Source organism: Camellia sinensis, chromosome 2 (genome assembly GCF_055761805.1).
Source record: "Camellia sinensis isolate YWXY chromosome 2, ASM5576180v1, whole genome shotgun sequence".
NCBI lineage: Eukaryota > Viridiplantae > Streptophyta > Magnoliopsida > Ericales > Theaceae > Camellia > Camellia sinensis.
This window is the reverse complement of record NC_138962.1, coordinates 220,365,264-220,437,352: the sequence shown is the minus strand read 5'-3', so window position 1 is coordinate 220,437,352 and position 72,089 is coordinate 220,365,264. Positions and strand designations below refer to the sequence as shown.

Genomic DNA, 72,089 nt, shown 5'->3' with positions numbered 1-72,089 from the left:
AGGAATCACCTTACAATCATTACATTTTAGGCTGTCCACTTTTCTCACTAAGAAGTAATCTATTTGACTCTTAACTGACTCACTCTTAAAGGTCATCAAATGTTCATCCCTCTTCTTATACATAGTATTGGCCACCACCAAGTCAAAAACCAATGCAAAATTTAAGATACTCTCTCCAGCCTCATTTCTATCACCAAAGCCGTATCCACCATGCACCTTTTAGTTGCAAAAAGTTGAAAAGTAAAGAAAGTAATTGTAAAATTATATGAATAATTAATAAAAATAAAAATAATCCAAAATTTAAGTCTTCTAACAAAATAAATTATACATTTTTAATTTTTATCCATTTAAATATTAATTTTTTTATTTATTTTTAATCTAAATAATTCGTCTATTTTTATTAGGTAAAATCGATGAAAAATAGTATTTTTGTTATTAAAATTAATATAGATATATATAAAATGTTTAAAATATATTTTTTCATTGATTTAAATGCTAAAATACATATTTTTTCATTGATCTTACTTAAAAAAAATAGATAATAATTTAGATTGAAAATAAATAAAAAAATAGAATTTATTGACAAAATTAAAATTTTAAGGTTTATTTTGTTATGATGGTCAAATCTTAGAGTTTTTTTTTAAAAAAAAATTATAAAAATATAAATGCATTTGTGTTATAGTACAAGTAAGATTTGATCATATTTTTATTAAGGCACAAATTTCACTTGTATTTTTCCATTTTTATAAGGTCTGGGCTTCTTTGAATTTAAGAGAATTGTTCTAGCTCGAGTCTTATTTTGATTGTTCAAATTATTCATTTTATAGTCTTTTGTGTATATTATTTATAAAAAAAAATTAAATTGATTCGATAATAGTAAAAAAAAAATTATAGTGTTTATTTTTAAAAAATATGCGACGCGTGTATTTTTTAAAATAGACCATCTGTTTTTTTCATAATAATGATTTGTTTCAATTTTGAAATTTTTTAGACTGAGTAGATCGAAATATTATATTTAATACTTTTATACTTCAATTTTTATGATTAAAAGATAAGTGACCATCTGTTTTATACTTCAATTTTTATGATTAAAAGAATACATTTATATAATATAAAAATTAAGGCGAAAGACATTTATAGAACAATCTTCTTAGTTTTTCTTTATTTATTTCCAATGTGAAATTCAAATTTTTTATAAAACTCTTTAAAACATCGTATACATCTATCCTTTAAATCAAATTGATAAAACCAAATCAAAGTATACAATCCGTGTCTGTTCGTCAACCATCAAAATGGAATGATTTGTTTTGATAATAAATGGTGTGTTTAGTTTGTGTTTTGAGATAAATTTTTTTTAAAAAAAATTTAGAGAAGGAGTTTAGAATTTTTTTTGGTCTGGTTGATTATACATTTTGAATCAAGAATAAAGGTTGAGACCCCCTTTGGGAGTCACCCCCTTGACCTATTTTAGTTTTGATTGGTCAACTTTTTTTTCTTTTTTTTCTTTTCACCCAATCCCCAACCTCCATATGTGTGAGGAATCCCGATCCTCGGCCGCCCTACCCGGCAGCCCCCCAAAACGACGTCGTTTTGGGGGTTTTTTGTTTTTTTTTTTTTCTTTTCTTCTTCTTCGTTCTTGCTTTCTCTCTCTTCGAACAGAAACCAGAGGGGAGGGGAGAGGGGGAAGAGGGCGGAAGGAGGAGGGAGGAGGCTGCGAGCTCGCCATCGCAGCTCGTCGCCTCGCCACCGGCCGTCGCAGCCGTCCGATCGTCGCCCGATCCAGCTCGTCGCAGCAGCTGCACGCCGGCCCCGCCTCCGCCTCCTCCTCCTCCTCCTCCCCCACTGGTTATGGCCCCCTCCAGTCCGGTCGGCCCTTCCCCTCCTCCTCCCTCCTCCTTCCTCCCTCTTCTTCTCCTTCCTCCCTCTCTTCCTCTGCGTTTTTTTTTTTTTGAAAATTTGCCCTCAAAACGACGTCGTTTTGGGGGCTGCTGGGTAGGGCTGCCGGGTAGGGCGGCCGAGAATCCGGACTCATGTGTGAGGGGGTTGTGGGGGTAGGTGTTTTAAGGGGATCTAAATCAATGCCCTTGAATCAATTATGCTGGGGACCCCAGTAGGGACGACCCCAGCACCCCTCACCTCCACGTGGCGGGCTCCAAGTGGTAGGGAAAAAAAAAATAGTTAAGGACCAATTAAAAAACAGTGGGGGTGGTGGGGGTCACCCCCACTGGGGGTTTCAAGCATTTTTCATTTTGAAAATAGTTTTGGATTTTAAGAGTTTAGGATGATTTAATATTTTATTATAGTTAAATAGATGTGTATAAGAGAAAAAATGATTGAGAATGAGAGAGCAGAGAGGAGAGAAAAAAAATGATTGATTATTGTATGGAAGATAAAAAGTAATTAATTTTTTTTTTCCTAAAAAATTTGAACTAAATAAAATTTTAAAATATATATATTTTGAAACAAAAACCAAACAAATCCAAACTTTTTCTTAATACTAGTTTTTGAATCGAACAGTTTACGCTCTTAACGAGTATTACAAACCGCTCCGTTAGAATTCCTACATGCAAGGCAGAGGCACGAGAAGTGATCATCCAACAATTTTTGCCGTTAGTTAAGTCGTCAATTTAGGGATGGACCCCACTGGTCAACGTCAAATATACTTCGCCAAGTTTTTACAAGCACTAGCTTCTAAAAACATCCCCACTGCTGATTTAAGTGCTGATGATGATCCCTACCGTTCAAAATTAAAGAGAAGTTTATAATGTCAACTGATTTTAAGAATATTCATAAATTATATTTATATATTTTGTTTTAATTTTAATAACTTTTATTTGAATTTTTTTGAAAAAATAAAAATTAGTTTGATAAAAATAAACACTTAAAAGATATTTTAAAAATTATTTTGCCATCAAAAAATATAAAAAATAAATATAAATTTGACGAGTATTCTTTATTTATTATTATTTTCACTAAATTATATTTATTGTTTTTTCAATAAATTTCAAAAAACAGATTATAAAAATTAAATCAAACACAGAGACAATTTTTTATTTTTTATACTAATTGTCCAAAGAAATGGGGATTAAAAAAAATAAATTTTGGGATGCATTTACCACCCCCTATGGTGGGTGCATGGCTCTCACCTGTGAGTTCAAATCCAGCATGTTCAACTCACAAAAAGGAATCCATTTGCTCTATTTTGTTTTGACATTTAAAAAAAAAAAATTTAGATTTTTTTTTTTTTTTTTTTTTTGTGTGTGCGCGCGCGCCCATGAGCGTGTGTTGTGTTCAGTATCTTTTTTTTCTTATTTTTAAGATGCATCTAATTTAAATGTGCATAAAAAAAATGTGAAAAAATCTAAAAAGAATTCAATAAATACAAAAATATACTGAATTCATGTATTTTTTTTTCTATTTAGTGAATTTTAAAATAATTTTTACATACTTTGTAATTTTTAAGTGTATTTAGATTAATTAGATTTAAAAAAAATTAAAAAAAAAGAAACACCAATTGAAAATTTAAAAATTATTTTTGTAGTTCCAAAACCAAACAAAGTGATTGATATTTTCAGATTTGGATAATTAAATTGTATTTAGGCTTCATTTGTGAAGTTGAGTGGACTTTTTGGCTTTTCGACTATTCTAACCTCAACTACAAAATTCATTTGGGTTGTCTTTTTTTGATTATTTTGACTTTAGTGAGAGAAAAAATAAAATGATTATGATTTGAATATAATATTTTATCTTATTAATTTATTAATTTATCTTATTTTTTTATGATTAAAAAATCACTAATTTCAAAAAAATCAGATGCCAAACGAGCTCTAAATCACCTTTGAATTAAATGCTTTGGGATGCTCACTGGAATCCATCTAATCTTTTTTTTTTTTTTTTTTTTCTTTTTTTTTTTATCTCAACTTATCTTTCTTAACTGTATGAATAAAGTAAATGACACAGCATCCACTGGATTCCTAATTTTACTTAAGAATTAAGGTATTGATTGGTTTGTGTTTTAGAATTATGATTTGAGTGTAAAATTATATTTTGAATTTGTGAGTTTTGAAATTATGATTTAAAAAGAGAAAATTTGTTTAATTATGAGTTTTAAAAAAAAAAAGTTTTGAATTGAATTTTAAATTGAGTGTTGAATTTTTGAAATGAGTGTTGAGTTCTTGAAAAGTTATTTGATTATGAGCTTTGAAAAGAATTTTCAAAACTTAATTCAAAAACTTATAACTCTTATAACTAAACACACATTAAAACTCTATTAAAAATTCTATTCAAAACTTATAATCAAATTCTTTTTAAAATTCAATTCAAAAAAATAATTGTTGAAAAAAATAATTTTTTTTTATTTTAAAAATTAAAAAAATTCAGAAAATATTTTTTTATTAAAAATATTAAAAATTTGTTCACAAAAATATTCAACTAGTACTTTGAAATTACTTTTAATTTTATATTTGGTTCAAAAAAAAAATTTAATTGTTTTGTTTAAAAATATTTTTTATTTTTTAAAAATAACTGTAACAAATTAATTTTTATTTCATTTTTTTTGTGTTAATTTTAAATAAATGACCAAATAATTTGTCATTTTGGTCTCAAAAAAATATTTTATATATGTTCTAAATAAGTGCACTTTTTGACTTTTTATAAAAAGATGTGTAGAAAAGTAGAGAGGAGATATTGATTGATGTGACCCAAAAAAGATAAAAAGTGTGGACTTATTTAGTCTTCCCAAACTTGGCCATATATACAACTCCATTTTGTAGCTCGAATTTTTCGTGGCTCAAGTGGCCTGAAATCCCAAAACAATGTCGTTTTGGGATTTTTTTTTTTTTTTTTCTTTCTGTTTTGCCCCTTTTCTTCATAACTCAGAAGAAAAAGAAGAAGAAGAAAGGAGAAGAAGAAGAAAGTAGAGGAAGAAACACACACACATCTCGAGATCAAACACACAAATCAAACCCCCCGTACATACACACACACATCTGGAAAATCAAACCACCCACACACACACACACAAACACAAATCAAACCCCCCCCACACACACAGAGCAGCAAACCAGCACGAGCCTCGTCGACAGTAGCACCAACCTCATCAGCACACAAGGAAATCGGCAATATGGGTCATCCTTCGTCGTCCTTCGTCATCCTTCACAGAGGCGATGAGGCGAGAGAGGCGAGAGGGATGAAGTGAGAGTGAGCGGAGGCGATAGCGGCAGAACCAACATGAGCCTCGTCCTCTCTTTCTCTCTCTTTCTCCCTCCCTCCTTTCCTCTGTTGCGTTTCACAGATAAAAAGAAGGGAAAAAATCGAAATCAAAACAACGTCGTTTTGATTTCGAGCCATTTGAGCATGGGGAGTTTCGAGCTACAAGCTATTTTTCATATACATATATATATTTTTTAGATAACAGGTGCCAATTGCTATAAAAAAAATTAAAAAATGTCCTAGCATAAGATCATTCATGTGATTATTGATGGGATCGTGGAATATGGATAAAAAAAGAAAAAAGTAATACAATGTGCTAAATTTAAATTTTAAAAATATAAAAAGTTTTTGATTTGACTCTAATGTTTTATTCGAGTTATTAGAATGGAACAAAATTAAACAATCATTCCTTCAAAATGTCTACTATTATGTTTGGTTGAGTAAAAGAATAAAGAGTTAATTACACTAATAGTTCCTATAGTTTGAGACTTGTGTCACTTTAGTTCCTAACTTTTCAATTGTGACACATTTGACCATGAATTTTGAATCTTATTCTAAATAAGGACAATTGAAAATATCATTTGATTTTTCAAGAGTAAAATTGTCAATTTCATAAAATATAAACTAATTTGACAAAAATAAATGTCAAAAAATATTTTTAATTTTTTTAAAATTAAATTTATCCACCAATGATAAAATTATGTAAAACTAATAAAAATTAAATGATTAATTTTTTAAAATTAATTTTACATGATCATCATCCAAACGCATAATAAAAATTAATTTGGTAAAAAAAAATGTCTAAAAGATTTATCAATTTTACATAATTTTATTTTTAGCAAGTAGAAATAATTTTTAAAAATTCAAAAATATTTGTTTGACATTTATTTTTGTCAAATTAGTTTATATTTTATCAAATTAACAATTTTACCAATGAAAAATCTAATTATATATTCAATTGTCCTTATTTGGAACAAAATTCAAAATTCAGGGTCAAATGTGTCACAATTGAAAAGTCAGGGACCAAAGTAACATAAGCCCCAAACTATAGGGACTATTTGTGTAATTTGCCCAAGAATAAATTATTATTCACTATCGAAAAAAACTATCATTCTAAAGAAAGGTTAAAAAATGATCATTTCATTTAATGTTATTCAAATCAAATATTATTTAAAATTACAATTTTGATTTGTGTTATCAGAAATGCTTTATAGCTCGAAAAATTTCCCCCCGAATGGCCAGAATTTCTGAAACGACGTCGTTTTGATTTTGAATTTTTTTTTTTTTCTTTTCTCAGAGTCGACTCCATTCGAGCCCTTAGTCTCTTCCAAATCCTCTCATCTCTCTCTACTCACTATCTCCTGGAACCCTTAATCTCTTCTGAATCCTCTCATCAGCTACGGGTGTAGACTCGCATAACAGATCTTCAGCAACGGGTGTGGATTCGGCAGTGTCGACTAGCAGAAAAAAAGGTACCACAACTAAAGGTAAACCCATAATCGCAAAAAAACTAGGGTTTGTGTTTCTGTGTTTGAATTTTTCTTACAATTTGTGTTAGGGTTTTGGTTTTGGCTTGAATTTGTAGAACATGTTTTCTGGCCTTGTCAATTAATGATTGTTAGGGTTATGATTGTTTGTTTGGGTTTGGGCATTATGGGTTTTGCCTTCAATTTTTGATTGTTATGATGATTCACTTGTCTGCAATTGTTTTTAAGTGCTGTAGCTTTTTTTTTTCCTTGTGGATGTTCATTCCAAGGAAGTTTTGGGAGCAATGTCACTCATTTTTAGTGTTTTTCCCTTTGGTTTATCATGATAGGCCTGAATAGTTATCAAATTATGTTTTCTTATGTCAGGGCTTTTATCTAGGTTATCTCTTTAGGATACCTAATCAATGGTTGCATATTGTATGTGCTGGGCAGATCAATTAGAGCATTTACATATGTAGTTATGCTGATCAAGTCACCTGTTATGATGGAAGTTTATTGAGCCAAGGGGAATTAAATCAGTTCCCTTAGGTTTCAAATTTTAGCCATAAAAGTGAATGAATAGGCCTGTGAATACATTAAATATGCCTCTGATTTCAAATATCAAATTCTGTTTGTATAAAAGAGCATGGTTTATACTTTATGGTTGTTTTAAATTTCCATGTTGCTGAAGATGTGCATTGTGATTTAAAAAATTCCCTATTTCTTGGAACCTACCTAGGAAAGAACACAAGATTTCTTCTTGTTTACTTTTGCTTATGAAGCTGGTTGCATATTTATCGATTAAAAAAGTACCGGGTTTTAATAACATTAATAAAACAGTAGGTATGTATGTATCAACAGTAGCAATAATAGCTATGTATGTATCATGTCTCTGTTTTCCATTTTGTATGCAAATTACAAAATGGCTTCTTCCTCTAGTAACAATAGCAACATAAGATTGAAACCAAGATTGTGTAATTGTAGGAGAACAGCTGCCATGCACATTGTCCGAACCAATCAGAATGGAAATAAAAGGACGTGTGTACTTTGTGTGTCCATCGAAATATGTAAGCAGTATGGAAATTTGTTTGCAAATTTATTAGCTTGATTTGATTAACTTATTGTCATGCCTTGTAGATTAGTGAGGAACACTGCAATTACTTCAAGTTCGCAGATGATGATAACGACAACGTGATCTCCAATGCTGCACCTCGTAAATCTATAAGAAGCGAAGAATTTAACGATCTAAGCACAAGGGTTTATGAGATGGATAATGAATTTCAGGAGAATGATAGAAGGCTTCGAAGGATGGAGAAAAAATTGAATGTCGTGCTTTATATCATTGTATTTTGTATTGTTTTCTATTTTATAATGTAAATTGCTGAGTTGATAGCTTTTGGGGAATTTGATGGATGTACTTATGGATTGAATGGATTTGATGGATGTACTTATGGATTGAAAGGACTTGAATGGACTTGATGACTTGAATGGACTTCTATTTTCAATTATTGTTGATAGGTTGTGTCATTTGTTGATCTTTAGTGCTGGAAATACTTTTTCACTAAAAACCTGTAATGGCCTTTCTGGTCTGATGTTAGGGCAGCATTCTCACATGGGAATTTACAGGTGGACCAGTAGTTTGACATACTTTGCTTCTACATCTGTATTCTAAGAATTGAATATGTCCTTGGTTACCTCAGGTTTTTTATGGGCATGGAGGAAAGCATGCAATTGACTTCGCATACAACCATTTGTAGAAGCTTGCTCATTGAATGTATTACCTATCTTGTGCCTTATTTTTCTAACTGTTGCTTCATGTATTACCTATCCTGTTGCATTGGCGTTTCTACAACCACTTCAATATGTTACTAATGTTTTCAATTTGGTCTCCACTATTAAAAAGAGTCTTTAATACCAAATGCAAAGCCAAGTGAAAGTTTAAATGTGCCATGCTTTAACAACAGGTGACTTGATCAGCATAACTCTATTGTGGACATTCCTTTAAGTAGTACAAATTCCTATCAAATAGAGAAAAGAAACAATAGATACCCAAACATATAATTACAAGTTCATAGGATTATTACCATTATTAGTTTTTATAGAACCATACCCAACAGTAGGGCATTCTTCAAAATTAAAGCATGTATGTTGACTGAAACTATTAAAACCTAGAACATCATCACCTAAGGCATTGCATTTAGGTTCAGCAAATAAATTTTCCACTGCTATGACTTCATCTTCTAAGGCTGGAAAAAATGACCCATCTTCTACAACCTAGGCAAATAAGATGAACTTTAATCTTACGAACTGAATCAAATCAATGAACATCCATATATAATCAATGTCCACGATATGCATACAACAACAGCTAATATATACACAAGCACTTCCTCTGGTTTAGCACATTGCTCTGGTTTAGCAATGCATCAAAATTAAACAATCAAACAATCAAGTATTTCATTCTGCTGCTTCATTTTGCTGCATCATTCTGCTTTATTCTGCTTGTCATTCTGCTGAACCTGCTTCATTCTGCTTCAAATAATCAACCTGTCATTCTATTTCATTCTGCTGAACCTGCTTCATTCTGCTGCCTCATTCTGGACTGCTCTGGTCGTAATAAGAAGAGGTGCTCTGCTGGAAATAGAACTTGACAAATTCATCATTCACAGAACCTGTTCAACATATAACCTATTCAAAATATGCAAAACCTGTTCAAAATATACAGAACTTGATAGAACCTGTTCAGAATCTGTTCAGAATCAAATATAACCTGTTTAGAATCTGTTCAAACATAAGTTTACAAACATAATTTGTTCAGAATCAAATATAATCTGTTCAGAATCAAAATCTGTTCAAAAACTTGACAGAATCTATTCAGAATCAAATATAACCTGTTTAGAATCTGTTCAAACATAAGTTTACAAACACAATCTGTTCAGAATCAAATATAATCAAATATAATCCGTTCAGAATCAAAATCTGTTCAAAAACTTGACAGAATCTATTCCGAATCAAATATAACCTGTTCAAAATCTGTTCAAACATAAGTTTACAAACATAATCTGTTCAGAATCAAATATAATCTGTTCATAATCAAAATCTGTTCATAATCAAAATCTGTTCAAAAACTTGACATAATCAAATATAACCTGTTCATAATCAAATATAACCTGTTCATAATCAGTTCAAACATAAGTTTGCAAACATAATCTGTTCAGAATCAAATATAATATGTTCATAATCAAATATAACCTGTTCAGAATCTGTTCAAACATAAGTTTACAAACATAATCTGTTCAGAATCAAATATAATCTGTTTATAATAAAAATCTGTTCAGAATCAAATCTGTTAAAAAACTTGACAGAATCTGTTCAGAATAAAAAATACCATAGGTTTACAAACATAAGTTCACAATTTGGGGCGATTGGATCTGCATCTATATTGAAGTCCACAAAAGCAACTATCATAAGTTTACAAACGAAAGTGATAAATACCATAGTACGAAACTAAAAAAAAAAAATAGAGCGTTTGGATCCACATCTATATTCAAATCCACAAAAGTTGAACCATCTATATTTGTCATTCCTGATTCACTCAAAGATGAGCTTCCAATTTTGTCCACCATTTGCAATGCACTCTCTTGTGTCCCATCTATACAAGGAAAATAGTAGGATTGAGCTTGCAGCACCTTATGATACATAATAACAAAATATTATTAATAAGTTCAAACATAATGTAATAAGTACCATACAAAAAATAGTAGTGGACCATGAAACATATACCCGATCGTATGTATTGTCTTCCATGCCGTCCGTACAACCGAAATTCAACTTACAAGGTTCACATTGACCCATTTTACGACCCTATAATAACACACATTGGCTAAAAATTTTGACAAAAATAAATTCTAAAATTTACATACAAATAGAAAATAAAAAATATACCTGGACTTTTGGTGCCTTTTTATTCTTTCCCTTCAACCGATTCACTATTTCATCCACCTTGCTCACCTTCCGTTTCGTACATGGACGGCCTCTTCGGCGAGCAACCAAAGGAGTAAGCACCTTGCGAATAGTACTAGAAGGTGGCACATTACTACTACAAGGTGGGACAGTACTACTAGAAGGTGGCACATTACTCACACAACCAAATTCATCTTTTCTTACTCTTTCCTTGATTTCTCTCAACCCAAGTTGAATGGCTTTGTGTTTACCATCATCGTTGGAAGCAATTTCTATAATTTCATCCAATGTCTTGTGATAGTTATCATGTACCTTTGCATTGAGGACAGCCCCGGATTTCGTGTATGTCGTTGGAATGCATATGTATCCTCTTTCTAAATCTTTTCTCCATCTCGGCATAATGTACTTATCTGGAACCTCATATATGCACCTCTCAATGAGCACATTAAGGGAATGGGCACACATGATCCCCCTAAACTCAAACCACCGACACACACGTTGCATTTCAAATTCAGTTGAATTAAAGTAAACAAGAAATTCAACTTTCTTCATTTTCTCACCCACAAGCACAGCTTCCTTGGCATGATAAGTACAAATGGATCCCTCCTCCTTCACAAGAGTCGCATGACAATACAGTAGTCGCTTCAATTCTACTTGAACTTTTTTAAATTTCGCATTTGTGTAGGCTGCACGAAATTGCTTCTCAAACTCATACACTGTTAAGCAATCATACAATTTGTTTCGAGATTTGAAGTCTGCTTTGGTCTCCTTCTCCACCTTACTTCTCAATGCATTGTCGTACTGTTCAACAAATTGCTTTAAAGTAGTCTTTGAGTTTACATAGCCATCAAAAAATGCATTCATGCTCTCACTTCGTTGTGTAGTTAACATGCCAACCCAAAATATATCTTTCATATAGACAGGAATCCACCTATGTCGCTCACCATATAATACCCCCAACCACTGGTTGTCATGGAGGCTAAACTTTCAATCATCGTTTGTCATTCCTCATCAAATTCATCTTTTCTGAAAGAATCATAGACTGCATTTTGTAAAGCGAATTTGATGGCTTCATATTGGGAATATCCTCTCAATTTCTCGGGAATTTTCTTCATTACATGCTATAAACACCAACGGTGTCGAGCCTGTGAGAAAACAATTTGTATGGCATTTTGCATGGCTCTGCACTAGTCAGTTATAATAGCTTTTGGAGGAGTGGCTGACATATAATTTAACCATTCTTTGAATAGCCAAACAAATGTCTCCGTGTTCTCATTAGATAATAGCCCACAACCAAACAAGATTGACTGTCCATGGTGATTAACTCCTACAAACGGAGTAAACGGCATATCACACTTGTTTGTGAGATAGGTGGTGTCAAATGAGACAACATCCCCAAATGCTTTATAAGCCGCCCTACTCCTTGCATCCGCCCAAAACAAGTTTCGTATACGACCATCTACATCAAAGTCAATTGCAGAATAGAAGTTTGAATTTTCTTGTTGCATCCTATGAAAATAAAATGCAACTGATTCAGCGTCTCCTACCCCAAGCCTCAATCTTCTAGCATTTTAAATGTGGTTCCTTGCATCTCGTTCATCAAATGTTAATGCCTCATATCCCCCCGCTTCAACAACTATAGAATGAAAATTCCTAGACACCCCTATTCCTGCTTCATCGTTTATTTCTAATCTTCTCTTCACAAGAGTACGAATCCTCTTATTCATTGGAAAATGCCGTGAGTCGCTAGGAATTAAATCATGCGTATGCTCAAGCACAACTGTAGTTAACTTATATCTTCCGTCCAGTTGTAAAGTTGCTCTTACCTTAGCTTTATAATCAATTTTTGATGACAAAGATGGTTTCAGGGGGTTTACTTCTGATCTTTTTGTCCTCTTCTGCGCGCGAGTACATTCAATTCCAAAGTATTTCACCTTTTCATCCGCTCCAACATTCTGTGTTCTGTAAGCTATAGCAAATCCAAGGTTTTTAGCATATTTTGCATAAAACTCATGCACTTCTTGCTTTGAGATAAAAAACATCCCCTTCTTAGGTTCTTCAATTTCACCACTCTCATTTAATGAAGGATTGTTCTTTGCTTCCTCAACTTCCTCACCCCCACTCAATGTAGGATTGTTTAAATCAATGTCCATTGTGTGAAACACTCTACTGTAATTTGTATAAAATCAGCAGAACGAAATGCACAACAAATCATAAATAAGGTTAGAGACATCACAGATTCAGATTCAGTGATGTTAAACACCACTTAGATTCAAATTCAGACATCACAGATTCAGAGATTCACATATTCACATAAATAAGGTTAAAGTGGATATTAAACACCACTTAGAGGCATCATAGATTCAGTGGTTACATCACAAATATAACCACTATAGATTTAGACACATCACAAATTCAGCTATAGAACAATAAGGCAACAGCAACTTTGTATACATCACACATGCTAAACCAGATTCAGCTATAGATTTGTATATAGACAGATTCAAATCACAGCTATGGGCACATCCCAAAACACACATATACATCACACATAGCAGAAGAATTATATAGCTATACATCACACACATAGCAATTTTACTTTGAGTATTGCAAAGTGTTGTGCATAGAAGTCTACAAAACATGCAACTAACTGATGAAAAAATTGGAAATTCTATTCAAGATAAGTGAGCCAAGCAATACAACAAATATGGTCTGCATTCCTTAATATGGTCTTCTAATCCCCTGTCAAACATAGACCCCAAATATAGATTTCACTTCAACAAGAACAAACATAGACCCCCAAACATATTTTTTAATTGAAATCATCTACCCACATAGACCCAAACATGGATAACCATTCTTCTAATCCCCCACATTCAAGCTTAACAAAAAAATATAAATTTATAAGAAGAAAAAAAAAATGCACCAGCAGATTCAGGTGAGTACAACGCATAATCCAGATTCACGTCGAAGTGGTATTTCGCTGGTCAACGAACAGCACTGACGGTGGGTAGAGTTTTTCACTAGTCGTCGATGGTCACCCAGGTCGGTAGTGTCAGCACCGGTCGATCTCAGCGGTGGTCGCTCTCGTCTATTCTTCTTTGACTAGTTCCTCTCTCTCTCATCTCCTCTCTTTTCTTCTATTTCTCGCGCATGGTGTCACTTGACCAATGTTGTTGCAACTGAGCCAAACATTCAAAACTCACCTTTTTCAAATTCGGGCGATTCAATGGGGCTCTTTTCGAGCTACATAGTGGTTCTATTGTATTCAGTTGATTTGTATTATAGGTTAAGAATTTATATGGATGAGATAAAGAACTAGATAAAACAAGTGGATATTGTATTATGCTTGGTTAGGATATCATACAACTAATAATTACATAAAATGAGTAGACATTATTATAATATGTTTGGTTATAATGGAATAAAATGGTGTTTTGGAAAGTTGGTAAACAGCTGGCTTTTTGACTTTTTTGGTGACTTTTTTGGCAAAAAAGCTGGCTTCTTTGGATAAAAAAGCTGGGTTTTTTTGCTAAAAAAACTAAAAAGCCAAAAACCTGACTTTTTTAGCCTCTTCCCAAAGTGCCAAAAAATATCTAATTATTTTTTTGTTATTGGTGTTTTATTATTGAATTATGACATTATTGTTTTGAGAAGTTGGTTAAAAGCTAATTTTTTTGACTTTTTTTGGAAAAAAAAATGTATAAAAAAATAGAGAAGTGATGTGACTCAAAAAAGTCAAAAAATCAAAAAAATGACTTTTAACCAGCTTGCAAAAAAGTGTCAATGATAATATGATATTACTGTTATCTTGAAGTTTTTCTTTACATAATATTTATAATATAAAAAAGGGGGGTGCATTTCTTAGATATATATTGGTAGTTTGTGTTAATTTGTTTGTTGTAATTTATGTTTACAACTTATGTAGTTAAAAAATAAAATAAATGAAAAAGAAAAAAATTAGTATCAACTAAGAGAGCAGTGCTTTTAATTGTTATTTTTTTTTATCATTGATGATGTAATGGTTCCAAAGGAGGATGGGTCAAGTTGGTTCACACTTCGAATGGGTCTGCTGACCTTGATGTCTTCGGTGCGTGCCTGCAAAAAGGTCCAAAGGGGGGAGACGATCTCCCGATGGACACTCCGACGACCAAGTTAAGATAGAACAGATTGATTGTGTGGTGAGGGAAGAAGGGGACGAAAAATTTAACCTTTAACGCATCTACGAAAGCTTTCTTATATCCTTTGCTCAACATTTTCTTGTCAATTCCAGACTTTTGTACTGGTCGAAAGTTTATATTCTAGCTCGCATCATTCGTGGTGAGTTTGTCTTCTCCATCGTGAAGGGGTTATCATATTTAATGTTATGAGAGCCTCATTAATGGCTGATGTATGGGTATAATAACTTTACAAGATCTTTGTCTACTTATGTAGCTATGCCCCTGCTTGACAAGTGTTTGAATGTTATTGATCCTGACCTAGTATTGATTTCTCAGAGTCATTGGACTTTGATCACTGGGATGTGAATTGGGTCCTGATCCGTGGGTTGGCCCCTCTTGAGCTCTCATCGGTATCAATCATCAATTTTCAACTCAACAAAAATTGCACCAAACAAGCCTAATGATAACAGACAAAAATAAATTCATATCAATAACAATAATTATATATTTCGTATCTTATATTATGTTTATCATATTACTTATTAACAAAATATTAATATGAACACTATCAAAACAATACTGAATTAAATTGGCACAATATATATATATATATATAATAAAATAGAATAGTAATAATAAATTATTATTGCAATATAACTCTATCAATAATGAATTATGTTTAGGTGATTGTTATTGGTAATTTTAGGTTAACCCCAATGAATTGGTTAAATAATAAAGATTTGATAACAAATTTAAAATATGAAATTTGAGTCATTTTAAAAATTTATTCGTTGTTAATTTTAAGATGTTGGTAATGTAAAAGGAGTCAAATAATCAGTTATAATATAAAATTGGTAATTTTAGGGGGCAGATGATGGTGCTATCATTTCGATCTTATCATCTAAAGTTTTTCCAGTCATTTGCTATTATGATTGAGCCTTTGATGCTGATCTTAGGGATATCTTGTTTGATCTATGGATGTACATGGCCGGCCTATATGATTGTTTTAAATTATTGAAATTGTTAGAGAAATTGGGAAGCGAGGAAATTTGATGCAAATTAATGATATATTTTAAAAAAAAATAAAATTACAAAAACATGAAATTTACCATTGTTTTTTCATTTTCTTATGCAAACAACCCTAGTAGTTTCCTTTGCCACTTCCTCCACCCTCTATTATCTAGCCCCGACTCCCTCACTCACCCTTGACACTTCTTCTACACTTTTTTTTTTTTCATTATCGTCATCTCATTCCATTTCAATTGACAATAATGGCCTAAGATATTTTAAGACCTTAGAGTAAAAATTAAAATGAGACTTTATCTTATTAAGTTTTTAAAAAATTAAACTTCTAGCAATATTTTTTTTTAAAGATTTTTATTGATCTAATGGTGGACTCACCTCTGCCACCAATCACTGCCCTCCACCTACTTATTCCTGTTACTCCATTCCCACCGAACCTACGCACTAAGCTTTCTTTTGGGATATGGGTTAGCTTTTCGATTTTTTGACTGTTTTAGCCTAGGGTTAAAAAATCTCATTTGAAATGGACTTTTTAGCTTTTATGAAAGAAAAAATTAAATGAATATGATTTGAATGTGACTTTTTATCTTATTTGACTAAAAAATATTTTTTGGGCAAGTAAGCTAAAAAATATTTTATTTTTTTGTAATTAAAATAACCCAAACTCAACCCAAACTTTCATGCCAAACGAATCCTAATTGAGCCAAACTCTAACCACTAGAAGTCCCTTCCCATAGCCACCCCACACCTCCTCTCCCCCACTATATGGACATCAAATGCAATACATTATTCTTGCTAGCCTATATAAAGCCTCAACCAAAATTAATTAAAGGTCCAATAAATTTACCCCAAACAGAGCCCAAAGACTAAACAACCAAAGTCTAGGTCCAAATGTCTTCAAACTGGGTTGGGCTTCGTGCCGAGAGATCAGCCCAACAAATATATAAATTAACGCCGTTATACCCTCGACGTCAGGATCACCACCGAAGCACCAGAAATTTATTTAAAATACAAATTGTTCCTATAATTTAAAAAATTATATTTTATCCCTTCAAATCTAATAACATAACAAATGACTTCTTTTATTAATAAATTATTAAATCAATTAATAATTTTTAATATTATCAAAAAAATATTTCAATTAACAATTCAAATAATTTTATTGTTGTATAATAGAATAGAGTTAGGCATTTTGTTTTTTTTATTAATTCTATTAAATAAAAAATTTTAGACGATGAGATATTTGTAATTTTTAAAACTATAGGGGTCAATTTTCATTTTAAGAAAATTTCAACAAGTGTATTTATAATTTACTCTAAAAAAATTATAGGAAAATTACAAAAAATAATAATTAGGATTTGATTCTTGTAACAAATTAAACTCTGAAATTTTAATTTTATCGATCTAAATATTAAGATTTTCATTTATTTTCAATTCAAATCATTTGCATATTTGTATTTAGTAAAATCAACAGAAAAAATAATATTTTAATCATTAAGCTCAATGTAAGTATACATAAAATGACTAAACTACTATTTTTCTATCAATTTTACTTAACAAAAATGAACGAATGATTTAAATTGAAAATAGAGTAAATTAAAAATTAAAATTTTAAATTGATAAAATTAAAAAATTTAGATTTATTTTATTACCATGATCAAGTTTCTTTTTTTTTTTTTTTTTTTTTTTTATAAGAGTATTCAATCCATAAATTCAATTTTGGATTTTCCATGCCCAAAGGTTCATACTCTTTGTCCATAAGGATAAGTTCCTGCAAACTGACTAAAGTACCCATCTATATATATACCAACCAAACCTTACCTCTCTAAAATGAAACTATCTCTATCCCTCTCTCTCTCTCTCTCTCTCTCATCTAAACCTTAAGGTTGCGTCGCTTCCGTTATCGCTGTCACCACCTCCTCTCCGCCACCAGCACCCCCACTGTTGTCGTTCGGCATGTCGTCATCACCATCAACCTCAATGACAAAAGCGCATTCATCATGGCCTTGACAGCGCTGTCATCTTCTTTCACACCATGATTTGACTCATATTCCACAACCGTCGCCGTCTTGAGCTACTTCCACATTCCAGTACCATTGCCGTCTTCTTCTAAACAGAAGGCGTTGCCACTTTGTTCTCTGGCGTCTATGCCACCATCCTCCGGCAGACCTTATGTTTTTTTTTTTTCGTTTTCTCTCTCTCTCTATATATGTGTGTGTGTGCGCGCGCGCGCGCGTGTATGTATGTATGTATGTATATCTTGTGTGACGGAGGAAGAAGAAAAGAATAAAAGTATTTATACTATATATATTTTTTTATTCTTGATGATGAAACAAATTACAACACATTAATTATTATTTGTTCTTCTGCGATATGATGATAATACAGTATTGATTCTTTTGTAACCAGATGAATCCGTATACATTCATCAGTTCCAAAACTAAATTTTTGGTTATTAATGTTATCTGTAACATTTATATGCTCATGCATGTCTCTAAATTCCAAGTCACGTATTCTTATTTCTGTAGAACTCATATAACAAATGGATTTCATGTTTTTTCAAAATTTAAATGCAAAATCTTGTATGACAATGTCTCAATTTTTAGAGTAATGCTACGTATCATGAAATAAATATCATGAAAAACTTCATGAAACTAATCTAAGGGTGAATGCATAACATACAATAAAGCACTACAAACACTATAATCTAATCCAAGGGTAGAGAATCTTCATGAAAACTTTTCATGACATTGTTTTCATGATAGCTAGCATTATTGCAATTTTTATGATTTCTTTTGAGTTATATTTCATAGCAAGTTTACACGTGTGTATACATAATCAGTATCATAAACGTTTCGGATGATTCTTGTATGTGCAATGGATAATTCCAACAGATTAAAAAACAAGTTTGAAAAATTTTAAATAGAGAGATCATCTTTTTTTAAAAAAAAAATAGATAGAGAAAGAACTCATAGATTTTAAATAGATAGAGAGAAACACAAGGACAGATTTTAAACAAATAGAGAGAATCTCATGATTTTGAATATATAGGAAACAAAATTCAACAGATAAGCAAAAAATTTGAAAAGATAGACAAAAAATTTAAATAGATAAAAAATAATTTAAAGAAATATATATAGATTGGGATAGATAATCAATGAAAAATCAATTAAAAAAAAATTAACAAATAAATTAAGTAGCAAAATTAAAAACAAAATATTCTTCAAAACAAATTAAAAAATTTCTTACTAAATTCCTTCACAAAAAATATATCTCTTATTAACAAAAAAAAATAATAATAATAATAATAACCGAATCTAATACCTTGTCATTTCCTCATGTTGGGGTTTTCAACCATTTTTCTTTTTCCTTTTTATAATGTAATAATTTTCCCAACAAAAATATCTTGACAGACGTGTGCGAAAACGAACTGACGCTCGGTCGCTCGCATCGTTCTCGCCTTTGTTCTCTATTGACTCCGTCTTCCAACCCATTCACATCACTCGATTTCTCCACATAATCTCCATCAAACCTCTCCAAACACCACCTTCCTTTCAAAACCCTAGTTTTCTCTCCCCACCAAATCCAATATTTTCCCCTTTTTTTTTCGCCAAATACATTTCAATCCTCTGATTTCAAATTTCTTCGCTTCCCAAACCCTGAAATTCCCAAGAATTTGTTCGGTTTCATGGCCTCAATTGATCGAAATTTGTTGATTTTCAGATTTTCTCCAGTTAATTTGCAGTCGGTGGCATAATTTGAAGATTTCGCTGGATTTTGACTGCAATTGGGTATCGAATTTCGAATTCATACTGTTTTTGATCGTATGATGGGTTTCAATGATGTGCTTCTTTCAAATCTCTGATATTCGTCAGGTAATTTGGGTTCGATACGTAAAATTCTTCCATTTTTTCAACTTTTGATTGCGATTTTGTATCGAATTTTGGGGTTTGATGGATAATAAAGACGAGGGTTTGTCGATGGCGATGTTTAAGAAGCCGAATTTGAATATGTACCGACTCATGAACGGTCCTTCGTTGCAACCTTCGGGTTGGTTCGAGATCCGATTGTTCTACGTCCGAATCGCCCCATGCGCTGTGGAAACCGTTCCTGACCACCTCACGCTTCGCCATCTTCGCCGAGAAATTGGGGTTTCTCTAGAAATCAATGGCACTCGCATACCGTCCTCGGAAACGACATCGTTGTCTCTCCGTCGCGATCGGCTTGATAAGGAATCGTTGGAGGTAACATATGTGAGTACTGACTGTGTTAAGGTTTCAGGGGCTGTTGAATTTGAGGTTTATGAGAAGGAGGATATGATGTTGTGTGGGTCTTTGGAGAGAATGGAGGCTGTTTGGAGTAATGGAAATGTGGGTTTGGATAATGATTCCAAAACCGGGTGGGGTATGGATTGCTACATGTCTGCATCAATTGGGAGCGGGGGTTCGGCATTTTTTCAGCCGAAATTTGGGATTTCAGCTCCGTTGTTCGAGGTCTATATTGCGGGTTGTTGTTCGGGTGTGCCTGTGATTTTAACAAAGACAATTCAAATTAGTCCGAGGCGGAAACTTGCCAGACATAACACACTCGATGCTATTCCAGAGGATGCAGAGATTGGGAAGGAGCAAAAGATCAATAATGGTTTGGTGAGGCAGCGGAAAGTGCAGGTACTGTTATGGTGTCAATGTGTTCTGATACAAATTTCTTGATACATGTTTTAGTTATTTTGTTAATTGTCTGAATATGAATTCCTATGTTACATTTGTTGAATTTAACTTTTTTATCCCCAAAAAAAATATATATATTTGTTGAATTTAACTTGTTTGCATTTTGCAAATATCACTAGCTGTTTTGTGGTAAATTGATCGGCTGTTTTCTGTTCAATTATGCATTTGAATTTTTTTTAGGTACCATTAGAAAAATTCAATTCTTAGTGTAATTTGTAGTTTGCGCAAATTGTGGTGGTAATAAAAGAAACTCAGGCCTCATTTGGGAACAGGGTTTTTTAGTAACTTTTTGACTAAAATACGATGTAAAAAAAACTAGTATGTTTGTGATGACTTTTTGGCTTTTTACGAAAAGATGTGCAAAAAGTAGAGAAAAAATAGAATCTTTGACTTTTTGGTATATGTGATTGGCTTTTTGACTTATTTAGTAACTTTTTGACTTTTTGATTAAACCGGTCGCTTCCTAAACGAGGCCTCACTCTTTCCCTCTCAAATAAATACATAAGTTAATGTAATTTTCAGGAGAATATATATGTAATTGTAGCATATGGAATGCTTGAGAGTTTGATTGTTTATCAATCCTCTGTAGGGTTGGGAAAGGCATGCATACAATTGTGCAAAACTGTATTTCTTTCATATTTCTTTGGTGAAGTAGAATTTGCTTCTTTATCTGTTCTTGTACTAAAATGTTTTAGTAAAAAATGTATAGAACTTGCACTAAAAAGTTTTAATATTAACCTTTTGAGGATAGGGATTTCTCAAGGAATTGTATTTTTGCCCCTAAAGATGGTTCATTTGGTAATGACTCATTTTTCAGAGAGACCTACATATGTTTATGATTTATGTTGACGAGTGTTGGCATTAATTCAATCTCATTGAGTTAAAATTCTTAGATGAAGATGAGATTCTCTATCTTAATAAATGTTTTTCTGTTAAGTGAGAAACTTTGTAACTAGGGATGCAATGTCATACATTTGCAACTTGATCATAGGTCACACAAATTTTGCTCCATTTGAACATGTTAATCAGTATGCTTCCTAATTATTATCGCTAACTTTTAACATTAAACCACTTACTTGAAGGAAGATCCTAGTTGTCAATACAGGTCACGCTATGAAAATTTGGTGGTAGTGGTGGTGGAAGACTATTGATGCTTTATATATAGAGAATTTGTTATGAACTTTTATTATTTGCTTGGTTGAGGGAATTTTTAAAGAGAAAATTAAAGCTTTCATGTGGTGCATATTGATTTTTTGTTTTGTTTTGTTTTGTTTTGTTTTGGGTTCATGGTGCGTGAGATCTAGAAAAGGGTTCAACACGATACATTGGTGTGATTATTGGCATGCAATGGAAAGTAACCATGTGTGAGGTCTTGTGAATGACAATAATAAGCCATTAAGAGCGGGCTTTCAACTTTAAGTTTCTGTTGGTTTGCATTGGCTTTTGAATTGATGGGCACATTAAGGAAGAGGGCTTATTTATTTATTTTTTTTGCTGTGTGTGTGTGTGTGTGTGCACGCGAGTGTGGGTGCTTGTTGGTGACGGTTTATCTGACAAATTTGTGAGTAATATCTAGTCAGATTTCCACTTACATCCGTTGAGGCTTGCAAATTGGGCATTGAGCCACCACAAGTTTCAAATATACAAAATGACCTTCTTTCAATCAATGGTGGTTAATTGATGCCAAGTGGGAAATTTTTGTCATGGTTTTTAGTAATGTTCTTTCTTTTCTTGTCAATCTAATTGAACCTTTACCATTACCTTTCAACACCAAATCACCAGAATTGCCATTATCCTATTGCTGAAGCACCATGACTTTTGGAAACTATAAGGATCTGAGTCCTCTATAGTCCATATGAATGGAATGGCCACATGGGCTCATTCTGCGAGATTGAGTGTTACTTGATAAAACCTTCTATATCCCACTCTAAATAATTTCTTTTTTATGTTTCTTTAATAGAAGTTTCCCGTTGTATTGTATATTTTTTTCCTTCTCTTTTAAATGTTTTCCAACCTTGTGTTGGTAGCTATATCCATTTGGAGTTGCTTGCTTATTTACTTTGAACTGTTCTTTATGGGCTGTGTGCACAGATCACAGAGGCAGAAGTTGAAGATTATGAGTCAGATGGAAAAATTGGAAGCAACTACTATTCAGAAGACACATATGCTGGCGAGGATGGTGAGCTCTCATGGTTCAACGCTGGCGTTAGAGTTGGGGTTGGAATTGGCCTTGGGATGTGCCTCGGTGTTGGAATTGGTGTTGGACTGATGATGCGCTCTTATCAAGCAACCACCAGGACCTTTAGGAGGAGATTTTTCTGAATTCGGGTCATTTTCATGGGAGACCAGTGATTCTGGAATAACAAAGAGATGAAAAGCAAAAATTTTGAGATTATTTTGAGAATGAGTTAAAGGTTCGAAGATGGCAGTGGGAGAAGTAAGAAAGGTGTGGTTCAGAATTTTACGGATGAGCTTTTGTACTTGGGCGGAGGCTGCATAGTATTTAGGTATACTTGGTATATAGTTGTAATCAACGCTACTGATACAATGGAAAGTGCAATATAGCATTGATAACAATTATGTATTAAGGAAACCTAAAGATGTGGTTCATTGGTTTAAGGGTGAGCCTTTTGTTGTTGTATAGTATTTAGGTTTATTCGGTATATAGCTGTTATCAATGCTACTGCACTTTCCATTGTATTCTTGTGGTGAACTAGCATGACTTCAATATGAAGGGAAGTGCAATGGCACTGTTGTATACCAAGTAAACCAAAATACTAAGAAAAACGTGGTTCAGTGTTTTAAGTGTTAGCTTTTGTACTTTGGCCGAGGCTGTATAGTGTTTAGGTTTACTTGGTATATATAGTTGTTATCAGCAGGACTAGCATGACCACAATACGTGGCGCGAGCTTCAACTGAAATTCCAAGGGGATATATAGATGCTTTAATCCTTGGACCAGCATATGACCTTGAATCGTGGAGGAATGCATGTACGTGGATGTAGGAGATCCGGCATTGTATCTACTCTTTTCATCTTTTGTAGAGATTTGGCATCATCTGAAGTTTTGTGCAAGGGTGTTTTGGTTATTATGGTAGGACAACATGTAACTATTTTTTTTTTACCTGTAACAATTTTGATGATTTGTCTTTCTTCAATTCAATTTGGTACTTGCAATAAATTGGCATTGTGTAATCTGAAGATCATTTGTAGAGTTTGTTTGATGTTCAATTTCTTCAATGCCTTGATGATTATGGATTGATCAGTGTTTCTGGAAAGCTCTTAAGAATGTGTCTTCTGTGTTGACTGGGATTAGGTCATTGAAACGAGACTACTAGGTTGAAGTTTTTGTTGCATGTTTTCTCAGGCTCCAAAGCAGCAATAAATAGTATTATATGTTTATAATTTTATAAAATAATTTTAAAATTATAAATAAAAGTTTGTTGGTATTTATTTTTATTTTGGAAACATTGTAAATAGCTGGAGAAATTGCAAATCATGTGATAGTGAAAAAATATACATTTTTATAGTGATTTAAATTTTTTATGTGCATGCTGCAAGTTTTTTTTTTTTTTTTTTTTGAGTCGAAATTGTACAAAAAAAATTTCATTTATGTATAATTATTTTTTCACTTTATCATTAATTTACAATCTCTTACATAGTTTACAAAGTTTATTAAAACTTTGTAATAAATTTTTTTTTTTTGGTCACATGGTATGCACAACTAGGATATACACAAGTAGGGTTAATTGTTACTAAAGAAAAAGAAAATAGACACCACAAATGGTATCAAATTATTTTCTATAGAATTTAAATTCACAAATCTTACATTACAAAGTGGTGTTTGCATAATTATTATGTTGAATGCCTTGGTTGAAGAGATATATATATATATATATATATTAAAAAAGTAAATGCAATGTGATATCTTTTACATTCTCATATAAATATAAATTAAGCAAATCAACATAAACAAATATATTTTGGTGTGGCTTTGATCAGTCCAATTGGGTCTGTGGAAGTCTACTACGGGTCCTGTTTTGATAACCCGAACCATTTAATGTGTAGAAATCATCGAGTACTATATGTCTATAAAAAATTACATTGATCGGATATCGATAACTATGTGAAAAAACAGTTTTTTATCAACCGTTAATTGTTTCACCGTCCATTTTTTTTATACAAAACTGATTGGATCACATAACTATTGATATCAGATCAACGTGATTTTTATAGGCATGTAATACTCAACGAGTTCTACACATTGAACGGTTCGAATTATCAAAACGGGCCCAATGAATAGAACTGGACGGTTTTAATCTTGATCTCAACTTGAGACAAGCTGGACCATATATTTTTTATGCAAACAATTGTAATATTCCTAACAATATTAACTCTGTTGGCAGTTTCGGATCAATTGAACTAATGCGAATAATTTAAGGATTCAAGAAACAAATGACACAATTATAATTGTTTGAGGGGGGAAAAGTGAATCTTTCCCGAAAACAAAGGGAAAAAACAGACAATTTTATAAAATAATGGGACATAACAGCAATTAACGAAATTACAAGGACCATTGAGAGACATGGAGAGAGACCTAGGGTCTGAAGTCTGAAAACCAAAGACACTGCAACCTCCTTCCCTGAGCACTGTGAAGAAGAAACAACAACTCATCAATCATCATCAACAACCTAAGAGAATATGCTTCTTCTATAATCACATATACATCATCATCTTCAAAGGAACAAGTATGATGATGAATGTGGTAGGAGAGAGAGACTCGATCAACACCACCACCACAACAACCCCCACTTCCAGATCTCCGGCCACCATGCCCCGCCACAGCTCCGCCGCACCTCCACCTCTCCCTCTGGTTGTAACTCTCAACTGCATCGAAGACACCGGCCTCGAACAAGACTGCCTCGCCGGCATCGCCGTCGTCGAACACGTCCCCCTCAGCCGTCTCGCGGAAGCGAAGATCGAGTCCGCCGCCGCCGTCCTCCTCCACTGCCTCGCCTTCCTCCCACGCGCCGCCCAGCGCCGCCTCCGCCCCTGGCAGCTCGTCCTCTGCCTCGGCTCCTCTGACCGCTCCGTTGATTCCGCCCTAGCCGCCGACCTAGGGCTCCGCCGCCTCGTCCACGTCGATGTGTCTCGTGCTGAGGAGGTCGCTGACACTGTTATGGCTCTCTTCCTCGGTCTCCTCCGCCGTACTCATCTTCTCTCTCGCCATGCCCTCTCTGCCTCGGGATGGCTCGGTTCGGTTCAACCGCTGTGCCGTGGAATGCGGCGTTGCCGTGGGCTTGTTTTAGGGATCATTGGTAGATCTGCTTCGGCGAGGTCTTTGGCTACTCGGAGTTTGGCATTCAAGATGACTGTGCTCTACTTCGATGTTCACGAGGTAACAATTTCAGTTGTATCTAATGTTACATTCAGTCAATTTCATGTTTGGAACCATACACAAAGATGTAGTGTTACAATCCTCCCATTGCAAAATAATTCACTGATTCATTGTTTTTAAATTGTGATCTTTGATGTGTTGAGCATCTCAAACACATGATCAAAATTTTACTTAAATTTGAGTAAAAGATTTATTTGATATCAAACACTGTAATTTGAGTAAATGCTTCACTAAAGGCATGGTGGTAGTGGTAAATTTCAGATTCACAAAATAGCCTTGAAATTGGGTTGGGTAAAAAATTGAGTAAAACTCAATGTAGTATAAGTTTGGGTCAGGAAGCGGAGAGTGTTTTTGCCCCAAATTATTGAGCTAAGTATGTTGTTTCTTAGCTTAAAAAAATGCATTTTGTTGAATTTGGCTGACATGCCAACTTTGGTTATAGCTGAATAAAACTCGCAACAAGAAACAGAGCTCCGGAGTTGGGCTATTGAAGTTGTTAAAATTATTGTCTCTAAACATTTGGAACTAAGAATGAGTTTTCATTTGAGAACATGAAGTTTATGAATATTCTGAAATTTTAGAGGATTTTGAGCAACATGACACGTGGATAAGAATCTTGTCCTTGCATGGACTGTCTTTAATAGAGAGTAGACTTTAAGCTTCATTGAAGTGTTATATTAACATTTGTAAATGTATTACCTACTTTGAATGTGTTATTTGGAAATTGGCCATTATCTCCTTTTTAGTCTTTGAATGTGTTGTTAGTGTCATGTATTGCATATTTGTCCTCTAGTATATGACTTGTTCTAACTGATTTTTCCTTGATAGGGAAAAGGAAAGTTGAGTCGATCCTCAATGACATTCCCTCCTGCTGCCCGGAGAATGGATACCCTTAATGATTTACTTGCTGCAAGTGACCTTATTTCTCTCCACTGTGCTTTGACAAATGAAACAGTTCAAATTATTAATGCAGATTGCTTGCAGCATATTAAGCCTGGTACTTCCTTCAATTTTTGTTGCATTTGGGACATATATATATATATATATACATATTAAATCTTGGAATTCCTCTTACTTGGACTTATAGAGGAGTGTGTTGATTTGTGCAGGGGCATTTCTCGTGAATACAGGTAGCAGCCAGCTGGTGGATGATTGTGCCGTAAAGCAGCTTCTGATTGATGGTACCCTTGCAGGTTGTGCTGTTGATGGTGCTGAAGGGCCCCAATGGATGGAAGCATGGGTATGATGTGATGAGTAGTCTTAGGGTATGATGTGATGAGTAGTCTTAGGGTATGAATATATAACATGATCAAATGCTTGTTGAGTATATGTTGTTTTCTGGACTGATTTTTGTTTAACACTACTATCTCATGTACTTTTTGTTTTGTTTTTTTTCTTGTCATATGCTCAAATTTTAAGGGACAGAGTGATTGTACTAAAAATGAAATAGGATATGAAAATTACATTGTGGTTTTATGCTAGATTGATAGAAACACTTTGTGAAGAGAAGAAAGACCTCCACATGGTTGGATCTGAAAAGAGAGAATGTTTTGGGTGTTAGAAGGAAAATGTATAACCAATTCAATTTATGATGTGATTTTGAACATGTATCCTTAACTATAATTCTGTAATAGTGTGAGAACAATTTGAAGAGAAACATGCTGATTTCCAACCACAATATGCTAACTCAATCATGGTTATTAGAATCTTGATCCGGATCGTAGGATTTTACGATTCTATGATCTCAGTTGGGCTAAACGATCCGGATCACACTAAGATCTTAAATTTAGTAAAATCTTAAAGTCATTATGATTCTAGTCATAAAATGATGTAGAATCGCATACCATCTCGATTCCACTTCGATCCCGATCCTACCAATTTTTTTTATTGCTATTTATTTCTTACATATATGTGGATATCTATATAAAAAATTTGACTATAAATTCATTTTTCATATGTCTTATCTAATTTATGTTAACATAGGACATACATTATATCAAATTTATCAATTTTCTTTAATCTTTTTAAAATTATGTAACAAAGATTATCATTATCGATAATTTTTCATTTTATTTTGCATTAAAAGTAGGATCTTACTATTCTTGATCTGATTCTACAATCCGATCCATTAGTCCCTCCCAACGATCCTACTTGGGAACCTGATTTTAGCAACCTTGAACTCAGTGGCTCAAGATTAGACCCTTACCATTGTGCATTGTTATAGATGAAATATAAGGCATATTTGTGAAGAGGGTCCACATAGTACATGTATGTGAGGATGCAGATTTGGTATAAAGATTTTGGGTTAAGCGAGACAAATATATTTTCCATAGAAAAAAGACAAGATTAGGGGGGGCAACTGACAATGCTACTGGCCAAGTTGCATTTTACCAACCAATATTAGAAAAAGGTGAAGCTTTGTGGTTTTCTTTCATTTCTCATATCTCATTAATGTCTACGATCCCAGTGATGCAAAATTTAAATTCCATGTTGTATTAGCATTTCTTGCCTTTTCTTTTATAAATAAAAGCAGCCCAGAAAGGTGAAAATGGGTCATGCAATCCTCTAAGTTGTACATGTTTATATAAAATTTATAAATAAAGGTCGTCAATGTTTCTATGAGAGTGTATATCTATTGGTGTTCAAACGAATTTATCATATCAATTCTTGCTTCAGGTAAGGGAGATGCCCAATGTATTGATACTTCCACGCAGTGCAGATTATAGTGAAGAAGTGTGGATGGAGATAAGGGAGAAAACTATTTCCATATTGCAGACATTCTTCTTGGATGGCGGCGTTCCAGAGAATGCTGTCTCAGATGAGGAGGAAGAGGAACGTGAGATAGGCTATGAAAATGAAGAAGGTGATAAACAAGAAAATAAAAGTGCCCTACAGGGTTCTGTTGGTGAGCAATTGACAGGTGATATTCATGTAACTCCAGAAAGCTCCCAGAAAAATAGCATAAATGCATCAAAGGAGTCTCCTGGTCATCATCAGGGTTCAGCTTTGTCTCAAAGTACTTCTGCTCGATCTGAAGGAAAGCGTAGCAGGTCAGGTAAGAAGGCTAAAAAGAGGCATGCCCGCCAAAAATCCCTGCAGAAATCAGATGAAACTTCTGCATTAGAGAAAGAGAGTACTTCACATCGAGATGATGATACTGCAATGAGTGGCACAGATCAAGTGTTGAGTTCCAGTTCACGGTTTGCTTCCCCTGAAGATTTGAGAAGTACAAAAGCACCAATTGAATCAATACAAGAATCATCTTCTGAGCAGATTCTAAAGTCAAGCATGAGCCTGAGCAGAAAGTCTGGTGAACTGCTGAAGGATGGTTATGTTATAGCCTTGCATACAAGAGATCGACTTGCCCTTCATGTTTCTAGGCAAAGAGTCCAAGGCGGCGGTTGGTTCCTAGACACAATGTCAAATGTAACAAAAAGAGATCCAGCAACGCAGTTCCTCGTTGTTTTTAGAAGCAAGGTTTGTGGAGAGGAATGTGTTTCATTATATGTGGCAGGCAGCATTTCAATTTTGTGAGTTATTGGTCTGTTTAACTGGTCGACTGTTTCAATTCAATTTCTGCAGGACATAATTGGTTTGCGATCTTTTACCGCTGGTGGAAAGTTGTTGCAGGTATTTTTCTCTCTTACAAATTCTAGTTTATAGATGAGATGCTTGTCAATGCTGTCTTTAAGTGCAATTTCATTTCAATATAAAAGATGCAAGTGGCAATTTTTTAGTTTTTTGCATTGTCTATTTATTGATTTATTCGTTTTGGTTGAAGACTGGTTGTTTTGCAACACAGTTCTTGAGCACATTTTTGTGTGAAATTTGAGAGTTGGATGAATGAATTCTGATTCCTAATATCTATTCATTAGTTGTTTTTTTTCCCTCTTCTTGAGTATAAGAGATAAATACCATCTAAGAATACACTAAGAGCCTATTGACTATAGAATTTGAACTCCTTGAATTTGAGGAAGAACAGAGAGATAAAGGATTTGATCCTTTTTCAATCCCGCAAGATTTATAAATTTTCTTGAAGGCATCTGCTTTGGCAGCATGCCAGCATTCACATTCACACAAGATTCTGGTGACAAGTGTCTTGTAAATCCTTATTTCAATCTATTGACACTAGCTTAACCTCTCTGCTACATATTTCCTCTAACTTGATCTGAACTTCTGGAATGCCACCTGTGGTGATGGCTTTGGCCTGGGCAGTGATCCATGTGATGTTTTTAACTTTTTTGAACGCTTAGAGAAGGAGGTTCTACATTTTGTTGCCTCTTAATATTTGTCTTGTGCAGGTGGGATGGGAAGTCTATTATTGATCATCCCTATTTTGCATTTGCACCATGACCTATGCTTTTGGTATAGCTTACAATTGAGCAAACATCACCGAGTAGGTGTGCTTCATGACACACATGGTTCCACTGGGAGTGGATGTTCCAGGATTTGTAGAAGGGGTGGAGTGCTTTGAGACATAATACCTTTGCAACATTATGGTGCGTTTAGGTGGAAAAAGGGAATGGATTTTTTTAGGATAAGGGTAGAAAAGGCAGTTCTTATTTATTTTATTTGTTTTAGAGAAGGGTTCCTATTTTTTGATTAGTGATCTCAAGTGACAAAAGATCCTTTGTCCATTCATGACATGCCAGAGTTCCAGAAATCAAGCACGACTTTACATCATTAACCTTGTAAATTTTGACCGACTTTATTGGGCATTAATTGTTGTTGATCTTGTAGGACACTTACTTATCACATACCCAGGCACACACACATACACACACACACAAAATAAATAAAGAAAGAAAGAAAGAAAGAAAGAAAGTTGAAGCATGCTTCCTGAATCAGGAAGCTCTTTATGTTCTATCCTATGAGCTTGTAGTGTGACTATAGTTTGTATGCCATAAAAGTTAAAAGTTGCTCGAGTTCATAATTGAACTTCCTTTAAGAATGAGATACAATGATTATAAAATTTATTTGGTTCTTTCAGAAATAATTAAATTGGGTGACGTTACTTAAGTTATCAGTTTACATTCTATTTACTGTTGCAGATAAATAGAAGAATGGAATTTGTATTTGCTAGTCACAGCTTTGATGTCTGGGAGAGTTGGACATTTGAAGGTTCTTTGGAGGATTGTAGATTGGTCAATTGTAGAAATCCATTGGTAAGTTTCTTCTCTAACTCCATCAGATTCCTTATTATAGCATAGGATTTGTAGGGCTCTTGATATGTAAATAAGTATGCAAGTCTATGTTACTTTTAACGGCTTTCTGTGTGCACCCATCTATACATATCCATGTGTATTTATATTGTCTTGGAGCTGTATTGGTCATTGAAAACGGCCAACTAGATGTTGTCACAATAACTCCGGGAGAGAGAGATCACATCACATGGCGGTGTATCACATCACAATGTCAAGATAGTGACATGCATCATGGCTCAAGTTCAGAAGATAAGGGGTGCATGCATCACTTTATTTTTCATATTTTTTTTAATTAAAAAAAAAAAAAAAGAATCTTAAATGAAAACCTAAGTTAGAAGCCTCACTTCGCACCTGCTGTTTTCTAGACCCTTCTTGATGTAGTTTGGTTTTCAAGTTGCCTGCAAATGCCTGAAATTAGCGTAATATAATTTGGAATATGCAAAATTTTAATGTTCTGCTCTTGTATTACATAAATGAATTTCGTTGAGCTGTATATGTGAAAAACGAAAACCCTGTCCAAATTTTTGAGCTCTCTACCTCTCTCTCTCTCTCTCTAAAAAAGTTGCTCCTTTGTGATGCGGACTGCAGGCTGTTTTGGATGTACAAGTTGAAATTCTTGCCGCTGTAGGCGAAGAGGATGGAATTACTCGCTGGCTTGATTAGGTTGCGGACAATTTGAGGGTTGGTTAAGCAACCTAATGTATACCTGTTTGTTTCTTCACCTTGAGGTTTGTAATATTTCGAGAGAGATTGTAACTTGTAAAGCGTTCGATTTTTACAGTGAGTTGAGGATTGTACTATGTTTTATGTTGTGGGTAATTCATGTCGACGAAACTGATTTTTTTTCTTTTAATTTTTTTTGGGGGTTATTTATTAGAGGTTTTTGGTGGTTTCGAACCATTTGACTGCTTCTCTCACTCTCTCGATATCGATTGTAATGGAGTTAAGAGTATCTCTTCTGTGGGATGACAAGCTAATTGCTCGTATACTATCCCCTCCTTATAGTGATTCGTGTTTTGCAGCAGTTGAATTTTCATGTTTTTGTGTGTGGGATGATACAATTGAGACCTGGGATTAAGGCTGTGAACCAGCCGACTCAAGAGTAGTAATTTATTCAATCTTGGCTTAACTTTGTTTGGTTTTGTTTTCGGAATATGTTTTTTGAAAAATACTAAAAATTAGTTTGAAATAAATATCAAAAATATATTTTTGAGTTTTTACAGACTATATTTGCACAATAAACTAAAAGAACATGAAAATGATGGAGTGTTTTTAAAATTTTATTATATTTTAAAGCAAATTAGATTATGTTTTTGACAAAAATAAATTTTGAAAACGAAATCAAATAGAGTGATGCAATAGTTATTTGACTTTTTGTATTATATACAAAATTCTGAATAATAGATTGTTTAAACATAGATTTAACCCGTTTGGGGACTTATCTTTTTAGTCAATTAGTTAAAAAGTCAATAACTCGTACAAAAAAATCAAAGATTCTCTTTTTTCTTTACTTTTTGCACATCTTTTCGTAATTAGTCAAAAAGTCATCTCAAACATATAAGTTTTTTTTACCTACCTTTTAGCCAAATAGTCAAAAAGTTACTAAATTAGCCTGTTCCCAAACAAGGCTTAAATATATTTGAAAATATGTTCAAATATAATTTATTTATTTAACGAATTAATCTGAAATAATTTTTTAATAAACTGAATATGAGGCGAATTTAAATAACAATAATGATTTAGACCATTAAAAAGAACACCACTAATAGCATTAATGCATTGGGAATGATAAAAAAAAAAAAAAAAAAGAAAGAAACAAGGCATAAAAAGTGGATAGAGTCCACTGCCACATCGTTAATGCTCCTTTAATGCTCCATTTCTAATGCTCCCAAACATTTTTCTTTAAATAACGTAACTCGGTTTCACAATGTCTTTGTTTTTTAACACAGGTTTCACAAATGTCAAATGTGATTGACAAAGGTATACCTACTAGCACTAGTACTAGATCTAGTTTAGCAGGGCCACCTCCGCACTTTAAAACAAAGTTTGACATGATTGAAAAAAGATCAAAAGTCAAAAAGTCACTATTTAAATCACATCATCTTATTTAAGTAACATCACCTCTTTAACACATTACTTCAAACTCAACCCAAATCTAATCCATATTTCATAAAAAGTCAAAAAGTATATTTATTTAATCTTTCCAAACTAGGCCTAGGTAGGAAAAACTATAATGGTTTAGTCAAAAAGAGAAATGTTAGAGTTCTTGCTCGTTTGGTTAAGATTTTGAAACTAAAAATAAAATAAAATAAATTATATAAATTAATAAGATAAAGTGGATGTTTGGAAAGTTATTATTTTAATAGGTTATTTTAATTTTTAGCTATTTTAGGAGGTTAAAATTTTTATATTTGGAAAGATAATTAAATTTTTTTATAATTGGATGCAGTGGCGGAGCCAGAAAATTAAATTAGAATTGGTACTTATTAATTACGATATCGAAAATTTTTACAAAAATATTTCAACAAGTTTTTACAATTGATTTCGAGAAATATCAAAAAAATAATATTATTTATAACTAGTGTATCATGAACAATATAAAAAAAATATATGGATATAAGTATTAAAATAAATTATATAGGGTTCATTTGGAAAGTGGGTTAACTTTTTGAATTTTTTAGTCTGGGAGCAAGAAGTCTCGTTTGGAAATGACTTTTTAACTTTTTGTGAGAGGAATAATATAATGATTATGGGTTGGATGTGATATTTTGTCTTATTAGGTTAAAAAATCTATATTTTTTTTGTAACTATTTTAGCTAAAAAAGCCCCAACATCAACTTCTCAAATAGAGGCATAATGATAAATTATTATTTTTTAACTAAATTTGATTAAAAATTCAATATAATAGTAATACCACATCATCATTGATATGCCATATCACCTACTAATAGTAAATAAACATATAGAGAGTGAATCTCACATGTAACTAACAATCTAATAAATTCCATATTTTTATAGTGAGATTACTTATACTTGCATGTCATTAATAATGACATCACTATTATATTCAAAAAATTTCATAGATAATATGATTTATAGTAGTCTTTTCATTTTCAATTATAACAACCATTATTGTTCTCATAATTTTTAAAATGTCATTGACATTTCACTCTAATAATATTTTTGTAATTTTTTTATTTAAAATATCTTCTTTCTGTTTGTAAAAAAAAAAATTCCCAAAATCCAGGGGCACGTGACCCCGCTAGTCCTATACTCCCTCCGCCACTGGTTGGATGTGATGTTTGTGAGAAAAAAATAAAATGATTATGGATTTGATGTGACATTTTGTCTTATTGGCTATTTTAATGTTATTTTAGCCAAAAGAAAAACCAAAAAAGCTACTTTCCAAACACCTCCAAATATCACTTTTTACCCATAATCATTATACTTTTTCTTTCATATAAATAAAAAAAAGTCCCAAAACAAAAACCAAACGAGGCTAAAAAAGTTGGTTTTATTAGCGAATGCCAAACGACCCTTTAAAATTTTTATCAAATATTTTATATGGACGTAAGACTCACACCATGTGGATCTCATGTGAATTTCATACTCATATGAAATATTTGATAAAATTTTTGGCATCTCTAATATTTTTGAGTCAAAAAGCTTATAAACATGGGTTAGTTATGTAATTACATTATTAAGGGGATGTTTGGGATAGCCTAAATAAGTGCACTTTTTATCTTTTTACGAAAAGATGTGCAGAAAAATATATAGGTGATATGATAAAAAAAAGATAAAAAAATAAAAAAATAAATTATTTTAGAATTACCAAACTTGACCTAAATACAGTTCGTGTCTTGCTTTTATTGGCCATGCCTTTTTTTGTTCGGGTGTCCTTTTCAATATAATATTTAAATTAATCTTGACTAATTTTTTTTTTTTGTTTTTGTTGATTATTACACGTCTGTGAAAGGTATACCATCTGTTTTGTTTTATCTTAACAATTTCAACTTCATATATTGTAAGTGAATTTGAATGTAGATGGAAAGTCATCACAAGAATAAATAAATACATGACTGACAATCTAGTTAATGTATTAAGCCATTTTTGTTCATAAATTTGATAACATTATAACCTCTAAATTTTATCCAAATTTTACTTTTCACTCCTATGAATGTGATCCTTTCAACGAGATCAGATCATCAAACACAAATATTTCAACAATAATTTTATTAAGATAATTCAACAATTATGATTTAAATACAAAGAAAAAACTATACCATTGTCGGGTATTTGGCTTTAAAAAACATCTTAAAATCATTTTACTTTAATTTTTAAACTCAAATTATTGAATTATGTACTTTAGTAATATATTTTTGATTTTTGCCCATCTGAAAAAACATAGGATTAATTACATTTTTAATCCACACAGTTTGACTTAAATTTCATTTTGATTTCTATTATTTCAAACTGTACAATTTAATCCCTACATTATAAATCTAGTTTTAACTTGATTTTTCCGTTCAATTTTGAGGTTAAAGCTAATCCAGATCTTCTAGAATAGTTCTTCTAGAGTAACTTTTTGAATAGTTAAAATTTTTAATTTTATAAAAATTGAGAGTAAAATAGTATTGATAGCCACTTTAAAATAATAAAAAAAACAATCATATAAAATCACTCTAAAAAAAAAATCGCTCTACAAATATACAAGCGAAAGAAATTAATGAAAATTTAGACAAAAGAAACAAAATGAAAATTGAACTTAAAATACTCCATAAAATGTAATTAACGCAATGGTGGGAAAAGCAGAGGATCCTTGCCACTTTTTTAACCATATGTTTGGTGGAGCTGTTTTTTAAGATAAAAAGCTGATAATTGGAAAGTAAAGTTAGAAGTATTTCTAGGTTATTTGGGATATCTTAAATAAATGTTCTTTTTGTATTTTTTGATTAAAAAGTTGAGAAAAAAAATATGGATGTTTAAGTTAATTTTTTAATTTTTTTTGAAAAAATGTATATTAAAAAATTATATAAATAAGTATATAGGAGAAGATAGGGTAGGAGGCCGTACGGATTGGTAGTGGAGTCGGCTGGGTGAGTAGATGAGAAAATATTGCCTCCTTTTCGGGATTTGATTGGATAGTGTTGTTTATCCGGTGGAGGCCCACCACGGGTCCTATTTTTCTAATTGAAACCATTCAATGTGTAGAACTCGTTGAGTACTATATGTTTGTAAAAAATCACGTTGATTGGATATCGATAGCTATCTGATCGTGTTAGTTTTTTTTTGTTAACTGTTAACTGTTAACTATAACACCATCCATTTTTATACAAAACTGATTTGATTATGTAGTTAGCGATATCCGATAGACGTGATTTTTACAAGTATATAGTACTAGCGAGTTCTACATATTGACGGTTCAGATTATCAAAACAGGATCCATGGTGGGCCCCCACGAGCCCAACTTTACCATCCAATTTAGTGAATATACACATGTTATTTTTTTATTTTTCCTTTCAGTGATTAGTTCATCACGTTAGTACCTAGGTTGGGCTAAAAAGTTGATTTGTATTAATATTTGTATATTAATTTTTTAATATATTTTTTTTAGTGAATAGTGATAACTTTTTAATTTTTTTGATTTTTTGACTTTTTTTAAAGTTGCCAAACCAGCCCTATTTCTACTCTAATTTTTAAATAATCAATTTTTTAAAGTTATTTCTACCTAATAAGTTATAAGTCGAAGTTACACTAAATAATTTGATACAGACTCTCAAATTAAAATAAATTATAATTAGAGGCGGAGGGAAAGAAGGGACAGGAGTCACGTTCCCCCTCAGTTTTTATTTTTATTTATTTATTTATTTATTTTGTGTGTTATTATCATATACAAAATGTATTTTTTTTTTCTTAATATATTTTTTGGTTAAAGATTTATTATATTGTTCGCAACAAGTAATTATTTCATACTTTAGAGTACTATGAAGTGGGTTAATTTTTTGATTTTTTGACTTTTTTTGCTATTTTAGCCTGGGCTAAAAAGTTTGGTTTGGGAAGGACTTTTTAGTTTTTTTGACTTTTTTTTGTGAGAGAAGAGCGTAATGATTATGGGTTGGATGTGATGTTTTGTTTGTTATAGCTAAAATAGCCTATTTTATTTTTTGTGACTATTTTAGCCCTAAAACCACTTGCCAAACACCACCTATGTGATATTATTTATGTAGTAGTTTAAACCAATAGTATAGCGAAAAATCTTATAGATTGGATACAATGAACTCATTATTTTCAGGCAGTTGACAGAATACTTCGTGTAATTTATGATTTCTTATGCTTTGAGTATCATGTAGGCAATACTATATGATATTCTAAGACTGTTTAATAATTTTCACTCAAAACACATCATTTATAAGCAATGTCATCTCTTTAATATTTTTCTGTCAAATAAAAATTAAATAGATTTTATAATAATTTGTACTATAAATGATGTGTTTTTATTTTTTAAAATTAAGAATTTTGATCCATAATTTTTTATATTAAAATTACAAACTTACATCACCATCTCTCACCAAACTATTCTACATTATTATAAAATTTTAATTTATTCTTATTAATAATAAATATGTAATTTCTTATATTTATATTTAGCTCATAAAATTATTACAGCATTGTTGGGACCCCAGTGGGATGATCCCAACACCCCATCTCCACGTGAGGGGCTATAAATGCAAGCCTTAAAAAAAAAAAAATTCTATACCAATCAAAAAACAGCGACGGTCACGCCACTGGAGGTACGAAGGATTATTCAAATTATTATTATCTTAATATTGATTATAATTTTTTTAAAAATAAAAAAGTATAATTAATAATACTCTATCTAATTTAATTTCCGTCCCTAATTATAACCACTCACCCAATAACAATCAGTCTCATCGCAAGGTCCTCATTCGAGGCCAAATAACAAAGCGACACGCAATGTGTTAGCAATAACTATTTCACGACACGTGTACGACCAGAATCTATTTCTCACAATTACGGTTTTGTCCTCTCTCTCTCTATAAATACCCAAAAGTCGGTTTACAAATTAAGTTTCTTCAATTTTCCCACGATCCAAACAGCCAAGAGAAAGTCACTTTCTAGATATTTCTGGAGTTTTTTTGGTTATGGTGTCTCTGAATCCTAACCCACCATCTCAAGATTTCTTTATCGATCAATTGAAAATGGACCTTCCTGGTCTCAATTCAATGCCAATTGCATCAAATAACAACCAAGCAGCAGGGACTGTGAATGCGAATTCGAATGTGAATTTGTTGAATTCGAATGGAGTTTGGTCGTCGAAGGATCTGAATAAGAAGGTTCGGAAACCCTACACCATCACCAAGTCCAGAGAGAGTTGGACTGAGCAAGAGCACGATAAGTTCCTCGAAGCCCTCCAACTGTACTCTCTCTCTCTCTCTCTCTCTCTACGAAATTAGGATGTGGATGATTATGTGTTTGGTTCTCGAGAAAAGAAGAGGAAAAAAAACTTCTTGATTGTGTGGTTTTGGTTGATTTTAGCTGAGAAAATGTTTCTTTTCTTTTCTTTTTTTTAAATGTTCTATGGGTTCTAGATTGATATTCAGAATTAATTTGTTTTATAATTTTGCTACTTGTTTTTAATTGGTTTGACTATTGGTGTTTCAATTTTTAGGAATTTTCTCGAATATTTTCAAATTTGAGCTTGGAATTATGGAAATCTACATTGTTCATGATTCACTTTGTTTATGACTTATCACTCTAGTTTGGAATTTTCTCGAATATTTTCAAATTTTGAAATCTAGAAAGTTTGTGATTCACTGTTTATAGTTCGGAATTTTCTCGAATATTTTCAAATTTGAGCTTGGAAATTTGGAAATCTGGAAAGTTCGTGATTCGCTTTGTTTATGGCTTACTCACTTAGTTTAGAATTTTCTTGAATAAATTCAATTTTGAGCTTGGAAATTTGGAAATCTAGAAAGTTCGTGATTCAGTTTGTTTATGACTTACTCACTTTAGTTTAAAATTTTCTCGAATATTTTCAAATATGAGCTTGGAAATCCAACTGCACGTTCTCTCTCTACTATATTAAGCTATTGACGATTGTGTGTTTGCTTCCCGAGAAAATAAGAGGTAAAAAATTAACTTCTGGGTTGCGTGGCTTTGGTTGATTTGAGCTGAGAAAAAGGGTTTTCATATTCTATGGTTCTAGATTGATATTCAAAATTAATTTGTTTTGTACTTTAAAGTTTGATACATTTTTCGAAACTAAGTGAGATGCTATGGATTGTTGGTTACTGATGGGCTTGATTGTAAATTTGTGCGTTTCTTCACGTTTGTTTAACTAATTGTGTTTCAATTTTTTCGAATATTTACAAATTTGATCTAGAAAGTTCATAATTCATTTTGTTTTTGATTTACTCACTTTAGTTTGGAATTTCAGTGTTTTGTATCAAAAGAAAATCTGAGGTATTTTGATCTGCTAAAATTTTTTTTGTCATCAGGATTCAGTGTATAGAGTTTAAATTTATATCCTCTTAAATATGCTAGATAAAACTAGATGTTGCAAACTGTTTAAGCAACCAAATTTTATACGATGTTAATATCTACTACAAAAGATTAATTGTGTAGTTTCTTTTTATTTTTATGTATTTTTTTAATTTATTGACATGTGTTACAATATCTGCGTATGTATGTAGGAATGAACATAAGGAAATAGCTAGTGCCAAAGCTAGTCTGAATTTTGAACTCAAATTGTTGGAATACTTCAAGAAATTCATTGAAATCTTTTTATCCATGAATGAAAATTTGTTATTTTTGAGCATCATAAAGAAAATTTGTTCATTTTACAATATACTTTGGAAATGATTGGAGTCTTCAAGTGCTTAAAAATGTGGATTCCTTTGTTAAAATTCCTGGCTTTTCTTAATGTGATGGAAGTTTATTGAGCCAAGGGGAATTAAATCAGTTCCCTCAGGTTTCAAATTTTAGCCATAAAGTGAATGAATGGGCCTGTGAATACATTAAATATGCCTCTGATTTCAAATATCCTTTTTGTATAAAAGAGCATGGTTTATACTTTATGGTTGTTTTAAATTTCCATGTTGCTGAGGACGTGCATTTTGATTTAAAAAATTCCCTTTTTTTTGAAAATTTCAGCTTTGATCGTGACTGGAAAAAAATTGAAGCATTTGTGGGGTCAAAAACAGTCATACAGGTAATTTTAAATTATACCTTCTTTGATCATGTATTTACCATAGGAAAACAGTGACCTGTTAGCAGACGAAATTTTGTGGTTTCTTGGAACCTACCTAGGACAGAACACAAGATTTCTTCTTGTTTACTTTTGTCGTATCAGTTATTCTCTCATATCTCATGGTTTGTCCATTCACATTAGAGCATCTCCAATCGTTCATCAAATTTGACTAAAAAATTGATGAAAAGTTTGATCTGATATGATGCACTCTAATCGTTTTCATCAATTCTGCCGGTTGTATGGCATAGAGTAAATTTTGATCAAAATCCGGTCATCCACCCGGTCGTCCACCAACGGTCAATTTCGAAATTTGATGAAAGGTTAAACGCTCTCTCGATTTGATGAAAAATCTGCCACTTCTTTTATTTGATATCACTTTGATGACAGGATTGGAACACCGTTTTCACCAAATTTTCATCAAATTTAAATTTGATGAAAGATACAAGTAAATGTTGGAGATGGCCTTAGAGAAGAAACCTGTTTTGAAATCTTGAGAAACAAGACCTAAATAAAAATTTGAGTACAGAAAATCTCAGTGCTTTACATAAGTGATGGTGTGGTTTAAATGTGAAGGAAGACCTAAATACTTTATAGACAAATAAACAATGGTAGCCCTGCTAGCCTAATCAATCTCTCCTGGCCAATAATACCCATAATAACACTTTTTCCCATGTTGACTTTAGGCTCAAAATCAATCTAAAAAAATTCTCAAAAAGCAAATTAACCATTCTCTCCTCTTCAAACTGTAAATGAGTCACAGAAACACTATCATACTTTCTTTTTTCTTTTTCTTTTTTTTGGTTGTATTTTTTCCTTTGGTTCATAATTTCTAGCAAGCATTCTGCAGCAAGTGGACTACTACTACATACATGTCTTCATCAATATGCTTGTATGCTTCATCCATATTCTAAATTTTTATTCTAAAATTTAAAGGTAATCTTTGCAGATACGTAGCCATGCTCAGAAGTATTTTTTGAAGGTCCAGAAGAGTGGGAAAAGTGAACATGTACCTCCCCCTCGGCCGAAGAGGAAAGCAGCTCATCCTTATCCACAGAAGGCCTCTAAAAAGGGTTGGAATTCTTAGTCTCATATACATACATTTCTAATTTTAATTAATAACCCAAGGGGATCCTTGTTCACAACTCCATACTTGGCAGGGCCATTTCAATCATCTGGTGCTCTGCTTGAACCTGAATACGTTCTCAGGCCTGATTCATTATCGCTACCTGGCATCCCAATCAATAATCCAACTTTGCCTTTCTCGAATTGTAATATTATGCCACTTCCACCGGTCAATGTATCACATATTGCAAAAGGTTTTAATTTGTTCTTACCCTGTCTTTACTTAACTTTGTTTCAAGAAGTTCATGGCTTTATTTATTGATATGCATTTATCTTGTTTGTTTGCAGATGAAGTGGGTGTAACTACACCAATCATGACACCAAATTGTTCTAGCAGTAGTAACAATGCAAGCACCCCGAGGATATGGCCTACCAATGAACCAAACTATCAAGGAAAACGAAATCTCAACAAACCACTAAGAGGTTAATGCCTTCTTTATCACATAAAGTTGTGTTTTTAAAACTTTAGGGTTGCATGCTTTTAGATCAAGTACAAGTTCAAAAATGCCTGACATGTTCAGATTATTATTTTCTGGTCACACATTAGCACAAAGAACTCAGTGTTCATGCATCAACTTACCTTTTCATTACTTTATGTTGCCTCATTCAGTTCCCTAAATTCAGGGGTTCAATATTATGCGGTAAGGAATCATGACAAGAAGGCATTTCTTGATAAATCCATTACTACTATGTTTTAGTGGAATTTGTGTGCAATGTCATAGTGCTCCTTTTTCATGTATTTTATGTGATAGACATCATTACTATTAGAAGACTAGTCATAAGTCTTTACCAATAAAATAAAATAAATAATGCAGCTCCTAGCCATAAGCTATGATCTGGCATGCATACAACATCAGATGTTTATTTTAACCCAAAAAATGGATGGTTGGGATCAAATCATAACTGGAAAAAAAATAAAAACTAAAAAAATGCCCACCGTCTCAAGCGCCTCAGGCCTGAGTCTAAGGCTGGCACCTCGGCCTTGCCTTGCTGAAGTCACCTTGCTTTAGGTCTCTTGAGGCTCTAAGGCCTCACCTTGCCTGACTTCTCATCAAATCCTATGCATTGCAACTCCCAAATTTGCACATTTGTCAGGTAATTTCATGGGGGCAGAAGAAGCAGTAGAGATATGATCGATATCGTGGAGACATAGGTATAAGTTTCAAGTTTTAAGCGTAGAAACCTTCAAATTCGTATATTGAGGCAGAAAATTGCATGCATAGGCAAAATCAGTAGAGAAATACCAGGTTTCTTAAAGACACAACTAAGTATTAGAGTTACACTATTATAGTCTTAAATACCCAAAATCAGTGGGGAAATACCAGGTTTCCTAAAGACACAACTAAGTATTAGAGTTACACTATTATAATCTTAAATACCCAACCATTTTAAATTATAAATCTATTCTGAATTTTGATGGTGATCTGGTTGTATAGAAATTCGCAGATACATAATGGCATTTTTTCATGTTTCTTCTGAAAGTATTCAATATCAACTTTGGACACACATGTTTTGCATCTGTTTAGTACACACATCTTATAAATTTAACAACTGTTTGGGTGCTACTGTGTCTCATGCTCGTATCCTTGCTTTCCCCCTTGATAACTCACTCAATTGGGTTTCTGTTGTTTGTCCACTGCTCCTCACTTCTTTATAAGCTCTAATGCTTTATCATCACTGAGTTTACTTTTTGTTTTGTGCAGTTATGCCAGATTTTTCCAAGGTATACAGCTTCATTGGCAGTGTTTTTGACCCCGATGCAAGTGGTCACTTGCAAAAATTGAAGAATATGGATCCAATAAATGTTGAGACGGTAATTTCAGTCTTTAAATATTTAATACTTCATATGTTTTTTTCTGCATGAAACAAAATTATTTGTTGTGTAATGAGGCATGGTTGCCAAATTCATCATTCTAAAAACATGTCATTTCACATACCACATTCTCTATTCTAGGACAAAATTTTCACAGTACTATCTCCTTGTTACTATTTCTTTGAAGAATTGTCCTGTGATTATGATTTCTTCTCTTCTCTGTCTGTATTTGTTCTAAAGTTTAGTGACATAATCTTGACCCAGTAAATTGGCTTCCTAAAGATGTCTTGCAATGGGTGGTTGCATATGTGAGTTACACATTTCTAATTTTGTGTGGACATACTGAAAATGTGGTGCAAATGTTATTGCTTCATATTAATGTTCTCTTTTAACTTGTTTACAAATCAGTTATTCATTACACCTCAGGAGGAATACTTTTTTATGTAGATGACTGACTCCATTTCTTTTCTAAATGTTCTTTTGTTTGTTGTCTTGTTTTTTTATTTTTTTATTTATAAATTTTTTATTGCCACCTGCTTTTTATAGCTTGATCACTCATTTACCTAATGTCTTGCTTGTATTAATTTATCTACTTTATCCTAAAATGCTAGTCTTATTGCAGTAAATTTAATCATACATGAGATAAAAATCTACTTGAAGAAGAAATATTTGTATGTGGAAGTGATCCGTGAACTTCTGATTTCATATCACTGTGCTTGACCATTACTGCTGGAATAATAAATACTCAAAATGATTGCAAATATCTGGAAGTGATCCAAATTCTCTCTCTCTCTCTCTCTCTCTCTGGGGGGCATGCTAGTGTATAGGGCGTGTGTTTTGTATGTTGTGTCTGTCTACTCAACCCATGTTTGGCGCTTTTTATTTTTTTACTTGGTTTGCTTGAATTGTTTGAGAAGCAGATGATTGACTTGAGTGTTTTTGTTTGGCTCTTGTGCAGGTTTTGTTGTTAATGAAGAACCTTTCTGCCAATTTGACAAGCCCTGAATTTGAGGATTATGTGAGTACTTTTTCCCAACAGTTCATGCATCTGTTTCTCTTGGCCTAATTTTGTTCCATTGTCAGGGTTTGATTTCTTCACTAGTTATTTTAGTTTCAGTAAAATGACAATATGCTTTTGCATGCAATGCCCTGTTACTGCTGTGTTATCATGCTGTGCTGCTTTCTTCTACACCTCTGTTGGTTGTTCGTCGACAACCATGTTTTATGTTTTACCACGCAACTCCACAAGCCATGGTATTTTAATTTTGTTGTATTAGATGTATCATATGAAGCACAGACACTTCAAAACAAAGTGCCGTACCCATGTCGAACACATGGACACTTCGGGAACATACGGACATGGCGGGAACATGTATGGGACACGCCATTCGGGAACATGCAGACACGGCGGGGACAAGTATGGGACATGCCACATGGTGTGTCCTCTTATTTAATTAATTTATTTTCAGGAGACACTTTGGGAACACATTGGACATGCCAAGTTGTCTTTTCCCTCATTTTCTTTAATGTTTTTGATGAATGTTAAATGTTGAATGTTTATTATTTTTTTTTATAGATTTAGATACTTAATAGATCATCTATAAAAAAAAAATATAAACTGTAAGTGTTAATTTAACAATGCTTTTTAAAAATATAGATATAGAATTAGAGTTAATTTTGTTAATATTGATTGTTTGTGAATGTAAAATTAATCTATATAGCAAATTAAAATATATGAAAATATATTTTGTTGCCGTGTTCCTGCCGTGTCCGTGTTTTCATTTTTTTGAAATCGCAGTGTCTCGTGTTCATATCCGTTTCCGTGTCTGCATCCGTATCTGTGTTCATGCTTCTTAGGATGTATGTGTTGACGTGTCAATTACAGCTCCTACCGAACAGAAAACTGAAAGCTCCAAGTCTATTTTTATTATTTGCATTGTAGCTTTGAGTATATATATATATATATATTTTATAGATAGATATACCTACTTGTCTCTACCTCAAACACTATTTGGCCATGTACCAGTCCTTGAACTTCAGATCAATCTGATGCATAGACATGTACAGATACCCCGCCAAACATGAGCTCCCGTGACATAGTTGGCTAGCAGGCAGCTGGATTGATTACATATGCCATCTTTATTACAATACCCCATCAAAGAGAGTGAAAAATTAAGAAGCACGGGTAGTTCAACAAAAAAAAAAAAAAAAACTAAGAAGCACGGATACAAACACGGGCACAAGACAAAGTGATTTTTAAGAAACTAGGATACGAACAAGGATGGGATACAACAATAAAGAGAAACAATTAGTTGCTCTGTATATGAATATAAATTTAGAGCACAAAGATAAAGAGGCATCAATGTATATATGGGTGTATTTTTGTTTTTTGTTTTTTACTTTTCCCTTTTTATTTTTATATATTTTACTTTGATTCCAAATTATCTTTCTAAAAATTTATATTTAAAAATAAAAAACCCACAAAGGTGTCTCGAGGTTTGTACAAACACAGGACACACTATCCGTGAAGTGTCCCCAACATATCTTGCAAAAAAAAATTCAGAATTAAAAATTATATGGCACGTCCAACACCTGGACATGATGTGGACACGGCACCTATTTTTGAGTGTCTTGTGCTTTCTAATTGAACAACATCAGATCCCTTGCCTCAACATGGATGTGGATATGTTGAGCTTCATGTAGTTTGTTACATCTTTGTTGCAGTTCATGTGAAACATCTTGATAGTGTTTATCCATCTCTGCTAATCTTCTTCCTCTTTTTATCTCATCTGAATTGTTGCAGAGAAAGATGCTCTCATCGTGCGATGCTGAGAAGGGTAAATCCAATTGCCATCACAGTAATCTCCACATGTGTAAACCAGAGAATGCTATTTCCTCAATTTAGAAAGCAAAAAGGTGAAGAGAACAGACCTTTTTTTCATATTGTATTAGAATTTAATTTCATCCTATCATAGTTTCATTTTACTTGCTACTAATTGTAGGTGGATCAGCGGCAGGTAAAGGAGAATAATATGCAAGCTTTGGTTGCTACCAACAGTCGATAGCATGGAGATAATATACTTGTATATTTGTGTCTGCAACCATGTATATACATATCCTTGCACTTTCGTGTTTTGTGTACATATATAGGGAGGTATTTGTCTATAGTAAGGCATAGTACCGTGTTGAGTCATCTTCTACGGTGTAGTTGTGGAACTATTTTGTAGCGTGTGAAACGAGCATTTTCAAGCTTTGGAGGTGTGTTGCTCTGTAAGGCATGTTTTTGAGGTCTTACTTGCTAGTGAATTTTGTGTGTCAAAACTATCTTATAGATGATCTATCCTAATCATTGAACTCTGCAATCATCATCTTTTGAAGAAATTTAGGTTTGTTTTGTGTTAAAGAAATGGTTTTTTTTAGTTGTGTCTATTTGTAGATGCAGGGTGGGTGGTAAAGATGGTAACACCATTTTGACCATGAGGTTTGTAACTTTGTTACCCTCATAATTGGAGGACTTCTGGTTTCCTTTCATCTTATGTTGATTTTCCTTCTAATGAATGATGATACTATTTGAAATCGTATTTTATTTTATTTTTTATTTAATAAAACAAATTTTTGATGGATCGTGGGTTGTACTGTATTTCTCACTATAAAATTTACCATAGAAACAAAGCTGGGTATCAATCCTGTGCAAGCTCAAAGTGGGTGTAATTTATATTAACATACTAATTGTTTGTTGTCTTGTGCGGAAGAAAAAAAAAATTAAAAGTAAAAGGTAAAACTTTATTTTTTAATGAAAGTTCAAATTCATAGATTTTTGAAGTGTTTCATTTTTTCAAGCAAACAGCTATTACTCGCCCTCAAGCTCTACTTGGCAAAAGTTAGAAAAGTCACTTCTTTTTTAATCCAAAAAAAAAAAAAATTCTTCACATTTTTTTTTTTTTTTTTTGGTTTAGATTTATGTGCAACATTTACTTTTCAAGTCCATGACGAAATATATATATATTTAAAAAATGTCACAAAAATTAAATAAGGTTTCGATTGGCAAGTAGTTGTTTTAGTTTAAAAGTCAAAAATTTACTAAAAAAATTTAAAAGTCAACAATTTATATTAAAAAGTCAAAAATTTCATTTTTTCTCTACTTTTTACACATCTCTTTTTAAAAAGTCAAAAAGTCATATCAAACATATTACTTTTTTTTATCTCATATTTTAGTCAAAAAGTCAAAAAGTTATTAAAATAGCCTGTTCCCAAACGAGACCTAAGTATAAATAAAATATCATTAAAACTAAAACCATAAAAGTAACATTTTTTCTCTTATTTTTAGTGAAATTTAACAATCATATATCCCTTAATTTTGGAGCTCTAATTGAACTTTAATGACGTGATATGGAATTTTAAATAAATAAATAACCAATCACAGTCAGGCCTACCCCCATTAGAGCTTATTAGAGCTCTTTTATTAGAATTTTCAATCATTTTTTTTAAAATAAAATTAAAAAAAAAAAGAGATTTATTTATAAATTCCATTTGGAGGACTTGTAGCACAATAAGTCCATAAAGTTCTCGTGTTCCATCTAGTCTCATACATATTTAGACTTGTATCTTAGAAGATCATTTTTTCCTTATTTATAATATTTTTCGGACTAATATACCTTTTGTTCTATTTTTGATAGTAAGTATTACACACAATTGTAATTTTTTTGTTTCTTTTCTTTTTTGTTTTGACAGTATTAAAATTAGTAGGATAGGTTTCTTTAAAACCTCAATATATATTATTAAATTATAATATTGACAAGAAAATATGGTTGAAAAAGAATCTTACAGCATAAAGAAACTCTCATAGTCTCTCTCTCTCTCTCTTTAACTTGCCCATTTAAGAATTGGGAAAAATCACAAAACAACAAAAATTCAAAGAGATGAATTGGGTGATGATCATCAAAGAAAAACAAAATACAAGAAAACCAGAAAGGAGTTCATCATCACCATCATCATTCTTCCATTGTTGCAATTCCAAACTTTGTGTTCTTCTATTGTTGATGTTCGAAACTCTGTGTTTTTTTATTATTACAATTCGAAACTCTATTTTCTTCCATTCAGATATCGTAGGGGTAAGGTTAGCACTATTTTTGTTTTGCAACTGCATATAGGTATGCGTTGGTAGGGATGTATGTTCGGAATTGTTCAATAATTTATTGAAGTTGGATTCGACTTTTTGTTTCAAGATGGATTGATATGGTGTTGTATATCTGTGTATATGTTTATTGACTGGGTATTTTTGTAAATGTACCACATCTACTGAAATCATTATTGTTGTAAATTATTAAATTTTAATGTTTTACATTTGGTGATATGAACTTCAATACTAGAAACATGTGATAGTTGCATGATGTGCAATATAGACTGATGATTGCATGATTGTTGCATAATATGGATGTTCACGTTCACATATCATTGATGATTATATAAGTTCTCATGATTATGACATGATATCATTGATGATTATATAAGTTCTCATGATTATGACATGATGTGAAAATTCACATTGGTGTTATGATTATCCCATCTTTAATGAATATTAATATTCACAATTAGAAATAGTCATATAAACATAAATAACAATGTGATATTTTGGTCACAACATATTGTGCATCTTAATAATATAACATAAAAATATAAATATTCACATCAATATTGCATTTACTACACTTCACACTAAATGGTTATATGCACGCAATAACAAACCATTACCAACAATGTACCAAAATAACATGACCAACAATGTACCAAAATAACATGACAACATTAACCATGCATACAAATCACAATTAATATTAATATTCACATTAAAAAATAATCATACTAGGACAAACAATGTGAATGTTCACGGTATATGGTTCTATAAGGGAATATCAAACAATGTGAATGTTTTAGTAAAAAAAAATTCAAAAGATAGACTATTTAAGATTTTAAAAATATGAGAGATTTTTATGTGGAATAAAGGAGAGATTTTCTCCATAGAATGAGAAAGATATTTTTTTTATGAAATAAACAAAAGATTTTATCCCTGAAATGTAGAGATTCTCCCTAGAATAAAGGAAAGATTTTTTCTATGTAATAAGGGACTATTATTATTTTTTATCATATATTGATTTTAAAATGAAAACAGTGATTTAATCATATTATTTTAATTTAATCATATTATTTTAAATAGGACTTAATGGAATATTTTTTTAAAAAAAAATAGATTAAATGGAACATAACAATTGGGAATAGAACTTTTTGAAAAATGACCCCAAAAAATCTCAAAAAACTTACCCCTCTAACCTAATAGGACCCATAAAAAATTTTCCGATTTTTTTTTCAAAAAAAAAAAACACTTAAAACGTTGGGGGGGGGGGGGGGGGGGGGTAACAAGAAAATTATTAAAAAAACAATTGCCAAACCAAATTACCTTTTTTTTAAAAAAAACAATTGCCTAAATTATTAAAAAAACATAACGGCTGACATTTGTACGAAGAAATTTCACCCTTTATTTTCTTTTTTTCTTTTTCCCTTGGCAGATAGATTCACACGACAAACTACATAGCGCTTCAACAAATCACGCATCACAAGCACAAAACACTTGTACAAAAACTACATTACTTTTTTTTTTTTTTTTTTTCTTTCATTTTTTCACTCTCTTTTGGCTTTTAAATCATGAAGGAACAAACCCAAAATCCCAGTCACATGCCAATTGCAGATAAAGTTCCATCAATTACAGTATCACCATTCAATCTTTCCCTACAACAAGCATTACAAAACCCATCCTCCATGCAAGTTATAATTCACTGGAGACATATATGCTTTTGCAATGTAAAAGAAGGGTAATAATGATCTTACTATCTATATCGAAAGCTCGTGTCAAGCTCGTGACCATACATTCCCTGGCTGTGACCAACAGCAGCTAAAGGGTGGATCTGCTTTGAGTTGGCTCGGCGTTCCATCTCAAGAAGCCTCTGAAATGCCTCGGGATGATTGCTTCCACCGCTAACATCGGGAGCTGAAAGACGAGAAAAATATTTAGTTAAACCTACGATTGATACCAGAAAACAACAAAAACAAAACCATAAGACAGAAAAAGGAGGGAAAGGGGGGGGGGGGGATTAGGGGTGTAATCAGTTCGATTCGGTCAGGATTGAGAGAAAATTTAGCACCAAACTGAACCATTCATTTTGTTGGTTGAGAAACTAAAACCAACTAAATGCTACAGTTTGGTTTTATTGGTTTTTAGTTTTGTCTAAAGAAGAGATTCACTAGAGGCTTTTATAGAAATTTGTAGAATCTCACATCGGGAATAAAAGAGAAAGAATGAAGACTACTTTGTAAATACCTCCGTCCCTAACCTTTATTACAAAAGGTGTATCATTGGTCACTAAAACTTCTAATGCTCAAAGAATCGGAATGTAAAAGTATTTAAATATAATATTTCGGTCAGTATCAGTGTAAAGATTTTCAAAAAAGAAACAAACCATATGTTATGAAAAACTGACCAAAAGTCGAAATTTCAGTCGGTTCGGTTTGTTTTTACTGTTTTTTCTTACAGCCCTAGATGCAATAAATTTCATAGATAAAATGATCCCCAAATAATACACTTTACAAGAAAACATACTGAATGTTAAAGGATCTGAGGAGGATGTTAATATCAGATTCTAGTACCAGGCCACTTTTTCAAAGGCATGAACTGAAGAAAAAAATATGATCAGATTATCAATCAATATGCACAAGTTGGGACAAACCAAATTATCAGTCAAACTTCTAACCGAGTCATAAGAAGGGTCAATCCTTTCATTGTTTGGCAACCTACTAGAGTAGCATACTTATTGGCCTTTTATCTTATTTGAGTCACATCACATCTCTACTTTTCTACACATCTTTTCGTAAAAAGCAAAAGGTTACTAAAATACCCAATTCCTAAACAACTTTGGAAGGACATTTACAAGCTAGCACTTTACCTAAACGGATATAAAGCCAAAAAGGTAGAGGGGAACAATAAAAAGCAGTGAGGCTTTACCTTGCGAAGGCATTCCAAGACCACCAAATTTGGGTTGCTGCTGACCAAAAGGAAAACTTTGCATCGGGTTTAGTTCCTGCATAGAACCAGTTGCGTGATTGCCGGGGTGAGGTGGCAGTGGACCACCACCCCTGGGAACTTCTCGTCGTAGGTGAGAAGGAGGATAATTGCCTGGCATTTGCATTTGCTGCAACACAGGTTGACGAGGAATATCAAATCCTGTGGACCCTGTGTTAGGGTGATGGAAAGGAGGGCGCATCATATTCACAGGGAATTGACGAGTGGTAGGAGCATCACGATGAACAATGCCCTCTGGAGCCATGAAGTTCATCTGGGAACTAGCATGAGTAGGATGCAAATCCAACGGATGGAAAAATGGCCTCCCGTGATTCATCCGAGGCGGATGAAATTGAGGAGAAGATGGTTGTTGGGCATGAAGTTTGCCAAATGGAATCTCGGGCTCCATTGGATCATAAGGACCGCGGATAAAAGGTGGACCTTCACGACCTACCATAGGTCGTATGTCTTTCAAAACTGTATTAAGAGCTGACAGCTTCTCAGCTATGACGACCTGTTTGTTAGAGGTATTAGACATATTCACAGGATCACCAACTGTAATCAAGTTCTCCTCCTCAGGCAGCTGAATATCAACTGCCCCATCAAAGCCACCGAGTTTAGACACTAAATCATTTTGGTGTTTTGATGGATCCACTTTAACTTGAGTATTATTAATCCCCAACCAATTTTCAATTTCATCCGAATTCAATTGCTGTCTCTGACTTGATTGCAAAATATTGCTTTCATCACTGCTCCTGTTGGATCCAACTCCAACCATAGATGCTGGGAAAAGACCACCACCCATGACTCCAAAATTTGACCCATGCAGCTCAGAAATATCTGTCCTTGCAGAACCAACTGATCCTCTTTGGATGGAAACCGGTGCTTCAACTGATTGCAGCTCCTTCATGAAAGCAGACCCAAATAGTGTTTCAAGAGTCAGATTCTTCCCAGAATGTTGAATATTTTCAACCTTTTCCACTCTAGAGTTGTCAAGTGCACTGCCAACAATTGCTCCTTCAGAAACATTATGTTTGTCTAACAATCCACCATCTAGATTCGGGGACTCTGTCATATCCTTCAAGTCTGTTCCCTTCTGCAACAAGGACAGGAGGTGCTGAGATGCATGATCATCAATATCTGCTTTTGACACCTTAGTCTTTGTGCTAGAATCACTCCAGATTTGAACAGGATCCTGCAAAGTTGAACCACTTTCACTATACTCAGACAGAATTGTCTGTTCAAGGTCTTCGCAAGTGAGGATTGGAGGGATTGCCTCCTGTTTACTGCAATTGTATAACGGTTCGGAGATCCCAATTGTGGAAGATGTCATGTTAGATGTTAAATGCCAGTTGGTAGGTTCAGAATTTTGGAAGGAAATGTCTGGTAGAACGTGCTTGGTGGCTTTCACATCAGAAACTTGGGATCCACCTTTCTCACCACCTACAATTAATGAAAGCAAATTTCTAGGCCTAGTATGGGATGGATCTTCTGCTGCTTTCTTTTCTGCAGTAGATGAAAAGCACTACTACTGAGGGAAAACAAATAACTAAGCTCATGAATTTGATAATGAAAAGAATTCAAAAATTTTAAATTAAAAATACTAATACATGCATACCATCTTCAAGAAACCAATCAGCAAACTTGGAAGACTTAACAGCATTGGGGCTCCATGTGTCATCTTGTTCAGAATCATGATGCTGAAGCAACAAAAAATGAAAAAAGTTGTCAGATTCGCCGTTTTGGTAAGTAAGAATTCAATAAAACTGCCAAAGATGATGTGAAACCAATGCCTGATTATACAGAGGCAACAAAACCAAACCTCCTCCAGAAAACTTAAAATCCATAGTAACTCTTTGAAAAAACCAAAAGCTAATGACAAATTTCCAGAGAACCAACAAGAGAAATCAACATGATGCTCTTCACCTTCATACAATAATTTTGACAGTTCTAAGGACCTTCTATTTTGCTTAAACCAAATGGTCCAACAAAGGCTAGCATCACCTCCTTGCCACATACTCATTTCCAAGATGCCCAAAGGAATAACATCTAGAATTTGGATACTATTAAAATTGCATTTGTGTGGAACTTCATAAGAACATCCACACAATCTGCGGTTTTGAAGGAAATGTATGGCATTTTAACCCTGGAGAAAGTTAGTGCAAATGAAGTGCCCTAAGTGAGCAAGGTTATTTCGCTATTTTTGTTTGCTCGTGAAACAGATCATTGGGTGCTATTTGGATAGCACTCCTCGTCACTAAAAAAAAATGGTAGTCCAGAAAAAGTTACTACCAACACTGGAATGGAATCTGATCATAGCCGCAGTGAAGTGTTAGGATGCACGCAGGGAATGAGTGAAAACTTCAGCTGCTTTTTTATTTTTATTTTTGTGTGTGTGTGTGTGTGTACGTGTTTCTGTCAATGTCCTTAATAGAAAACAAAGTCCTAGTCCATGGGGCCACTAGTGCTTGACTAATAGAATATCAAAAGGCCCTGAAAAACATAATATACTGCTACTCTAGGTTCACGAATTCCATCACACCCTTCAATGGATGGGTAGGCCCTCTTACACTACCAATTTCGAATCACTCTTCCCCTATCTAACAAATAAGGTCAACTTCGCCTCGAAGGAAGAGGTCCAAGCAACAAGAGCCACACTGAATAGTGTTCGTAGTTTTCCCAGTAGCCTTCCAAAGAAAGGAAATGCCCACTCCCGCTCCAAGCCTTATAAAAATATCTAACCTAAAACCTCTACTCTCATATATCCTCCCTCTTGAGGCATCCTCTTTATCTTCATTACCAATAGAATCACAAAGCAACTAAAAACAAAACCAAAATCTTGCAATACTCCAATTCCAAAAAAACTGATCCACCTACGCCAATCTTGCAATACTCTCCGAAGGCCAGGATCCCAGAGCATGCCACAGGGCATGAATCTCATATAAGAATGGATCTCTTCTTGAGAACATGACACATGACACACAAGACACATCATTCCAGACTTAAACTTCTACATTCAGTTACCAACAGATGATAAAGATAGGTTAAGTTGGAATTCAAGTCTACTTTCTAGTCATCCTCCCAGACTTAAACTTCTACATTCACCTACCAACAGATAATAAAGATAGGTTACGTTTTCCGAGTATCATCCAATCCTAGTTAAGTACAATACAAATTGCTAGGCATCTATTCAAGAATCCAAAAAAGAAAAAAGACAATCAGAATTTGATAAGTTCTGTGCATATATAATAGCATAATGAGTGGCATAGTGTTGTTTGGGATGATGTAAACAAGTATACTTTTTGACTTTTTACGAAAAGATATGTAGAAAAGTAGAGAGGTGATGTGGCCTAAATAAGTGCACTCATTTAGTTTATGCCAAATATAGAACTGTGATCATGAAGAATTTTATAAATAATTCTAACACATTTAATATAAACTTTCAATAATAATGGACCAATAAAAGAAGCCTTGAAGAAAGTGACATAAGTACAAGAATTACCTCAATGACACCTGTGGATCCACTGAGATTCACTGTTAAAACATTACCAAAAATCTTTTCTAGAACTCCTGTCGAATGATTCTGTTTGGAATCGCTAATGATTTTATGCCCTGTCACCTTCTTGGTATCGAATTCAACAATTTCACTACCATCCTGGGTTTGAGAAGCTTCTGAAAGACTGGAAGTTTTGTATAGTTGATTGTCCACACCAAGTTTCTTATAAGAAACTTCCAAATCTGTTGATGAATCCACAATCTGCTCACCCTTATTAAGAGATGGTGAGTGAATGCTCGTATTTTCATGCTGCTGCTCTCTGAAACCCATTTTCTGAACCAACTGCCTCTCCTCCTGATTATTTATATTGCCATTTTGCACAATAGCTTTGGCATGAGAAAGGCTTTCCTCAAATTCAGGTTTCCCAACCTGTAAACACAATTAGTTAATATAGATAAGCTGTGTTCAGCAATAACAAGACCACATTTCAGCAGATTATGGCAAATGAGTCACAGAATATGAGGAAAATTTCCATGGCAACTCTTAAAAATAACTAAATAAATGAGCATAAAGTCAGCAGTCCAACTTTGCTCTGTTTCTAGAAGAACACACACAAACACACTCGGGAACTGGAGCCAACACAAAAACTCAAATCAGCAGAAGATCAGTGTAAGTTCCCAGCACCAACAATCCAAGGACCGATTTGTATAGATCAGCACCACTGTGATCAACCTCATGTAAAGGCTTATTCAGTATTCTAGTAACATATACAAAACCCAACTTTTTGACTCCCAAAAAATTAATCAATTGTATACATAGAGTATCTTCTAAATGAGGAACATATAACTCCCTCAATTGGAGATTTAATTAGCACTACGTTCACCAACAGCTGGACCAACCGGTGTAATGGAAAATTTACAATACTGAACTATTTACCAATGAACACAAGCAGCCACCAGCTTAGTCTTAGTCACCTTGCAAGAGATCTAGACACTCTTAATATATGATATGTCACACTATATTTCGTATCTACTACTTCCACACACAAACTACAATAGTTTATTGGTACACATTATTAAATAGTCATTTTCCAGATGTCAATGGTTTACCGATGGTTCATTTTCACTTCCATATGATTTTTTGTAGATATTTTCACTATCATATAAAAGATTGGCAAAGTAATTGAAAGCTGAAATAAAGCCACTAAAAAGGACTTTAATCCTGAGGTTCCAACTTAGGCTGCATAGGGGTAATGAATTTATAAAACTTGGATTTCTAATCCGAGCACAGATAATATATGATTTTATGACCTGGATTTGCTAGATGACAGTGGCAACTGAAAATCAGAAAGGAAAACATGCCCTAACAACGGGGTAAGATATGGAAGTGAGAAAGAAGCGCTGAACTTCACATGCATGCCAAATTTTCAATTAATTTGTTCTTCTGTAAAAATCAAAGAAACCACCAATCAGTTGTTTGCAACGGGCATAAAAAGATGTTCATCCTGAACTTATCATGAAGTCTAGCAAAGAAAGGCATGTGTTGATGGTTTCAAATCTTTAATGAAATATAAAAAGTTTGTATATCAGACTTATTTATTTCATGAGGACCCTGAGGCCATGTTGTCCAGACAGAACAAATCAGCGGGGGTAAAGTTCCAGTGCATAGAAAGTATAAATGAATGGCAGGAATATACCTCTGCTGAATGGGAATGGGTTAAAGATCTTGTGCTAGAATTCATCTCCAAAGTTGTGCTTTTAAAACCTGGGGGTACAAGTGGTCTGGCTCCAGAAGTTTGTAAAGAAGATTTGCTAGAATCATTATTTGAAACCGCTTGTGTCACGATCTCGTCCAATTCATTGCTTCTATTTAAAACACTCTTTCTTTCTTTTGTATCTCCTAGTAATTTACAGAGATCTGAGACATGATCATCTTTATGCTTGTTGGGGTTCAATTTTTGCTTCTCTTGAAATGCTTTTTGTTGTTCCTTCCTCATCAACTCAAAGGATTCTGGGAAGAAAGGTAGAGAAAACAAAAGGTGAAACAACTGTAGAACAGTAAATTGTGGGCAAAAAGTGGCATTACCACTGATCAAATAAAACAACATTACCTCTTCTCCTTCTTTCCTCTTCTGCTCTATCCTGACTTGTACACTCTGCAGAACCAAATGTTTCATCATTAAACGAGTCACTGTTTTCTCTCCGTGAGTGAGGTACTGCCTGGAAAACAACAGAGGGAAGATATACATAAATCATGAAGATGTTTAGTTCAATAAAACTTTGACTGAATTCAATTCTCATTGACAATAGATTTTTCCTGTAACAAAAATAAAGTACTGGCGTTATAATGAGCCCATGGACATATTGAAGCTGATCTTTCTCATTAAGTCACCAAAAATATAAGCAAGCACAATCTTAACCTTGTAAGGGCGAGGAGGTTGATACGGCTCAGTACTCCTGTTCAGCTGGGAGAGATCATTAGATCGAACTTTAGGAGCTGATAACCCTGCTGGAAATCCAGATGGTCTTGGAAAAGAACCACTCCCAAGAAGCCCATCATGCTCAGAATTTTGCCAAGACCGCCGAGATTGGTTGCTATGACGCCTTCCAGAATCTGCATGAGAATGTGCATAACTCAAGAGGTCACAGAAGACACTGCTCATTTTGCATATATTGAAAGACTGTTTCGGACAAAGCTATATTCTAGGTTAGAACTACACAGCACAAAGTATGCAATATTTCATAACAGTCAAAAAGAAGTAAGAAACAAAATAATACTGAGAATATTATATAATACAAGTGGAGACAGTAGTGGTGGGGCCAGTGGCACTGAAGGGTTCAGCGATAGGTAAAATTTTGTTAAACAAGAAAATGCCACAAAAGGGGGCACGACCCTATAGGCGCAGCATATGAAAATAATATGTTTTCCATCATCAAAATTATTACATAAAGTTTTTTACTGGATATGTTAGCATAAAAGTTCACAACCAATACATTAACAAGATCTACCTCTAATCTATTTATCTATTCATATTTCTTGAGACAGAAGGATTGCATCTCATAAAGTGAGGCATAAAAGGGGGATCTTTCCCTAATTTTTTAAGCCTAAACAGAGTAGCATTGCCTAGAAGCAAACCTTGAGCCTTAAAACAGCTTCCTAAAACTACAAGTAGAATAATATGAATATGAATAAATAAATAAATATGTCATACACAATGAAAAATGAAAACTGAAATCTCAATCTCAAACAAATTAGGCCACAAGATTACCTAAATAACTTATACATCAAGATATCAGTAGAAGTGAGGAATCTCAAAATAAACCTGAATCCCAGTCAGATTGTGAGTCACTGTCTCTTTCATTTCGTCCCGAAGAACGATTGTCCCACCTTCCATATGATCCCCGAGAATAATTGCTTGAATCCCCTCTGGTAGGTGGGGATGTGCCATAGTCAGCATGTCCATATCCCTGTAATGGCAAACTGCCAGGAATTCTTTGCCGGTCCTGTATGGCTTGGAAGGCATCCTCAAATTCACTGATATAAAGTAAAAGTTTAACATCAGAATGCCACGATGCCAGAAAAGCTCAGCAGCAGAAGCCTCAATGACTACCATGCAAGCCAATGCCAATCATGGAAAGGAGTGTCCTATCTCAACTCAACAGTCTTTTGAGCTAGTAAATTTGTTGAAACGGAAGGGATGAGTGCATCATACCTTAGTGTGGATCGGTCGAATCCACTCGGTAAATTTTTGCAAACATCTAACCCACTCAATGATAAAAGAAATTCTCTTGTATATGAAATTTTTGAATGCCTGATTCATCAAAAATAAGCTTTGTTGAATATAAGATCAAACCAAATTGACAAGTCTAGTTACAAAGGGGGGAAAAATATGTTCATTACTTCTTGGGTTCGGGAAATGATTCAGCAGCCTTGTCGGGAGAGACTCGAATTGCATTTACTAAGCTCATTCTGCAACACTGGTGAAATGCTTTCCTCACAAGACGATGAAGATACGCTCTCAAACTACCTTTCACCGCATCTGAATTCAAAGCTTCAACACCACACCCAAAAAGCAATACTCATAACTCATAGTAGCATTTTCATCGCTCAATAAACTTTTTTATCTCACCAAATTCCAGTAACTAACCCTTCATAAGGCTATTCTAGTTCAAAACAGTGAAGAACAGCGCTACGACAATTTGATGAAACACTGGTCTTCACCCACTAATACTTATCGAAACCTGCGGCTAACAAAAATGTAACAAAGCTAACACCACTACCTATACAATCCTGTCCCATCCATTGATCCATCTCAATCTACAATAAAACCAAATGATACAAAAATTCAACATCATGCCAAGCTCTCTTTACCAAAATTTCCCATCCATTAAATCAAGTACACATTCAGCGAATCAGGCTTTTTTGCCCTAATCAGAATTCGAACCTCGAATCATCCAACCACATGGATCGTCAAATCAATCAAATATGCGTAGCAGTTTGAATTAACATCGAATGAGAGTAATTTTAGGGTTTATTCTTTTTCCACTGGTTAAACATGGTCAGCTTCGAAACTAGGGTTTTGTTATAGGAACTATTTGGATCAGAGATGATAGGAGAGAGAGAGAGAGAGAGAGAGAGAGAGAGGAAATACCAGAACGAACGCTAAATTAGGGTTTGATCATTGCCTTTTTGCGGTATTTCGATCAATCGATCGATCGTTTGTGAATATAGAGAGAGAAATCGAAAGATGGAGAGAGAGAGAGAGAGAGAGACTGGAAATTGGTCTATCTTGCTGTAGACATCGCCCTCTGTTATAAAATAATAAACAGTAAATTACAATTTGCCCCTAAACTATTACTTAATTCTTATTGTTTCCCCCATAATTGGAATTCTTGTAGTTTGGTCCTTATATATTGTGAACTTTTGTTAAATGTGATGAAAGCTTCCGTCAAACAGTCTCCCAGAAACCACCACGTCGCAGTAAGCCAAAGATCGAAATGATCAAATTTTAGTGGTTGTCTGGGAAGTGGTTATTTTAGAAATTTTTTTATTTTTTGATTATTTTAGTAGATTATTTTAATTTTTATGTTTGAAAAGATAGGATAAATTTTTATTTAAATTGTTATATTGAAAAATGTGTTGAAATAATGTTTAAAGTTAAAATAATAACTTTGTCACTAATCTCGCATTTTTCAAAATTAATTTAAAGGAGCAAAATCGTCATTTCAGCCTTAAAGACTAGGCTTTCACAATTTTCACCCTATATACTGTCATGATAGTGTAGGTCTGCCACTGCTGCCGGCTTTGCTTTTTTTTTTTAATATAAATTATTGATTTAAATTTTTTGTGACTTTTTGATTTTTTTTAGTTTTGAGACTATTTTAGCCTCCAAATTAGTCTTATAGTCAAAGTAAAACAACTTTTAAATGTTTTAATTACTACATTCGTTTAAATTATTTATTAAAAAAATCTTTCTACGTCTAATGTTTCAAACCTCTCTTTAAATTTATTTTCAAACCCCTTTATTTTCTTATATTTCCCTTTTTTTCTTTTGCTTTTCATCTATAATTCTTTCAAAATCTATATAGTAATTAATGGTGTAATTTTTGCCCGGCCTATCCTCGGGTCTATCTGGCTTCTGCAAAAAATTGGGCAAACCGGACCATTTGCGCTAAATCTTGGCCTAGGCCTAAGATTAATCGGGCTTAGACAGAGCCTAACATTTTTTTCTTACAAAAATTGCTTGCAAATGGCGTTAAGGTCTTACGTAGATTGGGCCAGAGAAACCATGGCCTAAGCCTGGGGGGTTGGGCTTTAGGTTGATAGGTCATTTTTACACTCCTAGTAATAGGGGTATAAAAATAGCTCGTGACCCGTGAACGGCCCGAAACCCACCTATGATCTAGGGTGGGCCCGGCCCAATTAGGCCTAGGCCCAAACCTAGTCCAAGACCCTATGCCTAAGCTTGGACCGTCATTTTAAAGCCCTGCCCGTCAACCCTAACCATAGACTGACTCATCGGCCTGTTTAATGCCCACTCAAAGTCTAACACGAGGCCTGACTCGCTTGAGGCCTAGTGTCATTTTTTTGTGAAAAAATAGTAACTTTTTGGTTAAATATTGAAAAGAAAAAAAAAATAAAAAATTTCAAGCTTGCCTAGGCCCCGCCCAAGCCCGAGCATATATTCAGGCCCTCTGACCCGCCCAAAGCCCGAATACCCCCCAAGCCTGGGCCTAGGCCTGATTTTCCTAGCTTGTAAGCGGGGTCAAGCTGGCTCGAATTTTGATGGAAGCCCGTGTGGGCTGACATGGGTCGAGTCGGGCCAATTTTACATCTCTGTCTAGTAGTAATGCAATAAGTTTAGGAACAAATGTCACCCAACTAGGGATTTTAATGTTGTTAGTAAAGAAATAAACTAAAAATAATGAGGGCTAACAAGGGAGCATCGTACATAGAGTTTAAAAAGTTGGGTTGGTGCGTAGATAAAAAATAGAAAATTGCAAGTGGTAATGCGATAAAGTAGAATAAGGAAAATAAAGAAGTTGTTGATAGTGGGCAGTAAAAAAGGTCGATAAAATAGGAAATGAGATATGCATTGTTAGAATAATGATAAGTATTGGGTAGGGAGAGATGAAGTGATCGCTCATTATTTGCATACTCATTCACTATTGAAGCGAAAGAAAAAAGTTCCAAATGGCTATAGAGTTAAGCATATAAAAAATAAAATTATATAATTAAAATATAAAATAAAAAAAAAAATTCATAATTTCATTGGTTGTCATTAGATTTGGATCGGGTCAACTTGTGTTAGTACCACATGGCATTTTCTGTCAACTATTTGCATTGGTGAACCCAGGAATAGAAGAAAATGGCCATAATCCTGTTATAAAATATTGTTTACTAAAATAATTTAATTAATAAAATTAATAAGAGATTTACGATAAATAAAATATGAAAGTAAGTAAACTCATATAGAGAGAGAAAGAGTTAGCATGTGAGATTGAGAAGCGCGTAGTCATTGCTCTAAAACCGTTGTTCCTCACCACGTAAAGGTATAACCAGAGTACAATGACTCCAAGATACAATCCAAGCGTTCACAGTCTTCTTCATCCGATGTTTTCATATCCGCCAGAAGGATATAAACGAGTCACGAACCATAATTACCAAAAAATACAAAAGATAGATCAAACTATAATCTTCAATAAAATCTCAGTGTATGTTATACTTATATATACTCTTGTGTCTCTTCTTATGTATCATCCATCTTTAGAAAACATAAGAATATATATAAGTACAAATCTTATAAAAATTAATTCATAATGTACGTGGAGCAAATATTTCCGTACTCCTTTTGTCAAAGCTTTGCGTTACTCCGAGCTGTGTCATACAACTTGAAAGCACAGCGACGGTAAGCTACTCGGTAAGTGTGTTGCCAGAAAACCTCTCTGACGGTCAAGTTAGCACTGTTAGAGAGAGAAATAAGACAAAAGTAAGGATAGCTCTGTGTAAGAGAAGATTGCAGACCTGTTGCATAAAAGCGCCGTAGGGCATATATAGCTTGTGTGTGCACTATCTCTACTGTCCATTTCTGGATGCGCGGCAATACTATCCTTTTTCTTTTTTACACGTATGCGTATTAGTATTGCCAAACAGCATTGGCCAAACTACCAAACGGTATTGATGCGTACCCCAAGCAGATTCCTCACCATACTCCGTTGGGCCACGTGGAATGTCCTAGCTGAGCAATCACTTGTGAAATCCTTAAGTGTGCTCGTTCTACAAGTCCATACGCCAAGCTAATTCAAGTTGGTCTAACCTAGCCATCTTTAAGACCGACCTAACTCTGGCCAGACTGCCGCGAGGGACTTTCTTAGCCCGGTTCACTCTATGATCCCACAGCTCGATCAAACTTTGTGCAATCATGCACGATTTAGTCTGGTCTATCACTGAGGCGCCGACCTATTTTGGCTACGATCCTTGCCCTGATCAAGGATAGCGTTCTCATTCCATCTAGCCCGGCCCACGACTCAAGCCCATCATCTAGTTTGGTCCTAACATCTGAGATACATATAGCCCGATAACTAGGTCAAGAGCAAGGCTCACATTAGATTTTGCTTGGCATATTTGTTTGGCACAAATCTCCCTCTCAATTAATTGTGCAAGGAAGAAATATTCGTTGTCTTCCGTACGCCTTGTTGTCAAGTTCGTCTCACTCTGAAAGAAGTCCGACTAACTGCGAACAAAACAAATGTGAGCTACCCAGTGGGTGGTTTGTCGGAAAACCCCTTCCGACTTTTAAGTTAGCTTTCTTGGAGAATAAGAGATAATACAAAGCGAGAGAGAGAGAGAGAGAGAGAGAGAGAGAGAGAGAGAGAGAATTGCCAAAGTTTGCTTGCCTTTTCAGAGTGTGAGGTTATGTGAGAACCCATATTTTTTCATATTAAATTATTTTGGTAATTATATTTAGCTACTTAAATTTTGTAATCAACATCTATAATCCAATTCCATGACAACATTTTGTGATGAAATTCTGTAATTAACTTTTAATTATTTAATTAGTACAATTTTTATCTTCATATTATTATTATTGTTGTTGTTGTCGTCATCGTCGTCGTCACTTTTGTGACTACACAAAACTAATTCTTAATATATATTATTGTTCTGTATAAAGTTTTGCATTAATAATTTGTGTATAAGAAAATTAACCTATGGAGATTAATTGGTTCAATCTCAAGTCTCCTAGTTACGTATAATAATATTGTAATATTAAACTGACTCAAAATCATATATATAAAAAAAGAGAGGATGGGGGGAATTGTGAGAATGGCCAATTGCCTCTTCCCAAGGTATTTCCTTGGACTTTGTTGTGCATGTATATGTTAGAGCATGCTTCTCCAACAGCACACACAACTTCATCAAAGGTGGACAAGCACGCCTATAGGATGGCAATTCAAACCAATAAGAAATTTTGCTAAAGATAAATCAAGTAAAATAATAAAATAAACAAATACAATTTAAACACCCATTTTTCTCTTCCACAATGCCTACGTAAGGACCCCATCTTCAACCACCTTCAAATATACACGGCTAAGTAAGGGAAGAAGAGAAAGAGTAGAAAAGAAAAGAAAAAGAGAGGAATATGAGAGGGTGTTTGGTGGTCACCATTTAAAAACTAATCTTGAGGATAGTTTGTAAAAGCTCTTGAAGTAGGAATACTCAACGTCTATCCTCCCTTAGATATTTTTTTTTTTAACCGAATCTATATATTAAATATATGCAAGAGTATGCATTGTTAATACATACTAGTAAGAATAGCTCAATGCATGTTTACATTTTGATAGAATGAGAATTTCATGATTATATGATTTCTATTCCTTCTTGCAAGCATAGATTAGATGGTTTAGCAACTGATTTTATCTTCTTATATGTTCAAATATTCTCCATCGTTTTAAATAATCTTGCATAAGAGTAAAATAAGATAAAGTTGGTTTACTTTTATTTGAAACTTATATTTCTTCACTGTTTCAGATTTATCGGATGTAAAATGCTCTAATAAATTGAAAATAACTTGTGTTTAAAATCTGTTTGTACTGGGAGTGTATATAGGTATTCTATACACGTGTAAAATTTTATGAAATCATTGGACACCATTTCTTTACCAAAGTCAAATTTTATGAAATCATTGGACACCATTTCTTTACCGAAGTAAATATTTGTCCTAAGTGTTGTTTACAACACAGCAGAAATAGTGACTTCAAATAGATCCCATTTTCTCTGCAAAGGGTATTTTTCTGCACGACCACTTGGGATAGTTAGATATAAGACTTATCTTTCATTTGCTATAATTTCACAAAAAATGGATAAGTCTAAAAGGAGAAATTGTGGTTTTACTAAAATGTGACAGAATTCGTCTAACTTTCTTAGGAAAATTATTTGACCATCGTCTATTAGTTTTTAGTCTTCAAACTCTTCTGGAAATATGATTCAAACTCAAATATCTAGAAAGCCATTATGACCATACCTCTTTTTGATACTGTTTGAGGCCTCTTTTTTTTTCTTTTTCTTTTTTTCAAACACAGATGTAGACGTCCCCGAACGCCCCGGGAGGGTTAGTCCTATTCTGTTCATTTGGGGTCACTACAGCTCAGGACTCTCAAATTGTCACGGTTCTAAGTCTGAACTAAAGAGTCCAAATCCGGCAAATCGTTTTGAGAAAACAGATTTTTTTTTGAAAGAAGTGCCAAACATGGACTGCTTTGCCAGATACAGAGTCGCCACCTAAATGTTTTATTTTGGGGAAATTTAGGAAACCTTGACTCGTTTGCCTAAGGCCACGTGTCCGTCATCACCAAAGTTGCCTCGGCTCGGGAACTTGGGTACGATTGGGAAAGGTCACTTCGTGAGCACCCCCGCTCGCTCGATCAAAGATCGACCTCTACTAACCATGATATCAAATTTTGAAAACATTGTATGTTCTTATTCCGGTTATTAGCCTAGATTACTATGTGATGCGCACAACATACAAGTATAGACTGGGTCGCCTGAATTGGAACGAAACATTTCATGTTTATTTTTGAAAGATGGTTTGCTACTCGCAAGTAGGCTTGAAATGCAGATTTTGCCACCCTCAGGTGGGCTTAAGAAGAGATGGTTTTGCCACTATCTAGTGGGCTTAAAACTCACAGTCAATGATTTGTTCCAATCCAAATAACCCAACCTTCACCCACAGGCATTCAGGCAGATATATCACATAAGCAATTAGCCTCATGGTAAGCATGCTATCATGGCAGTCACTCACACGCATGCAAGGATGCTAAAACATAAAACTCACCGAGTACTCCAAGCCAAAACAGAAGCTCATTAGAAATTCATGCATGATCCTAATTATACAGAAGTGCCTAATGCAACACATGCAAAATGCAACTATGGCAGACTCGGCTATTCTAAACATAGCATATGAGATGCAATAGCTAACAAGTATTCAATTTTGAATTTGAAATACAAATGCAGTTAGTATGATGCGCCGAGCCCGGTGCATGCAAAACAGATGAATGATGCAAACATACTGTCATACTGTATGCTAATTGAAATATGTCCTAATCTAACCATCATAAGCGGATAAATAAAAAGGAGAAAGACGTGGGGTTGGAAGACATACAACACACACACGCACACTTATTACAGTTATGCCCTCGCGCAGAGGGTCCAAATAAATAGTACAGTCCGAATAATACAGTCCGAATATAAACAAATTCCTAATTAATTTACAAATTAAATAAGAAAAATAAATAAACTGGCATGCAAGCCAGGGACTGCCTTGACTCTTCTTCAGATGATGGATGATGCATGCTCGGGTTGCCTTTGCACGGAAATCCACTGGGATGCCCCAATTAGCCTCTGTTTTGTAATTATTCTTGGAAAGCGCGCCAAGCCCCGGAAGACTGCTGATTCTTGATTTGCTGCAACAGAGAGCAAGAGAGGGGCATAACAATTTATTTTCACAAATGTATGCATGCCTCGATCCTCGTGCCACCAATCACGCATCTCGATGCATGATGGCCGAGGGGTCGAATTGTGCAACTCAATATAGAATGAATGCACATGAAAACAAAACAAAACCTAGACTCCATCATGGATAATCCGGAGTGTCGGTGACTGGGGAGTTGAGACACGTTCTGTCACTCGGAGTACGAAACGTACCTCGTTTCCCGTGCTCGGGCTAACCCCTATCCCAAGCTCGGGCTAACCCCTATCAAAAGTGAAAAGGAGCTCAAAAAAATGTCACTTTCAGTTAGGGCCGGAGCTCAAAACAGTAAGCATGTATGGCTAAGAAATGATACAAGAATGAGCTAAAAAGAGTGGGAATGGTACTCACCCTTGAAGACCAAACTTTGGTAGCTTCTTGGACCAAAATGCAGCACTCCTAAGCTCTGGAGAACACCCTCAAACTGCTGGAATGGAGGATGGAAGGGTAGGGCTATGGGTTGGTGAAGAAATGGTGTAGGGCTAAGGGTGTTTTAGCTTGGAAAATATAGAGGGAGAGAGATATAATACAAGGGCCTTAGAGGGAAATTTTGTAACCCTAAAATCAGAGCTGGGGCTGCTGTTATATAGACAGAAAGGGGGGAAAAAATGGAGGGAAAACCAACAAAGTTTCCCTCCAAAATGCAGCCCCTCGGATACAGAATCTGGGGGGAAAATGAATGCACTTCTGCACTGTAGATGATGTGAGGATCATGGCCGGCTGCTTATCCAGGTTGCAGGTGGCCGGCCGGCTACTTCCCATGGCCGGCCGGCCAAGGGTCAAAAGGGTCAATGAGAATTAATGGCCGGCCACCACAGAAAGAGAGCCTCTGATGTGTGCACAACACAACCCTGTGGTTGAACACTGGAAAAAGTGAACCAGGAGAGAGAACAACCCACTTTTCAAAGGGGTTCAAAAGGGTTAACAACAATTACTGGCGGCCACCAAATATTGGTGGCCTCTCAGGTGTGTACATCACAAATATGTGGTTTAGGGTTCAAGAAAATGGCCCAAGGGTGTTCAACATTGGCTTTGAAGTGAGGAAAATCGGGCGACGGAGGGCGATGAAGGGATAAAGTTGGCTGACAGAACAATTACTGGCCTCCCACCCTTCTACGGCCTTCTTACCAATGAAACAGAGGTCCCCGCAAAAAATGAATCAAAACCAATGCAAAATGAAGGTTCGGGGGCCGAAACACGCAATTCGGGGCCCCGAAAACGGGCTGTTAAGCACCGAGAGTGGTGTTCGACCACGAAGTCGGTCTCTCGGACCACAGTGTCCCTCAAAAGGGAGCAAATAAGAAGTATGCCAAAAACCGAAGTAAACGGAGGTGGTTAAGCGGTCTCGAACTGAGGCACACGGCCAACAGCTCCGAAAAACCGGAAACCGGACTCCAAACGGGCAAAAATGGCCTACGACCACAAAACGTAGCCTACGGCTACTGAGAGATGATCTACGAGACCTCTCCCTCCCGTCGCGAAGAGAAAATAGAGAAAACCGAGCCTGGTTCGCAAACCGAGGCAAAGCATGAAAGAGTCCGGACGTCCGGAGGCAAGGCTCGCAGCCGAGACTCTGAAACCTCTGAACAAGCACGATATGCAACATCACCAAGCGCTCAATCGGTGACGTCTGAGTCTTAAGGTCGGTAAAAAATGGGGTGTCTACAACAGATCACTTGTGTTGGAAGGTGTTCTAGCTCACTGTCCCAAAAAACCAATTTTTTTCCAAATTTTATTTATCATTTTTAAAATTGTTTTTAGCCCTAGTATTCTTCTCGAAATATTTGCATAACTCAATGAACTAGCACTAGTTAAAATATTGTAATGATTGAACTTTGTTTGGTATGGGTTTCATATTTTTTAGTCTGACTATACAGTGTTGGAAAGAAGAAGTGTGTGAAATTCTAAGAAATTTTGTGATGACTCCGAAGACATTCTATTATATTTATTTTGGTTGCCCTACATGATTGTGTTGTGCTATATAAACATTATGTTACTGTGGTTTTCAAATTAAAACTCGCATATGCATCAAAATGTGAATTCGACAAAGTAAATAGACATGAAATTGAAACGATGCATTAAAATTTAAAAGTGATGGGGTGAGCCCGGTTTAGAGTCTTGCGCAAATAAGTTGTGAACCCTAATATGGCATGGGAAGGTATTTTGCTCTTATCGGTATAGGCGATATAAGGTTGGTGGTGCGGGTGTCACAACATAGACCGTTTCCTTGGGACAGACCGTCATGTCATGACTCGGGTATGTAACCTTGGTGCGTGGGCATCATTGGTAATTACAGTAAGTAACATTTGAATATTTGATCAAGGGGGAGTCAGAATTGCCCGTGGCCATTGCTTAGCGGTTGAGTAAAAATAGTACTCCGCGGGGAGTTACTTAAACTTACTTGATAAACTAAATCTATGTGAATTTAAAAGAAAAGTTGACATTTTCCTTATGATGAAATACTGCTTCCGTTTGCTATTATTCTTATTATCTATTGTTATTATTTCAACTGATGGCATTCTTGTTATGCTTATTAAATGTTACTTGTTATTATGTTATTTCAACTATTTATTAATTGTGAGTATTATTATTGGGATAGGTATTTTCGGATTGTAGTATCTTATTGAGCTTGTCGTTCATTGGCATTCCCGTTGCCTTGGCGTTTTATGCTAGGTACCGAAGAAACCGAAGGAAACACCGAGGTCTTGGAAGGCAAAATTCAGCCTTGGTTAGCTTGAAGTGTGCCCAAGTTCCATGAACCATTTTTTAGAGTTTTCTAATTTTTATCTAGTTTTCTTTTTATATTTGTTTGTTTTTTTTTTTTTCTTCCTTTCATGTAATGAGACTAAGCTTTGAGTTTGGTTGGAGTTATAAGTTTGGGAATTTTTAATTTCTGTGTTATTAATTAATGGATGATAGTAAACTTGATGGCAATAATGATTGGAAGTTCTTCATTAAGAAAATTGATTTTAAATTTTAAACCCTATTATGATGTCCTTAAATTTTGGGGCGTCACAAGTTGTGCGCCTTATCTAGGCTACTGCCTTGCCTCTCAAGGTTGCGCGCGCATTACTTCTGTTGTCCTTTGCTAGACAAGTGGTTGTACTGCCCTTTCTATTCCTTACATGTGTGCGCGTCAATACTGCCAAACAACATTGGCCAAATCGCTAAATGGTATTGACGCACACCTTTAGTGGATTCCTCTCCTTATTTCATTTGGGCCATGTGGAATGTTCTAGTCGAGCAATCACTTGTGAATCCTTAAGTGTGCTCGCTCCACAAGTTCATTTGCCGAGCTAATTCGAGTCGGTCTAACCCAACCGTTTTGAAGATCGACTTAACTCTGGACAGACCGCTGCAGGGGTTTCCTTAGCCTGATTCACTCCGTGATCGCATAGCTCGGTCAAACTTTGTGCAATCCCACACGATTTAGTTAACTATTGTCCCATCTAAACCATAAAATCCTGATCCCTTCAAATCATCTGAAATTAAAAACCTCATAATTTGCCGGCATTTGTCATCAAATTATGCCTCTATATCCAATGTGGGAATAAATTACTGTTATATTAATAGGGATAGCAATGGATAACCTACCCTAGGAATGACAACGGGGCAGGGCGGGGCCGGGGATCGCACTCCCCGTCCCCGATCCCCGATGGTAGAATTTTCCCCGGCCCTGATCCTCGACGGGGAACCTATCACTACCCCCACCCCCACCCCCAACGGGGATCGGGTTTCCCCGACCCCGAGCATTCCCCGGCTAAAAAAAAAAAAAAAAAATTCAGAAAATACAACTTATCAACAACAACAACAACAACAACAACAACAACATCATCTAAAAACAGATCTGAAACAAAATTATTAATGGTCTGAAACAGATCTGAAACAACATTCGAAAATACAACAACATAAACAACATCATCAGAAAATACAACATCAACAATCAGAAAATACAACTCATTTGAGACAGATCTGAAACAAATCTAAAAAAAAAATTGTGAATCAGATCTGAGACAGATCTGAAACAGATCTGAAAAAAAAAAGAAAAAAAAGATCTCATCTGTGGTGTCGAGGCTCATCGAGAGAGAGAGGGAGTGGATGAGAGTTGCGATGTGGTGGTGTGAGGCTCGGCGGTGGTGGTGCGAGGCTCGGCAGTGGTCGGCGGTGGTGATGCGAGGCTCGGCGGTGGTCGGCGGTGATGGTGCGAGGCTCGACAGTGGTCGGCGGTGGTGGTGCGAGGCTCGGCAGTAGTGGTGGATCTGAGAGAGAGAGAGTAGTCAGTGAGAGACGGAGACGGGTAGAGAGAACTGTCTGTAACCAAAAAAAGGGTAGAGAGAAATGAGAGCTGAGAGAGACTGAGGACTGACCTGGTTTATATATATATATATATATATTTAAGGGTAAAATTGTAATTTAACATCGGGGATAAAACCGGGTCAGGGATCGGGGACGTGGCCGGGCCGGGTACGGGATTGGAACACTGATCCCCGTCCCCGGCCCGAATCTGTTCGGGGATTAATTTTTAATCACCATCCCCGTCCCGTCAGGAGTATTTTTCGGGGAAAACCCGCTCAATTCGGGATCGGGGGGTCGGGTCCCCATCGGGCCGGTTTTAAATTGCCATCTCTAACCTACCCTGTGGGTATCTATGGAGACCCAACCCAAATACATGGGTTTTCCCCTCTTTTTCTTATCCATTGGGTAGGGTAAATGATATTCTTTAAATATCCACAGGGGATGAGTTGGGGATGGATTCCCACTAATTTTCCCATATGTTTTTTTTTTTTTTTTTTTTTTTTTTAAGATTCACAACCAAAACTAAATATACATTCAATCTTTTTTCTTTTATTTATTTATTTATTTATTTTTTCATGTTCACAACTTTTTTATTTTATTTTTTTTTATTATTTTTTAAGATCCACAACCAAAGCTAAATATACCTCCAATCTTTTTATTTTTATTTTTAAGGTTCACAACCATTTTTTTTTTAATTTTTAAGATTCACAACCAAAGCTAAATATACATTCAATCTTTTTTCTTTTATTTTTTTTTAAGGTTCACAACCAATTTTTTTTTTTTTTTTTTTTTTTTTTTTTAAGATTCACAATCAAAGCTAAATATACATTCAATCTTATTTTATTTTATTTGGCTCAACAATAAAATCAAATATACATTAATTAACATTGTCACATTATTCTTGTCAAATTTTATGCATATCTAGAATTTTTTAAATTTATTTAAAAAAATTAAGGACACTGTTTAGTGTAAGTTTCGGTTTGCTTTTTTATGTTATTTTATTTTGTTATGTATTGTAATTTTCAGAATGGTTTGCTTATTCTGAAATTTTAATTAACGAGTATGAATCTATTTGTTTTATGTTATCACACAATTTATACAACATATATATATATATATATATATATATATATATATATATATGAATGTATTTGAAAATAAGGAAATTGTAGAGAATTAAAGCAAGCATGAGTCGTGATTGGTTAGAAATGATGGGTACAAAGATTTATTTGCTAGAAAAACAAAAAGGGGATACAAAGTCTTACTAAATAATTTTTTTAAAATTAAAAGAATTTTTCTTAGTTATG

At 34.1% G+C, this 72,089-nt stretch overlaps 4 protein-coding genes and 1 pseudogene across 7 annotated transcripts; 2 read left to right on the top strand and 3 right to left on the bottom strand.

The window, feature by feature from the left end:
• Nucleotides 1-11,827: 11,827 nt before the first annotated feature.
• On the bottom strand, nt 11,828-12,148 carry LOC145819440 (protein FAR1-RELATED SEQUENCE 8 pseudogene; annotated as a pseudogene).
• A 63-nt stretch (nt 12,149-12,211) lies between these two features.
• On the bottom strand, nt 12,212-12,793 carry LOC145819439 (protein FAR1-RELATED SEQUENCE 5-like). Its single transcript, XM_082913435.1, has one exon. It carries the CDS (start codon nt 12,791-12,793, stop codon nt 12,212-12,214), a length of 582 nt encoding a protein of 193 aa, XP_082769561.1.
• A 6,439-nt stretch (nt 12,794-19,232) lies between these two features.
• LOC114259885 (C-terminal binding protein AN) lies at nt 19,233-32,174 on the top strand. The gene is made up of 9 exons (XM_082917068.1): nt 19,233-20,490; nt 22,642-22,862; nt 25,355-25,946; nt 26,775-26,943; nt 27,056-27,186; nt 28,623-29,423; nt 29,529-29,576; nt 30,998-31,111; nt 31,739-32,174. Exons 1-9 carry the CDS (start codon nt 19,777-19,779, stop codon nt 31,811-31,813), a joined length of 2,865 nt encoding a protein of 954 aa, XP_082773194.1. The 5' UTR covers nt 19,233-19,776; the 3' UTR covers nt 31,814-32,174.
• A 5,883-nt stretch (nt 32,175-38,057) lies between these two features.
• LOC114259896 (protein REVEILLE 3) lies at nt 38,058-46,737 on the top strand. 4 transcript variants are annotated; one of them, XM_028199931.2, is made up of 10 exons: nt 38,235-38,588; nt 40,325-40,382; nt 41,368-41,491; nt 41,579-41,737; nt 41,832-41,966; nt 43,247-43,356; nt 44,315-44,374; nt 44,634-44,792; nt 46,160-46,272; nt 46,374-46,737. In XM_028199931.2, the coding sequence occupies exons 1-9, from the start codon at nt 38,314-38,316 to the stop codon at nt 46,259-46,261; spliced, it is 1,182 nt and encodes a 393-aa protein (XP_028055732.2). In that variant the 5' UTR covers nt 38,235-38,313; the 3' UTR covers nt 46,262-46,272; nt 46,374-46,737. The 4 variants fall into 4 exon arrangements, with proteins under 4 accessions (XP_028055733.2, XP_028055732.2, XP_028055726.2 ...); XM_028199925.2 differs by having other exon boundaries at nt 38,236-38,588; nt 46,359-46,737; XM_028199932.2 differs by lacking the exon at nt 44,634-44,792 and having other exon boundaries at nt 38,058-38,588; nt 46,359-46,737.
• A 3,244-nt stretch (nt 46,738-49,981) lies between these two features.
• On the bottom strand, nt 49,982-59,749 carry LOC114259925 (uncharacterized). Its single transcript, XM_082917067.1, has 11 exons — nt 59,614-59,749; nt 58,863-59,013; nt 58,675-58,773; nt 58,285-58,496; nt 57,382-57,575; nt 57,073-57,181; nt 56,659-56,972; nt 54,969-55,391; nt 53,085-53,166; nt 51,410-52,972; nt 49,982-50,398 (listed from the first exon to the last, which is right to left on the bottom strand). Exons 2-11 carry the CDS (start codon nt 58,928-58,930, stop codon nt 50,238-50,240), a joined length of 3,225 nt encoding a protein of 1,074 aa, XP_082773193.1. The 5' UTR covers nt 58,931-59,013; nt 59,614-59,749; the 3' UTR covers nt 49,982-50,237.
• Between the last annotated feature and the right edge of the window lie 12,340 nt (nt 59,750-72,089).

Coding starts and splice junctions, on each gene's coding strand:
- LOC145819439 (XM_082913435.1), bottom strand. CDS start 12,793: ATGGACATTGATTTAAACAATCCTACATTGAGTGGGGGTGAGGAAGTT.
- LOC114259885 (XM_082917068.1), top strand. CDS start 19,777: ATGGATAATAAAGACGAGGGTTTGTCGATGGCGATGTTTAAGAAGCCG. Junction 25,947..26,774: donor TCTACTTCGATGTTCACGAG/GTAACAATTTCA, acceptor TTTCCTTGATAG/GGAAAAGGAAAGTTGAGTCG. Junction 26,944..27,055: donor CTTGCAGCATATTAAGCCTG/GTACTTCCTTCA, acceptor TGATTTGTGCAG/GGGCATTTCTCGTGAATACA.
- LOC114259896 (XM_028199931.2), top strand. CDS start 38,314: ATGGTGTCTCTGAATCCTAACCCACCATCTCAAGATTTCTTTATCGAT. Junction 41,492..41,578: donor ACAGAAGGCCTCTAAAAAGG/GTTGGAATTCTT, acceptor CATACTTGGCAG/GGCCATTTCAATCATCTGGT. Junction 41,738..41,831: donor TGTATCACATATTGCAAAAG/GTTTTAATTTGT, acceptor GTTTGTTTGCAG/ATGAAGTGGGTGTAACTACA.
- LOC114259925 (XM_082917067.1), bottom strand. CDS start 58,930: ATGAGCTTAGTAAATGCAATTCGAGTCTCTCCCGACAAGGCTGCTGAA. Junction 57,182..57,381: donor AACCTCCTCGCCCTTACAAG/GTTAAGATTGTG, acceptor GTTGTTTTCCAG/GCAGTACCTCACTCACGGAG. Junction 53,167..54,968: donor GATCCACAGGTGTCATTGAG/GTAATTCTTGTA, acceptor TTGTTGCTTCAG/CATCATGATTCTGAACAAGA.